At 38.1% G+C, this 72089-nt stretch overlaps 1 protein-coding gene, 1 long non-coding RNA gene and 1 pseudogene across 4 annotated transcripts in view; all 3 read right to left on the bottom strand.

Annotated features, from left to right (window-relative positions):
* Nucleotides 1-3283, bottom strand: part of LOC306888657 — a 7414-nt pseudogene extending 4131 nt beyond the window's left edge. The window contains exons 1-2 of the transcript in view: nucleotides 3136-3283; nucleotides 2849-3044 (exon numbers count right to left, since the gene is read on the bottom strand). The product of the transcript in view is annotated as an uncharacterized misc_RNA (transcript). The remainder of the gene's footprint in view (nucleotides 1-2848; nucleotides 3045-3135) is intronic.
* A 21729-nt stretch (nucleotides 3284-25012) lies between these two features.
* On the bottom strand, nucleotides 25013-35524 carry LOC306888608 (sialate O-acetylesterase-like). 2 transcript variants are annotated; one of them, XM_079447038.1, is made up of 10 exons: nucleotides 34900-35524; nucleotides 30547-30708; nucleotides 29134-29294; nucleotides 28898-29036; nucleotides 28534-28708; nucleotides 26551-26675; nucleotides 26328-26461; nucleotides 26063-26217; nucleotides 25766-25958; nucleotides 25013-25614 (listed from the first exon to the last, which is right to left on the bottom strand). In XM_079447038.1, the coding sequence occupies exons 1-10, from the start codon at nucleotides 34958-34960 to the stop codon at nucleotides 25378-25380; spliced, it is 1542 nt and encodes a 513-aa protein (XP_079303164.1). In that variant the 5' UTR covers nucleotides 34961-35524; the 3' UTR covers nucleotides 25013-25377. The 2 variants fall into 2 exon arrangements, with proteins under 2 accessions (XP_079303164.1, XP_079303165.1); XM_079447039.1 differs by having other exon boundaries at nucleotides 30547-30705; nucleotides 34900-35394.
* A 25181-nt stretch (nucleotides 35525-60705) lies between these two features.
* On the bottom strand, nucleotides 60706-63502 carry LOC306888021. The gene is made up of 4 exons (XR_013785714.1): nucleotides 63365-63502; nucleotides 62166-62298; nucleotides 61468-62048; nucleotides 60706-61283 (listed from the first exon to the last, which is right to left on the bottom strand). It is a non-coding gene; the product is annotated as an uncharacterized lncRNA (long non-coding RNA).
* Nucleotides 63503-72089: the final 8587 nt, after the last annotated feature.

The following is a 72089-nucleotide window of genomic DNA, read 5'->3' as shown; positions in this document are numbered from 1 at the left end:
TAGCAAGTCAGCCCCGGGCCCATATGCAAAAAAATTGTATGGGCCCCCTCAAATGATATGGGCTCCAACTCGCATAACTTGTTGATTTTTTTTTTTTTTTTTTGACATGTAAAATCCCTCTGAAAATTATACTCATAACTATATTAATTTTAACCATGGGCGTAGAATAAGCGGGGGACATTTTTTCAGGCAAGTGTTTTCACAGAGGTTTTCAAGGACTGTGAATCAATTTAGATTTAAATGCAAATAGACAAGATAGTCTATGCATAACCAGACATTTTTACTTGTATCCAAAATGAGGCAATGTGATCATAACAGAGTGCTAAACACTCTCATGCACTGTATGTTTCATTCATAATCGAAGCCGAAGGGTGTTCTTATCCAGAAAGTCCAAAACGGACTCATAGAAGTAATAATTTATGATGTGCCAGGAAATCCCTAATATGGCCAAAGGCATCCTGCGATCACTGTAGATAAGCTGAAAAAAAGAAAAAACTTTAAGACAATGAACACATAATTGCGACAATATATGGTTTGTGTGTGTTTTCCAAGTCATCTCCAGGTAATAAATGAAGTATATAAACAATGCAGTGCTGACTGACATAGCATTTATTATAGTATAGAAATTGTACAATATATTTTCTGCCTTATTTTCTACAAAAATTCATAAAAAAAGTGTTTGTATATAAACCAATCATAAAATTGTCATTAGGTAAACAGAGAAAAAAAAATATATAATATTCAAATTATCCGTTATTGTCCAGCAGTGTACTGTATTTGTTGACTTTTTACACTTTTTTACGTTTTACAATTAAAAGAAAGAGATAAAAAAAAAACTGTCAATTGCATAAATCAATAAAACATAGGTAGGTAGATATTTTATTTGACATTTTTGTCCCCCTCACTTCTGAAATGATGGCTACACCCCTGATTTTAAGTAATCATTCAATAAAGAGATTGATAAACGAACAAGTCAGTCAGCCAGCAAAATGAAATGACCGTTAATATTTAAATTTCGCAAGCACGGAAATGAAGATGAAACAAACCCACAAATTTATGATTTCTGTTATCCCTCTATGCTTAACCCTGGCTTAATATTCTAGTTTAAAATGCATTTTGATTGCTCTAATTTCTGTATTTTAGTAAATGCTGTATTAAACAAATTTCAGGGCTGTGTGTACCTCATTACACAAACATACACAACTTTTTAATTGGAAAAATGTTTTACAGGTTTATAAAAATAACCTAAGAATAAACATTAGTAAATGTTCTAAGTTATATATAAGTTTTATTTTAATTTTTTAAAAAAAATACCACCCTGCAATTGCAGGTTATTTTGTTTATTTTCCAACCATTAAATAACATTCCCAGAACGTTCTGGGAATGTTATTTAATGGTTGCAAAATAAAAACAAAAATATCCATTAGGGAACATTCTGTATAAGTTATTTTTTAGGTTATTAAAAAATAACCACCCTGCAGTGTTCTGGGAACGTTATTTTATGGTTGTAAAATAATAACCTAAAAATAACCAATAGGCATCTTTCTGTATAAGTTCTTTTTAGGTTATTAAAAAAACAGGAAAATCTTGAGGGAACCAGCAGTAAATTAGTCTTTTGGGTTTTGACGTCACAACTAAACCAATATTTCCATCCCCAGATAGCACACGTACCTCTGCAAGTTGTCTGTTAAAGATCTCTTGATCTGGAAAGCATCTCCTGTCAACAAATGTCTGACAGACGTCTTTCAGATCTCAGTTTTACATACATTCTAAATCATAAACATCTTAAAGATATCTAATAGACGTCTATTTGACATCTAAAAGGAAACGTCCTATAGATGTATTGCAGATGAGCAAACACTCTAAAAATACATCTTGCAGATGTAAATGTAGATGTCTCGGAGATGTACGTGTGCTATCAGGGTCAAGGTTTTGCGAGTGAGTGCAAGAATTTCTCTATGTAATTTTTATAATCATTTTAAAAAAAACATTGTTTTTTTTCATTACCATACAAAATCAATATATATCACAATATTAATTTGCAATTAATGGGGAAGGAAATGCTTGATAGATTATAGAATAATGGTTTGATAGATCTTGAGAATAAAAACAACTTGTTTGATCTCAATTAAACTCCACCAATCAACCTACCTTTTAATTTGGGGCCCCATGAAATAAATTTTATTTTTCCTTAAATTCTGTTTTCAATTGTATTTCTCTGGATTGAGTGTTGATTTAATATCAATTTAGATTTAAAATTTTTGAAATTATTGAAATTAAAATATGACAATTAATTTACAACAAAACATTGCATTTATATTTTGCACAACAGAAGTGTATCAATTAAAACATGGATGAACAAAATAATACTGGTTTTATGATATTTCTTAAAAGTATCATCATTAAAAATGACATTGTAGTATACAACTGTAATATATTTGTCAAAAGTTAAACCATACTTTTATTTTGACGGATTGTCGTCGTGAAGATCTTTAGTTTCTCTTTCAGCTTGCATTTGGCGGTAGTATTGAGACAGAGCCCCTACTTTATGAAACACTCTATGGCCCGGTTTCATAGACAGGGCTTAGCCTAAACCAGGATTAGGCCATAGTTTAATTAGTACATTTAAGTAATTTTTATAAACATGCCTTAGAAAAAGGCATTACTGTCTGGTGTGCATAAGACAAAGCAAAGGCACTGACATTTTAAAACCAGTCAGTGCAAGTTTGAAACAGCTCAGATTTACATTTTAGACTAGGACTAGGCTTAAGCCTTGTCTGTGAAACCAGGGGAATATGAAACACTAAAGGGAGAGAGAGAAAGCATTAGAGAAGAAATTGATATTTACGATATCCGCCCGCAAAGATGTTGTATTAAACGCCTCCTTCAGATCACCGGGACGTCGAGGATTTAAACTGTGAAATTATTCTCTAGCGAAACCCAGCCGTGGTTTACATCACATGAGAAATTGCCCCTGCTAAAAGGCTTCTTCATGTTTTCTGGCAAACAGAAGAACTTCTTTGAAACACCCATGCCTTTGTCCTCTTAAAACAGTATAAATAAATATTAGCCAGTCATCTACAAACAATAAAGATCTTTTCGTAAGTAACAGGCATGTTTAAACAAATCATAAACCTGATTTATGCCCATGTTTTTTCGGATAAACAAATCCCACCTCACTAAAGGCCCTTCTCAGTTCGTCAATTAACTTTCCCAAGGTATCATCTGACACAATGGTCTTTCCCAGTTCGTAAACATTGAAATCCATGACAGGTATCTCCATACTGAGTTATTTTACCTTGAGAAAGCAAACATAAAATAATTACTTTAAAATTCTTTACGAAATCGGGAAGAAAATGCGGCAAGAATCTTCGTTTCGTTTTATCAGTACAGCACAGCCCGTTATAGGGGTTATGGACAACAAAATTCTTCTTTTTCTTCTTCTTCTTCTTTTTGTTTTAACGGGAGCTTGTATCCTTGGCGTTGCATTACCGCCATCTTCTGGAGCTAGTTACTTCCCATGTGCAGCCAGCATCTTGTTTTTTATATTCTTGATATTAGTATCGTCTTAGTAAAAAAATAATAATAATTCAAATATTTTATTCCTTGTCCGCTCATGCTGCATTCCTATCCTTTAATCCACGTCCAATTAATCCTATTTCTGCCATGTCTTTTACCAATATCATCCTTTGAATTAAATTTTTTGTGCAATACACAAGCACATGTTCTACATTCTCAGGTATTTGGCACTGGTCACAAAGTGCTGTTGGATGTTTTCCTATCATATGAAGCATACTGTTTAATTTAATGTGCCCTAATCTTAATCTGGTTAAAATACTCTCTACTGGGCCCGTATTCACAAAACATCTTTTTTTGTTGTTGGTTTTTTTTTGTTAACAACTGTTTATTGAGTTTTATTTTGTGGAGCAGTAGTACAAAACAAAAATCAGCTGTACAAATTTAAAACCCACCCCAACCATTGGTAGACTTAAAATAAATAAATACATAAATAAAAATAAAATAACATTCACAAAACATCTTAAAGCTAAAAGCAGTTCATAACTTCGGTGGGGTAAAGGGATTAAGCGCTCTGCGGCGAGCGAGCTCACGCCGGCTCAGACCCCGCGTGCCTCGTCCCCGCTAAGCAGAGAGGATTCTCTCGTCCTCTTCGAACACGCGGATCAACGTCCCTCGATTGGTGCGAGTGACGTGGTCTCGTTTGGAGCTGTCGAGGACAAGCTATTAGATGACAGCATGTCTCTAATAGCGTCAGACGTGGAGGAGATGTCAGGCTCTACTATTGACCCCGCCCCTTCATTGTCTGCCGAACCCAGCGACGCAAAGCCAGGGATGGATGCCGAACTCTTCCGCATCCTCTCTAAGGCGTCAGACGCGGAGGAGATGTCGGGCTCTACTATTAACGCCGCCCCTTCATCGTTTGCAGAACCCAGCGACACAAAGCCAGGGATGGATGCCAAACTCTTCCGCATCCTCTCTAAGGCGGTCGACGAGCTGGGATTGGAGTGGTCTACGCTGGAGGAGCCCACTCTTAGTCGTCTGGACGAATGGTTCCTGCCGGGGCGCCGTACGGCCCCTCATCAGTGAACCTCTCCGTTTTTCCCGGAGGTCCATGACGTACTCACAAAGTCGTGGCGTGCTCCGTATTCGGCCCGCCTTCGCTCTAACTCTTCCTCTGCTCTCTCTTTAGTGGACGGCGCCGAAGAGAAGGGCTACGAAAGGCTGCCCCCTCTCGACGAGGCAGTGGCTGCTCACCTTTGCCCACCCTCCGCTATCGGATGGAAAGCAAAGGCCGCTCACCCCTCCAAGCCTGCAGGACGACTTCTGCCCTCGCTGGACGAGTGTAATCCTCCGCCAGGCAGGCCGCCTCAGCGCTTCATTCCATGGCTGTGCTCCAGGTCTTTCAGGCCAAACTCCTCCAGACCATGGATGAGTCTGGACCTGATCCCGCAGTTTTCAGAGAAATGCGCAGCGCTACCGACCTGGCTCTGAGGGCTACTAAGGCTACAGCACAGTCCATAGGGAAGTCAATGGCCAACTTAGTGGTGTTGGAGCGCCACTTATGCGGAGCGTTTCACCGCGGTTTAGAAGTCGTCCCAGGCCATGCGACACTTCCTGCCGAAATGGTCCAGCTCTGCAACGGCCGCAAGTCGCCCCAAGCCTGCTCCAGCGCAACAGCCAGCTAAACCTGCGCCATTGCCCGCTCAGCCTACACGGAAGCCTGAGTCTCGGCAGCGATCCCGCTCGACCAAACGCTACCCGTATACGAAGCGCCAAGGACCCCGGCCCAAGCTGACCTTGGACCCTGCGCCCCCGGCGTCATCCTGATCCGCTAGGAAGGAAGAGGAGGGGGCAAAGTCTCGCAAATGCTGGACCAACCCCAAAACGCCCTCTGTTGTGCCTTCAAGCACCCCGTTCAGTTCCGGGCCATCCCCGGAGTGTCTCATTGGGTTCTGGGGATTATAGAATGAGGTTATACACTTCAATTCACTCGAAGACCCCCGCTGTACAGTGACATAGTCTCCACCTCAGTGCTGAGCAGCAATGCTCACGTTCTGCGAGCCAAGGTAAAGAATTTGCTGGCAAAAGGAGCTATAGAGATAGTTCCCCCAGCTCAGAGCGAGTCAGGCTTCTGCAGCGGTTATTTCCTCGTCCCCAAAAAGGATGGCGGCTTCCGGCTCATCCTCGATCTCAGATGTCTGAACCGTGCCCTCATGAGACGGCCGTTCAGAATGACTACACTGAAGCAGATCCTCTCACAAATTTGCCCAGAGGACTGGTTCTTTTCGCTGGATCTGAAAGACGCTTAATTTGCCATCCAGATAGCCCCCGGTCACAGACGATTCTTGAGATGTGCCTTCGAGGGAGTGGCTTATCAATACACGGTCCTGCCCTTTGGGCTGGCTCTAGGTCCCCGCACTTTTACGAAGTGCATAGACACGGCTCTCTCCCCTCTGAGACAGATGGGAATCCGTGTCCTGAATTACCTCGACTGTGCTAGAATGAGCCAGTCGTCGAAGGCAGAGCTGATAGCCCACAGGTCCCTCCTCCTCAGTCACTTGGAGGGCAACATAGCAGACCCGATGCAAAGTTGGACCAGCGATGTCTATGTGTCTGCCGTAAGTTTCTTTACTAATGCTTCATCTAATTGTGCAGTGCAGGCAATGCTTATTTAATTATTTTCTATTGTTCTGACCCTCAGGTTCATAGGGTTTTGCTGCCCACTGCAGGTGACTCCAGCACACGTCAGTCTTTGGCCTTTTTCGTACAACCTGATGATGAGGCCATCATTTCATGCTGCGATGGATCAGATACATATCCTCCTGTTAAGTCAGTCGATTACCTTCTATCAAGGTTTAATGATACTTACGGCAATAAACAGATCCCGGTTTAAGTGGCTGATACCAATTCTGATGTTAACAAACCACTATTGGCCGATCCAAATAGTTGCAAATACTTGCAATTAAAAAGTTGTAAATACTTGCACTCGCTCACTTATTTGAACTTTTGTCATTAAAATATATAACTGTTTTGATCATGTTTTAAATTAGCAAAGTTTAATAACACATGCAGTAAGGTATACTAGCTATTTTTTTTTGCTGCATCAAATCATTTCATTGAACATTGGATCCATTTAACATTCAATATGTCAATATTATAAGACAAACACAAGATAAGAAAATGCAAATAAGACAATATGACAACCTTTTGGTTGAGTTTACTGCATTCAGATATTTATTATTAACCACTAACTTTTTTTTATTTTTTGACATATATAATATTAAATGTTTCTTTCATAAACTCATTAACAAGTATATATATTAAACAAATATATACAATAGAACAAAATTACAAATTAAATAATATTTTTATAGGTTTAACAGTAGCTTTCAGATACAGAAAAAGAAAAAAGTAAACATGTATGTGTTTGGGGGGGATTGAGAGCACTAAATTAAGAAGGGCTGAAAAAATAAAAAATACAGTAGTCTGTTAGAGCTGGGTTTTAAATGTTACTGGTCTGCAGCAGACCCCCCAAATGATGAAATATAACACATTCACCTTACTAACATGCTCGGGTGTTAGCATAACTCATTCACATATAAGCTAATTCATTGTGAAATTTAATATTTTACTTATAACATTTATCTACTATTTTACTATTTTTTTTAAGTCAAATGTTGCTGACTCTCACAGACAATTTGTAGTTATTGTATTAGTTAATAACATGCTACACTCACCCGGGGAGGCCGGTGTTCTCATAAGCTTTGGTGTATGAGCTTGGTGGCACTAGGTTAAAAGTTAAAAGTGTTAAAAGTTAAAGGGGTCATGAACTGCAAAATCAAAATTGATATAAGATATATCAAAATACCCCCCGCTTTATAGGGAGAAAATGTTACACACTGCAAAAAAATGCTTTTCTTACTTTTTTTTTGTCTTGTTTCCAGTCCAAATATCTAAATTCTTAAATCAAATCTTTTTTTTTTTCAGAAAAAATAAGTCAAAATAATATTGTTTTCGGTTTGAAATAATATTTTTCTTACCCCATTTGCACCTTTATATGATTAAAAGACATTTGAGTGACAACTACGTCTATAATCAACAAGGATTGTTGTTAAGATGTTCCATGAACTTAGTCAGGGGAAATAAACCACTGTAAATCTTCATTTCAGCACTCAAATCTTTGAAGCAGCTGACGGGCTAAACGCGAGATGTTTCTACATCTTGAAACAGGCTGACACTAGCTATGGCTTAGCGCTACTTGGCCTGACTTGAGCTGAGTGATACTAATATTACTGTACATTAAATGGTGTGCTTTACTTGTAGGTCGAACAGTTCTCAAATCGACTTCATGTCAGAGTAATAGCTTACTGATATGTGAGACAAATGTTAAGGTCGAGACTGAGGAGCATTTTTGCAAAGGGTAGCGAACTAATGTAGTGATAACGTAACTTACAATCTTCATAGCTATAGCAACAGCAGCCTCACGCAAAAAACAAACAAAACAAAAATAAAAAAACAGCAGCCTCACGCGGTAATCACCATTTAAACTGGAACACCATTTACAGCAGATACAAATGTGTTCCGTCCGAAATGTAGTCAGTTGCCAGCAGCGCCTATAAAAGTTATCAAAATAAGGTAGATTTGCACCAGCCATTCGTAAGTTCTTGCTTAAATTTGAACGTTAAGTCCACAATAGAGGCTTAGTAACTACTAGCTAGTTTGTAACTAAGTCTATACGTTATTTGGTTGCACCAGTTGTTCGTAAGGCAGGACGCAAGTAGTTCGTAAGCTCTCGTGCGTTGTCGCATAATATGACGTTTACTCTAAATCATCCAATAGAAACCTTCAAATACGTGAGCAGAACTTTATTAAATGCTATGAATTTTAATTTATCCTTCATTCTAACTTCTTTTGCCTCATGTATACTAATGGTAAAAGCAAGTTTCCATTAAAAACTATACATTAATAACATTAGTCTATATGTAAGTTATTTTAACGTTCAGAAACTATAATAGAAATAAATAAGGATCAATAAATACTGAAATAAAAAAAAAAACATAAGAAATGCCATTTGTTTATAATTTCATCTGACATGCGCAACACGGACCGAAGCGCACAGTCACGCTGTAGAAGATGTCACTGTGTTGAAGATGCGCTAATAGAAACAAAGTACAAAGTAGCCTACATTTATTCACATATTGTTCTCTCTATTAATATGTACATGAGTGTAAATGTCAGCCGCATCATATACGCCTAAAGGATTGAAGGTTGTCGAGTAAAAGAAGAGCGTATTGATGCAGTTCACTCAGTCTGCTATTTTATTCCAGCATCCACTGTAGACCCTGCTTCCCTAACTCTTATCTTATCTGTTTGGTAACCATGGTAATTTCAGTTAGGACCACATTTAGGACAAAAGCTATTACAGAACAGCATTTCCTAAGTGCGTTATCCTATCTTAACTACAGATAGGAAAGCGTTATTACAGAAACCTAAAACCTAAAAACTGTCTTAAATTTAGGACAACCCAACAGCTGTCCTAACTTCAAAATTATTTGAAAGCTAATGGGAAAAAAACGCTTACAACTGTACTGTCCGACAATGGTATTACATTTATTAATAATTGAAAATGAAGAACGAAGATGTTTAATGGTAGAAAGACTCTTGGAGGACCCTGAATATTTTGATGACAAAACACTTATAATTACAGACTGCCGCACAACATATTACAGTTAGCACAGGAACTGCAACCAGCATTAAAGAGACCAACTAAATTGTCACGGAGCATTACTGGTTGTAGTGCAAGTAATGCGTTACGTTTTTTTGCAAAAGGCGATTTTCAAAGTGAAGTAGCTTCTATTATTTTGTTTACCTCATCAGCAGCTCGGGCAGTGTTGGTTGCTTGGTAAAAGACCTGAGAGTGTATTGATAATGCCATTTAAGATTTCCTAACTAGAGATAAGATACTATTTTGTAGGATAGGATAAGAATCCCAAATCAAGTTCAGATTTGCTTCTGTAATACGAATTTGCGAAAAATCCTAATTTAACATATCATATCTTAAGTTAAGAAACTTTCTGTAACACCTGGAGTGAGATTGGTTGGATGAGGGAAATAACATTAAGGTAAGCCAATCAGAGGCAGAGTAGGGCGGATCCATTCCTTTGCTATGCTAACAGGGGGAAAAAAAACAGTAGCCCCTCACTGCAGAAAAGAGATCCAGGGGGCGGGGTTGGATCCACATCTAGGGGTGGAGAATGGTAGGTTTAGGGGTGGAGATGGGGTGGGTTTAGGGATCAGTGGGTGGAGACGGGTAGGTTAATGTATATGTAAGGTGGGAGGAGTTGGATCTAGATCCAACCACACCCCCTGGATCTTGTGTTCTGCAGTGAGGACCATCTAAAAAAAACGCTACAGGTGACATTACACAAATGACTCGCAGATACGACGACGGCTACGACTGTTATTACAGATATGTAGTATTTATGTGTTTTTAACCTAAATTACAGCAGCATCCATCTATGAAGGATGTAGGCTGTCAAAAATACACAGCTGTTAGCCAATCATAGAAGTGGGCATTTACTTCCGAGTCTAAATTACTCCCCCCCCCCCCCTCACTACCTCATCCAGCATTGACTGCAAACTACCTCTTTGGATAGTCTGATAAAAAGACTGTTCTCTTGTCACTTTAACAGACTGATAAGCTCTTCTTGCACTACACATATATCTGCACAGTTTTGTTTTATTTAACTGGTTTGCACTCTATCTGCCATGTGCCGTATGCCACTTTATCTATCTCTTTCTTTATTTAAACTGTATTTATCTGTATTTGAACGTCTACTGTCAGTGTCTTAAATGTTAACTGTATGCACCAAGGGTCTGAGGGTAACACAATTTCAATTCTCTGTATGTATGTGCCGTACATGTGGAAGAATTGACAATAAAGCAGACTTGACTTGACTTGATAAGTGACCCTCAGAGAACAGTACAAAATCACAAAATCATTCAAAATCAAAAAGGCAGTTCATTACCCCTTTAAAAAATTGTCATATGTTGTATATTGGATGATTAAAGCCATTTGTTAAATATTTTGTATATTCTTCTGTTTTGCCTTTAAAAGGTGAACCTGAACATCCCTCATTCGGCTCTATCTGTTTTTCTGGGTTAAAGCCTTACAACTATAAAATTAGATCCTTGTTTTTGAAAGAGAATATCTCTACGCCTTCTGTAATTTTCTACTGGAACAATCTCTTTAATAATATAAATTGGACTTATTTTTTTTATAAAATATTAAAGTAATTAATTCAGGATTTCTACAAAAATGTAAAACAATTACACTGATTTAAAATGCTCTTCCTGTGAATGTTCAACTGAAACAATTACTCATTTGTTTTGGCCCTGCCAATAGATCAGCATTTTGGAAAAATCCAAAGTTTTTCATTGTTGACAATATTTTAAAAACATTTTTCTTATCTTATAATAATTCGTTACATTTATATAGCGTTTTTCTGGGTACTCAAAAATGATAAAATGGTGATTTTGGGTTATTATATCAAGGATCATTATTTAAAGGATGTTGGTTTTATTATAAATTTTATTCTATTTTTATGTAAATGTCGCATTCATTAATGCGAGCTAACAAAGGTCAAACCTATTTTTATAGTACTTGAAAAAGACATTAAAATGTATATGTGATGTCAAAATCTAAAAATAGTAGGCCTAAAGCAGGTTGCTATATGCTCCTCCTTTAACATTTTTACATAAAAAAAAAAAAACTGTTTAACAGTGCTTACTTGCAAAGTATATTTTCTGTATTAAAATTGTGTTGTAATCCCATGTAAATGTAAAAAATAAAAAAAATTCTGTATTACAGATGCTTACAGTGGGGCAAATAAGTATTTGATACACTGCAGTTTTTTCAAGTTTTCCCACTTACAAAGAATGGAGAGATCTGTCATTTTCATCGTAGTTACACCTCAACTAAAACAAAATCCAGAAAATCACATTGTATGATTTTTTCATAATTAATTTCCATTTTATTGCATGAAATAAGTATTTGATAGAATAATAGAACTTAATATTTGGTACAGAAACTTTTGTTTACAATTACAGAGGTCAGACGTTTCCTGTTGTTCTTGACCAGGTTTGCACACACTGCAGCAGGGATTTTGGCCCACTCCTCCATACAGGTCTTCTCCAGATCTTTCAGGTTTTGGGGCTGACGCTGGGCAACACAGAGTTTCAGCTCCCTCCATAGATTTTCTATTGGGTTCAGGTTTGGGCCCGGTTACATGAAAACCCTTAAGTAAGGGTATCCCTGAAGGGGAAAAGATCCCTGAGGCAAGGGATTTCCTTAAGAGAGTTGCAACAAACGTCTTAACCGTCACTCTTACCTAAGTGTTTATATTAAGCGTTTCACTGTAGTTTCTGGCAGCGCACGGCAACGCGAGCTGCGGTTGCCATAGTTACTCTTCCATATCGCACTATAAACATAAAGGACCTCAAAAATAACCTTACAACTACAGCTATAAAATATTTTTTATTTTTTTACAAAATATTATTTTTTTGACAAATTGATCTTCATATAGGTGTGGGGCTTGAATTCGCACATGTGTTCCATCTATCACTCCGCAAACGCGTGGGAAACCAGCAACTGCAAAAAAACGCTCCGCTAATACGTCCTGCTCATCTCTGGAAGGAAATTCGACATATGTGTCTATTCGGCGACACAGGGCTAAGGCCACTCGATGGACAGCTCTGCAGACAGTGGATTTGTGTACTCTGAAAACGTCGCCAATGACAGACTGAAAAGTACTGCAAGCGAAAAACCATAAAGCAATCAAAACTTGAAGCAGTGCTGGGAGAGCATGACTTCGTCGGGTTTGGTGTTGGTGGCTCAAGCGTTGCGGTGAGATGAAGGATTGACTGACGATCAAACCTATATTCTCTCAATAACTGCGCATCATTCATAGTCTCCAATGGATTATTTCGATCATTAAAAATGCGCCTAGGTACTTGCTCCTCTTCTATGAACATGAAATCAGCCATCGTGCTAGAGTAAAAGATGACTTAAGGGAGCTATTTTTGTCCCTTAATTTTTTAAGGTGAAACGGTTACTAAGGACTTTGTAGCAACGCATAACAGAACTTAAGGGAACACTTAAGCAATTAAGGGAAATACTTAAGTGACAGCCTTAACTTCCCTTAAGTAAGCCCTTAGGTTTTTTTCTTGCAACCCATGTTTCACTAAGGGTACCCTTAACCTTATAATTAAGGGTTTTCTTATCTTAAGGGTTTTCATGCAACTGGGCCCTGGAGACTGGCTAGGCCACTCCAGGACCTTGAAATGCTTCTTACGGAGCCACTCCTTAGTTGCCCTTGTTGTGTATTTGGGGTCATTGTCATGCTGGAAGACCCAGCCACGACCCATCTTCAATGCTCTTACTGAGGGAAGGAGGTTGTTGCCCAAAATCTCGCGATACATGGCCCCATCCATCCTCCCCTCAATACGGTGCAGTCGTCCTGTCCCCTTTGCAAAAAAAACACCCCCAAAGCATGATGTTTCCACCCCCATGCTTCACGGTTGGGATGGTGTTCTTGGGATTGTACTCATCCTTCTTCCTCCAAACATGGCGAGTGGAGTTTATGCCAAAAAGTTATATTTTGGTCTCATCTGACCAAATGACCTTCTCCCATGCCTCCTCTGGATCATCCAGATGGTCTTTGGCAAACTTCAGACGGGCCTGGACATGAGCAGGGGGACCTTGTGCGCGCTGCAGGATTTTAATCCATGACGGTGTAGTGTGTTACTAATGGTAACCGATGAGACTGTGGTCCCAGCTCTCTTCAGGTCATTGACCAGATCCTCCCGTGTAGTTCTAGGCTGATCCCTCACCTTTCGCAGGATAATTAATACTCCACGAGGTGAGATCTTGCATGGAGCCCCAGTCCGAGGGAGATTGAGAGTTATCTTGAATTTCTTCCATTTTCTAATAATTGCACCAACAGTTGTTGCCTTCTCACCAAGCTGTTTGCCTATTGTCCTGTAGCCCATCCCAGCCTTGTGCAGGTCTACAATTTTGTCCCTAGTGTCCTTAGACAACTCTTTGGTCTTGCCCATAGTGGAGAGGTTGGAGTCTGATTGATTGAGTGTGTGAACAGGTGTCTTTTATACAGGTAACGAGTTCAAACAGGTGCAATTAATACAGGTAATGAGTGGAGGATAGGAGGGCTTCTTAAAGGGGTGGTTTACTGCCTTTTTTCTTTGCTTGATTGTGTTTATGGGGTGCAATATAACATGTCTTCGTGTTTCGTTTGTTAAAAAACTTATTTTTCATAAATTTAATCTTTATTATACGCCGCTTTCCTCTGTCATTTGAACGACCGGTTGACTTCCTGATTCTATGAAACCACTCCCTCAGAAACAGGCAATGGGCTCAGATTGGTTAGTTGGGCCGGTGTGTTGTGATTGGCTAAACTGCGTACTGCACATTGTCCGGAAACTTCACGCCCATTACCTTTACGGGCGACAGTTGCATGTGCTCCGGTCAAATGTAAATAATGGTGTCAATATTGCCATATCAGTTTGAGTCAGAATCAGACCCAGAAAGTGGTAATGAAGAGAGGCAAGCAGAACCTCCGCAAACATGGCTCTTACAAAACCTTTTTGAATGATAATTTTTTTTATTATTATTATTCTCTAAAAGAATTTCGATACGCTGTTACTTGAAAATGCTACTGCTCTTTGTTAGCTTTTGAGATACGGTTTTCTCCTGATTAAACATTTAATATAACTGAATACATGACTGAGTAATTACATGAAAAATTACGTCATAAAGTATACATGGAAAATACATTTACAAAATTAGTACATAATTACAAATTCGGGTCCAAAATGTTTGTACGCGTTTGTCATAGACACACGAAATAGCATAACTAACTGGCTACTAAAGCCAGCGTTGGCATTTGTTTACGTCCTTGATAAAACATTACGTCTGAAATTATACATGCAAATACATTTAAAATGATTAAATCTTACTTACAGGTTGTGGCTCAACAACAGCTGCCTCTGGTTTTAAAGTTGGAACTGCTCCATGTTTTAGTAATAGTTTCTGGTTGAATCCGGCATTGAACTCGTGTAGATTCTGGAAGCTGTCTTCCGTAAAATGCGCAGCACAGAGAGCTAAGTTACGATTGTAATTGTCAGGAACATAATCAAACATAAATTTTAACCATTGTTGACGAACTACAGCGTCCGTAGGAAGCCCGAACACAGAAGACCTGACAGCTGGGTGAAAATAACACACTTTCGACGGCATGGCTACAGCTCTCCACTATAACTCTTCCTCTTAGACAAAGCCGCAGAACATGGCCTTGTCCCCTTTTTTGCATGTTCCTGGAGGGAGGGTTGATGTAAATTAATGGGTTTGTTACGTATAAAACCCGGGAAGTATCTCGTTGTAGTCCCATTTGAGTCGTTTTTGTAGGCATTAAACTTCCTGATTTTTAAAAGACGATATCTCTGCTTATGTTGAACTTTCAGCGCAGCAACTTTGCAGATACTGTTCATGCACCAACAGCAACATTACACACTATTTAAAATTAAAAAAGAGAAATTGCAATCAACCACCCCTTTAAAGACAAACTAACAGGTTTGTGAGAGCCAGAATTCTTGCTTGTTGGTAGGTGATCAAATACTTATTTCATGCAATAAAATGGAAGTTAATTATTTAAAAATCATACAATGTGATTTTCTGGATTTTTTTTAATATTCTGTATTTCACAGTTGATGTGTACCTACGATGAACAGATCTCTCCATCTCTCTTACAGATCTCTCCATTCTTTGTAAGTGGGAAAACTTGAAAAATCGGCAGTGTATCAAATACTTATTTGCCCCACTGTATGTACCCTCTCTCTTGTTTCTTTTTTTTTCTTCTTCTTTGTCTTGTTCCTTCTTGTTGAAGCATGTGAAATGTTCTTTGTTATACAGTATACAGTGGGATACGGCTTTGATGTGGATATGACGTGGCAAAAGAAGTAACTAATTAATGATTTTTTGTTTCTCATAATTTGGCCTTGGTTGCAATATTGTTTTTTTGTTTGTTTTTTTCCTATTCAAAACATTGTGTAAGTAGATATCCAGATAGCAACCAAGTGTGGGCCAAGTCAGGCTTATATTCTGCACTTCTGGCTTAATTCTGACTGTTGTTTTTTTTTTTCTCTTTTTTTCCCAAAGTCTGTTGTTAAACAACATTTGGCTGAGCTCTGGCTGGAATCTGGCCAACCAAAAGAAACAAAAAGGAAATTGTATCTATTTGGCTGAGCTGTGGTTGGAGTTTGGTTCGGCTGAAAAAAGAAAATATTCGGCTGAGATCTGGGTTGGTTTTGGTTATGACTGAAGAGTAAATAAAAGATCTCTGAATGAATGTGCTTTACAGTAAAACAGCCTTGTGTAAGATGTGTCTGGTGTTAAGCAGTTATTTTATACATAATTATAAAACTAATTGTCAAAAAGAATAAAAACTGAAAATATGTTTGCTATTTTATATCCTTTACCATATTAAAGAGGTAGTAATAAAAGTGTTTTTAAAGGAAACGTCTATATTATTATATAACAATGAAATATCAGTGTTATAATGTACTTTGACAGACTTTACCTTTAATTTTCTCCTAAATTCTACAGTAAAACCCAGTGAAACGTGACATGGGCAGTGTCAGGGATCCATCACAGTCTCAGTCACTCCTGTCATCAGCTCCGACACGTATCAGATCCCTGTCACCAGATCCCCGTCACCCGCGCCTGCAGCCACTTATCATCACTCCTTTAAATACACACTCCACTCAGACACTCATGGTCCGGTCTACCATTCACTACCCGTACTGACACCAGACCCAGTGTGCACTTACCTGTGTATACTTACCTTTCAGATCTCCTACGATCCTCCCGTGATACTCCTTCGAAGAATCCTATTGTTCCTGGTTCCCGCTCTCCTTCGATCCTGCAAAAGAGAACTCTCTTCAGTTGACAGCTAAGACCCATTTAACTGTTCCAATCTCCAAGGTTCTCACCTACCAATCACTCCTCACAATCTGCATTCAACCGGTCAATAAATCATCATGTTGTTTCACTCACCTGTTGTTCCCAACTCTATTTGTGACAGGCAGAGTCATGGTCATACTAAAGAGAAATTTATTGAGCAAAGCAAAGACCTTGGTTTTCCTTTAAGCAATCAAACAAATTGTGGTGGAATTCTCAAACATAACATTGAGTTATGTTATCCCAAAACAGGCTGCTGAAGTATGTGAAGTGAAGTGACATTCAGCCAAGTATGGTGACCCATACTCGGAATTCGTGCTCTGGATTTAACCCATCCAACGTGCACACACACAGCAGTGAACACACACACCGTGAACACACACCCGGAGCAGTGGGCATCCATTTTATGCTGCGGCGCCCGGGGAGCAGTTGGAGGTTCGGTGCCTTGCTCAAGGGCACCTCAGTCGTGGTATTGAGGGTGGAGAGAGCGCTGGACATTCACTCCCCCCACCTACAATCCCTGCCGGCCGGAGACTCGAACCCGCAACCTTCGGATTACAAGTCCGACTCTCTAACCATTAGGCCACGACTTCCCCGTAAATGGTTAACACAATTCTCTGTGGATAATCACACTTCTGTCCACATACTCTTATCAAAGGCGCAGATAGTTTGTGAGGACACAGATTATAATTGAAACCTGTGTTTGGAGAAATTAACTGTTTTTATTGTTCTTGTAAATTTATTGTCAGTATTTACCTGACAAAACATGGCCAAACCTCACAGAATAAATTTCTCTTTACATTTAGGCATTTTTATATTATACCTGTGTCTAAAATTCAGCATTCCTATCGCATGGCACTTCCAGTGAAAAGAATATGGATACAATATAATATGTTTTGCTTTAGTTTCATCTGAAAGTCAATCCTGCATTACATTTCAAGGGTCTTTTAATAGTGTTTCTGAAAGTCTTGATGAATTTCTGCTGCAACACCAGTGATTTTAAGCAGTTTCTTTATTCATTATAGTATCATAGTTGGATATAAGCAAAACACTGTTTGAAAACCAAGCATAAAATTGGTAGTGATTATTTTTACTTTTTCTTTTGCTTGTTTGAGTGTCCTTTGTGACTTCAAAAGTAAATAATGCTTTACGTTTCTCTATAATGCATTACATTATCTTAGTCTCATCAATTATGTGCTGATGATTAGCACTTTATTTTCATTTTCAAACATACAAAATCATACAATTTTATTTAAACCTGGATCTATTTTTGTTGTAAGAATCTTTGAACCTTGATAGGTAATCAACTGACTTAACAGGAGGATATTTATCTGATCCATTGCAGCATGAAATGATGGCCTCATCATCTGGTTGTATGAAGAAAGCCAAAGACTCACATGTGCTGGAGTCACCTGCAGGGGGCAGCAAAACCCTGTGAAACTGAGGGTCAGAACAATCGAAAAGAATTAAGCATTGCCTGCACTGCACAATTAAATGAAGCATTAGTAAAGAAACTTACAGCAGACACATAGACATCGCTGGTCCACCTTCACCTGCATCAGGTCTGCTATGTTAATCAGAACTGTTCAAGGAATGCGGGGGGCTAAAAGGAACTCACCAGCCCGGTTCAGAACCTGGAGGAGAAGAATGCATCCAGATCCAAAATTACTATCGTAAAATGATAAAGGACCACATGAAACTTTTCTCCTCTTTCATATACTGGTCCTCACCTGCAGTCCACCGTCTGGGCTTTGGAAGACCAAAGTGATATTACCATAATCAGAGTGTTCAGTTTAAGCTGCTTGATCTTTTTGTGGAAACCGTACACTACCATTCATATAAAAAAAATTAAAAAATGTGGGTAAAGTGACAATAAAGACATTTATGATTTTAAAAATATTTATATTTCAAACAAATGCTGTTCTTTTGAACTTTCCAATCATCAAATATTCCTTTTAAAAAAAATTAAATTATGGGTTTCCACAAAAATATTAAGCATCAAAATGGATAATAATAAGAATAATAACTGATAATTATTATCTAACTCCAATAATTATTTTTTAAAGTAGATGGAACGACCAATTCAATGCTTTGTGTTCTCTCGCAAAAAGGCTTCCCTAACAAAAGCACTGAAATAATTTTTCCTCTAATCTTTCTTTCTGTGTTTATTTATCTATTTTTAAATAATTTTTAAGATAAACAAATCCCACCTCGGTTAAGGCCTTTCTTAGTTCGTCACTTAACTTCTCCAAATGATCAAGTCATGCATTGGTCTTTTCCAGTTCGTACGCACTGAAATCAATAGGTTACTGTTTGTAACCCCGGTTCTCTGAAACAACGAGTGGAGAGATCCACCTATGGAAGGGCATCCGAGCCTGACCTCTGAAGAAGCATCCAATTGGACCAAGTCTGGCTTGACAGACAGGAGCGCGTGTCCAATGGCAGGTAAGGGGCCGCCCCTTAACCGAGCACATAAAGCCCCCACATGCGCTACCTTTCCTCAGTGAGCATATTCGCTTCTCGTGCAGCAAGCGGGGGAAACTTGGTGGATCTCTCCATTCAATGTTTCAGAGAACTGGGGCTATGAACAGTAACCTATTGTTCTCTTTCATCATCTCGGGTTCGAGATCCACCTATGAGAGATATGGACAACTCCCCGTTTGCCCAGTACACTCACAGCGAGGCCCTTTAAGCCAGAGGACGTCACCTGGCAAGGCGGTGCTTGACACGTCACCAAGTATCTGACCCCACACAAAGTGAGAATGGGGAGGGTACAGATGACCTGCTTAATGAGATGAATAAGCCGGACTTAAAAAGGTGTAAAGGGTCTAAGAGCACAAGGCTACAAAGAGCCCACACCAAAACAGTGTAAGCTACCAGGGTGTGGGTAACATCAAGCTGGTAGTATATGACAAATGTGTGTGGAGAGGCCCAGTTTGCAGTGGCACAAATGTCCTGCATGGAAATATTCCTTTAGATAGAGCCCACAATGCACTCTGAGGCCCACATAGTCGCACTCCATTAGACTCATATGACAGAGCTGGCTTCCACGAGCCAATGAGAGAGGCATTGGTTAGAAAATGGGTTTCCCTGTGTTAAGAGGGCCCAAGAATTGAAGAGCTGATCACTCCTCCTGAAAGGGCTGGTTTGTCGGCTGGTCTCTGCACAACAGGACATAAAGCCAGCGCCCTTCATAAATATATGAAACTTGAGGGCGTGTTGCCCCACCGTAGTGCCGTCAAACCCAACATGTTAAATAGCCCAAAACATCAGTGACTGATATGATATAAGCTGGTACCCCTTGCACCACTCCTCAAATACATGCCACTTGCAATCATAAAAGGAGCATGCAGAAGAGGCTTCAACCATCTGAATAGTAGCAATAACGCATGGGGAGAGCCCCAATGTTTTTAAGTTTGCCCTGTCATGGGCCAGGCCCAGAGAGCCACCCAGTCCAGGTGAAAGATGCGGTTGAGGAGGAGGTCTGTGCGTAATGGGAGGGGCCATGGCTAGGCATACAGAAGAGGGATTATCTCTGCCAGCCATGGAGCTTTAGGCCACCTGGGTGCTATCAAAATCAGCGTTAAACTCTGTTCTTTTTCGTTTTCACATGAGGCGAATAGATGAACAGCTGCCTGACCAAACCTCTTTCATAGCAGTTCCGCTATCTGAGGGTGGAGGCGCCATTCTCCGTAGAGTGGGTTCCCCCATGACAAAAGTACTGCGCCCCTGTTCAGAATGCCCGGGACATGGGTTGCCCGTAAGGACAGAAAGAGCTGCCTGCTCCATACTAACAGCCTGTGAGCTGTGCATGAAGCTTGGAGGAGCGCATCCCCCCTGGCGGTTCATATGACTGTAGTGTTGTCACAACGCACCAGCACGTGAAGTCCTTGCAGGCAGGGCAGAACATGTTTTAGGGCCTTCCGAACTGTGAGGAGCTCCAAATAATTTATGTGGGCGGAGCAGCAGAGTGTGCTCAGCCACACACAGTTCATTGTTCTGCTCTCCTGGATGGTTTCCCATCCTGTTAAGGACGCGTCTGTCGTTTCCACTTTCCGCAACATGATGGGCCCCAGTGGGTCCCATGAGGGTAACACTCTGAATTCCTCCAGTGATGCAGCGCTGCTGTGCACGAGCGCATCACTGTGCCAGAGCGGCAGAGATTGCATAATGGGCTGAAATGAAGAGATAAAACCCACTTCATGAACGCCCTCATTTCCAGACGGCCCAGGAGTAGGACATGGACAGCTGAAGCCATAAGAACCCTTTGTCTGAGACATGAAGAGATTTGCTCATTTCATGAAGAAGAGAAAACGCTCTTGCGACAGGCACATGCACGTTGTACTGGAATTCAGCTCCAGACACAGAAATGTCACATTCTGTGCAGGAGTGAAATCGCTCTTGCTCGCATTCACTTTTTAGCCGAGGGCTGTGACGTGAGCGAGCACACGGGCCGTGATTTGCATTACTTTCTCAAGAGCGCGCAAGCACTGTAATGCAGTTTAGCTCCAGACACAGAAAAATATCACATTCTGGGCAGGAGTGAAGTCGCTCTTGCTCACATTCACTCTTTAGCTGAGCGCTGTGACGTGAGCGAGCACACAGGCCGTGTTTTGCATCACTTGTAATGCAGTTTAGCTTCAGACTAGGGCTGCACGATACACCGGTACTATGGTAGTATCACGATACTAAAGCTTAAAAATACCCACGGTGCCATTGCATTTTTTAAACAGTAGTAACGTCCATACGATAGTACTGTAAGATATGTTGTATGCACAGCAGGAACATTTTAAAACGTTCATGTGAACATGCACTTGTAATGACTTGTAATGTTTCTGCTGGCATGCATGTTCAGCAGAAACATTACAAGTTGATTGCCAAATGTCTTTCTGCTGTGCTCTGTGTAGTATAGTCTGTGTATAAGCTTTATAAGGTATTGAGTGATTCCCGACGCTTCAGTTCAGTTTGCAATGATAAGTTGCACTTGCACGTTGTTGTTCATGCTGCAGTTTATCGGAAGAAAGGCCGTCTGATGTATTTTAAAAAACAGCAGCTCAAGCATAACTCCATTGGTGTTAAACAGCACGTTTCAGGACCTACTCATTGTCGAAATCATACTCTAGATTTAATACTGTCATGGAATTGATGTCAGTGGCATTGAAATATTGCAGCAGAGCGATGATATCTCAGATAATTATCTAGTTTCGTGTATATTCCATATAACTAAAGCTGTAAAGTCAACCCCTTGTTACAAATATGGTAGAACCATCACTTCTACAACAAAAGACTACTTTATAAATAATATTCCTGTCTTATCTCAGTTCCTCAGCATATCCAGTACCTCAGAACAACTTGATGATGTAACAGAAACTATTGTCTCTCACTTTTCTAGCACTTTAGATACGGTTGCTCCTTTACGCTTAAGGAACATTAAGGAAAAGAGTCCAGCACCGTGGTATAATGAGCACACTCGGGCCCTAAAGAGAGCAGCCTGGAAAATGGAGCGCAGCTGGAGAAAAACAAAATTAGACATATTTTGTATTGCTTGGCGGGAAAGTACCCTATTCTACAGAAAAGCATTAAAAACTGCTACATCTGCTTACTTTACGTCTCTTTTAGAAGAAAACAAACACAACCCCAACCATTTATTTAATACAGTGGCTAAATTAACAAAAGATATTACAAATATTACCCAGCAGCACAGTAGTAATGACTTTACAAACTACTTTACTTCCAAGATTGAAACTATTAGAGATACAATTGTAACCTGTTGAAAGCTAAATTTAAGCTGTCAGCCACAGTATCGCATCAGATAGTGCACTATAGATCCCCTGAGGAATAATTCCACTCATTCTCTTCTATTGGAAATTAAGAATTGTATAAACTTGTTAAATCATCTAAACCAACAACCTGTATGTTAGACCCTGTTCCATCTAAGCTCCTAAAAGAGGTGCTTCCAGAAGTAATAGATCCTCTTCTGAATATTATTAACTCATAATTGTCATTAGGATATGTCCCAAAAACCTTCAAACCGGTTGTTATTAAGCCTCTCATTAAAAAAACATAACTTGACCCCAAAGAATTAATTAATTACAGACCGATCTCGAATCTCCCTTTTCTGTCAAATACCTTAGAAAATGTAGTATCATCACAACTATGTTCCTTCTTAGGGAAAAAAAATATATGTGAGGATTTCCAGTCAGGTCTTAGACCATATCATAGTACCTGCTTTTATCATCTGATCGTGGTTGTATCTCTCTATTAGTGCTACAGGATCTTAGCACCGCATTTGACACTATCGACCACAACATTCTTTTAAATAGACTAGAAAATTATGTTGGCATTAGAGGAAGAGCACTGGCATGGTTCAAATCATACTTATCTGACCGCCATCAATTTGTGGCAGTAAATGAAGAGGCACCGTACCAATCACAAGTGCAGTTTGGAGTACCTCAAGGCTCAGTACTTGACCACTTGCTTTTCACGCTTTACATGTTACCCTTGGTAGATATCATTAGGAAACATGGTGTTAGCTTTCACTGGTATGCTGATGATACCCAGTTCTATATTTCTTTGCGACCTGATGAAACGTACCAATTTGCAAAACTAACGGAATGTATAGTTGATATCAAAAACTGGATGACTAGCAATTTCTTACTGCTAAATTCTGAAAAAAACAGAGGTGCTAATTATTGGACCAAAAAACTTTTGCATGTAATAACCTAGATCACTGTCTAATATTTGATGGCTGCTCTGTAAATTCTTTGTCATCAGTTAGGAACCTAGGCATACTTTTTGATAGCAATCTTTTCTTCGAAAAACATGTTTCTAGCATCTGTAAAACTGCATTTTTCCATCTTAAAAATATATCTAAATTTCGACCTATGCTCTCAATGTCAAATGCAGAAACATTAATACATGCGTTCATGACCTCGAGGCTAGATTATTGTAATGCTTTATTGGGTGGTTCCTCTGCACGTTTAATAAACAAACTCCAGCTGGTTCAAAATGCAGCAGCTAGAGTTCTTACTAGAACAAGGAAGTATGACCATATTAGCCCGGTTCTGTCAACACTGCACTGACTCCCTATTAAACATCGTATACATTTTAAGATCTTGCTAATTACCTATAAAGCCTTGAATGGTTTGGCACCTCAGTATTTGAGTGAGCTCTTATCACATTATATTCCTTCACATCCACTGCGATCTAGAATATCAAAATCAACTGCGGGCGGGAGATCGTTTTCCTATTTAGCGCCCAAACTCTGGAACAGTCTAGCTAACACTGTTCGGGAAGCAGACACTCTGTCAGTTTAAATCTAGATTAAAGACCCTTCTCTTTAACCTGGTTTACACATAATACACCATCACATTTCTATAATCTGCATTAATTAGGTCAACCGGAACTGGGAACACTTCCCAAAACATCTGATGTACTTGTTACATTGTTAGAAGAATGGCATATGCGCTAATATTAGTCTTGTTTCTTTCTTATTCTGAGGTCACCGTAGCCACCCAGATCCAGACTGTATCCAGATCAGATGGTGGATCAGCACCTAGAGATGACCTCTACAGCCAGGACAACTAGATGAGCCCCCGAGAATGATCCCCAGTGAAGACCCTGTTTCCAAGACCGCCATCGGGACAAGACCACAGGAACCAGATGAGTCCTTTGCACAATCTGACTCTGCTTTAGTCTAGAATTACACTGCTGATTTTGTCTGGCCAGAGGAGAATTACACTATTTCGACAAACTATTTCCCCGTCTAAATACTGTCAAGCTGATATAAAGGCACCCAGCTTTATATCAAGGGGATGTAAAGCTGCTTTGGCACAATTTGCATTGTTAAAAGTGCTATACAAATAAAATTGACTTGACAATGAGAATAAAACTGTATAATGTAAATCATGTTACGTGAATGTAAAACCTTCACAGCATAACTTAGAAAATTAGCCTAATATTGGCACTAATAGAATAGTTTAATTAAATAAAATGAGCAATTTTTGAAATTATCAATACAGCTGATTCAGGAAAATGTGGAATGAGTTATATATCTAAACGTTATTTTCTTTAAACTCTACACTCATTACAGTGAAGGAGAAATTGCCTCAGTTTTAACCCCTCAAGTCTCAAATCAGCCAGACTCCCTTTTAAAGCCATGTTTGTCTGTGTAGGTATGTGTGGTCCTCATCTTCTCTGCTTCACAAAATATATTTCTGTTTCTGTACTTTACATATATTTTATATTTAGAAAATTTGCATATATATATATATATTTTTATTAACTATCATAATTGGTTCTAATCAGCAGTGCTTTTCTGAAAACTGTTTTATGGCAGTGTTTCCTAGAATGAAGACATATCTGGTTTCCTGTGAGTGTCTCTTGTAAATATTTGTTTGACCACATCTTACAGGCAAAACTGCTTAATGGTGACAAAACTCGACCTCAGACAATAAAACTAAGCCTGACAATACAAAACGTTTAATGTTGTGTCACATAAAAAGTAAACTTATTGTAGCCTTTCACAAAAGAGCACATCTAAAGTGCAAACTGATTAAATTGGGGTGGAAAACAGCTCTCCAATCAAAGAGTTCAAATTACAAACATATTTAGAGATTATGTCGCTCAAAAATATTTAAAGAAATACATTCAAAATCTCTCAAAAAAAATATTTTGTACATTCACATAATTATTTTTTTATTTTTTATTTTGTATGTCTTCCTTACACACTTGATTCAGATCATCAACTCATCAGCAGATGAGTGCTTTATCAACCAAACTGAGCATGTCAGATAATAGAGGCAAATGTGCAGTGGACCCCCAGGTCACTGGTTTGTTATGGCCAGGATAAACGGTGGGCCAGGTAAGAGACCATCAGAGCTGTAGATGGGGCAGGCTTTGAATTTACAAGGCCAGTCTGTCCAGAGATAACGCACTGCAGTAATATCAGCAGCTGGACATTTTGGTGTAGATACATGGACATAATTAAAGCCATGTTTTACAATCTCAACAGGCAACCATTTGTCATCTGATTCACACATCTTATCGTCAGAGCAGCAGATCTATGGTAAAAAAATATTAAAATTAAAACATACATTATTAGTTAGTTAAGGTCAGTTCAAAAGAAGCATTCTCACTTCAAACTTAAAACTGTTCCTTGTATGAATGTGTATTTTTTGCAAATTGAATTAATGTATTTGAAGGAGATCTTACCTCAAAAAAAAAACGTTTTTCACCGGTAATGGCATTAATACCCTGATTGAACACAATGCAAATGAAATCCTGTTTGAGCACGGCATGAATAGGGAAAGGTCCTTGGAAAGACACATTCTTCTCCCCATAGGCAACAGCTCTTGCCCCTAGCACAAGTCTGTATGCCACATCCTGTTTATCCTCTGGGTGGATACTATTATACCCCCCACCAAAACAAGCAAATCAGCATGTTAGATTTCAGGACTTCCAGTAAACAATTTGAATACCACTTTAACTACAGTTTGTGCTCCTCCTCACCTGCCCCAGGGGGACCTATCATCAGGTACGTCGATAGCAACAGCCATAAAGGTGTTCTTCATGCGCTCATTAGGGGCATAGCCATAATCTGCGGTCTGATGCCAGCGTATTTCTCTGAACCCATCTTGTGGATCGTTTTCACGATATGTGCTTAGCTAGAGATGAAATGGAAGTACAATTTGATGTTTAAGTATTGATGACACATGGCTCCTGTCAAAAGTACTGTTAAGATATTTTTCGTCCATTACTGACTATTCAGTGGCACCTGTACAAATCCAAATGGGAAGTCTAGTGGAGTCTGGCCATTTGAGCCTTCATGGAAAGCCATCCTCCAGTCGTCAATCATCACAGGGAAAGAGCAGTTGTATGTATCCCTGTTATAGTTTGTATTAGCCTCACCTGAGATGCAAAGACTTGCTATTTTCACTTTGTTTTTTTATGTTATAATTGATTTACAGCTCTATAATTCTTCACCTGAAAATTAATACCTTGGTACCATATGGCTCCTGTTACTGTCATGTTGAGTAATGGATGAATCATGGCATTCCAGAGCACTGAACTGTTCCATTGAACAGAGGCACTTTCCAAGAAGTTACTTTGTACAGGTAAAACACTATGGGGAATGGTGCAGGAAATTCAGGTACAGAAGTTAAACATGTAAAAAGAGAAGTACTGTACTGCACCAACTTTATTTATTTTTTTACTTATGTAATAAGTACATGATATGAGTGTATAACAAAAAAAAAAAAAAAAAAAAAAAGTTTAACTTAATTTGTTACCCCACTGACTTAAAATTTTTAGTTTATTCAACTAAAAATCCAGTTGTCCCTTAAATTAACTGAGTAACTTAACATTTATTTTAAATTAAAGTTTTATCTTATTTTGTTTACTGTGTTGAGCCTTGCTGAAATCGCGTTTGTTCTCATACTGTATCGCGTATCTTGTCAGTGTCTGCACTTGCTTGGCCATTTTTAGTGATGAACAGGAAAGTGGGTCCAGCTGAATTCAAATAGTGATTTGTTAGATGGGTATAAAATAGGTTATTATACCGCGGCAGCCGCCGTGTAAAGCCCTCCTCGTTTAAGACCAAATAGTGTAAAGACCATCGACTCTACCATGCGACGACACCGGCAAAGGATAAGTATCGCTTTTTATTTTTCCTCTTTCCTACAACCTCACTTCGGTTTCAGTTTTTATAACCATTTCTTACTATGTGTAAGTAAGTTGCTGTTGTTTTAAAAGGTGTGCTTGGCTCAGTGTTGATGTCTGTATAGGTTGTTTATTCAGTTTTAGTTTGATTTAATTTTAGTTATTTTAGTAATTCATACTATATGGAAAATAATATATATTGATTTTTTTATATGTATGTATATGTATATGGCTGTACATACATATGTAGTTTTTTTGTGTTTGGCTTAGTGTTATGTTAGAAGCATTATTATACTCGTACCTTTTGTTGTTTTAATATTTTGAATTGTTTTTAGCGCATTTAATTGTTTTCATTTAAATGTTTAGTATTGAAGTGTTGTATGCATTTGTCAATTTTATTTCATTTCTTTATTTTCTTAAATGCGTGTATATAGTATTTACAGAGTTTTGACTTTTAGTTTTAGTTACTTTTTCTTATTTATAAGTCGCTTTGGATAAAAGCGTCTGCTAAATGTCTAAAAGTAAAAGTAAGTCAGTAAAGTAAAATTTCAAGTTGACTAAACAAAAATTAAGTCAACGGGGTAACAAATTATTTTAAGATGAAACAACTTTTTGGAAAAAAAATAAAAATGACAGTGTTGCTGCTACTATGTACTACTTGTTATACTACTTTTTGGTTTCATATAGTTTTGAAAAACTGTTACACCATTTCCAGAAACGGATTAAACTGAATCATCATGCAGTTTATCTTTACATCTTGAAAACATGAGTGCGCACATCTTAATCTTTATTAAAAATATTTCAAGTTTGTTTTTTGTTTTTTTAATCACAACATATTTTTAAACCTGATCTTGCCTTGCCATAAATTGTTCAAATTATTTGATATTTTTACATACTTCTTGACCTTGACAGTCATAATGGTCTGCAGGGATCCTTATATATATATATATATATATATATATATATAGAAAGGAAGCCTCTTATGCTCATTTGGCTGCATACAATAAAATGGTAATATTGTGTAATATTACAATTTAAAAAATCTTTTCTATTTTAATATATTAAAATGGCATTTGTTCCTGTGATGGCATACATTTTCAGCAGCCATTAATCCAGTTCTCAGTGTGATAAGATGTTTCAAAAGTCATTCTAATATACTGATATGGTGCTCAAAAAACATCTCTTATTATTATTATCAAATGATGAAAACAGTGCTTTTTTGTGAAAACTTCTTTGAAGAATAGGAGGTTGAAAAGAACAGCATTTATTTGAAATAGAAATCTTAATACAGAACATCAAAGTATTGTGGTCTGGCATCGTACCTTTTCATCAAACCACACTTGTGAAGTGCCCTTGGGGATGACCAGGCCTCCACAGGTGTGCCTCCCCAACTTGAGTGTACTAGCCCTATGGGATACTTCAGAGTTTTGTAGAGATAGCGACCAAAGAGCCAGCAAACTGCAGAGAAATGGCTGAATTTCTTTCCACCGAGCAATTCTTGAACAATAAACACAAAAAGACAACAAGAACAGCTGCTTAAAATTTCTTCAGGAAAAAGTAGGGAGTTCTGCATACATTTGTTTTCACTTTTCTCTGGAGACAAAAACAAGTTTGACATCACCCTTAAGATAAAACAGGAATGCAACAAATATCTCATTAGCTTGTGTTTCAGACCATATTCCATACCCGCTGTTGGCTGGGACCAAGGGACTTCCACTCTTGCAAGATCAATTAGTTCCTCATCGCTATGCTCCAAGGCAGCCTGGAAGATCCTGACGTCAGGGAACTTAGAGGCCAAGACCAGCTCCTCTGTTGCATTAAAGACCTTTTGAAGAACAAGTGACATTCATGTGTATTACATCACATATGAAAATAGAGGAATAAGCATATCAAAGACTTTGAGTTAAGAGATATTCACTTACTTGACCAACAGTGAATGCCATGTTACTTTGTCCGCTACATAACCAGGTGTCTCCAAAGAGCACATCTGTCAGTGTGATTGAGCTATTACTTATGCTCTGATATGCAGTCAATATGTAGGGACCACCAGCCTCCACAGGTTTGAGAGTTGTGCGCCAAATACCTGAGAAGGTATTTAAAGTCAATATTAGGGTTGGGAATTGAAAATCAATTCCAATTCCAGAATCAGATATTTAAAACCCCTTAACTGTCACCTGCCCGTATACGGGCAACCTAAATTTACTTCACTATTTTACAATTAAATCCTAATCTAATCAAACTATACAAACGATATATCATTGGAAAGGTCTAAGACTCCTAAATAGATATTTTTCCACCTTTTTTGTTAAAAAATTATGTAGGCAAATGAATAGATTAATTTATGACAAGAGTGCACCTGAAAAATCTACATCAACAGGAGTTCTGACATTTTTCCTAGTTGCCTTTTTCCCTCTCACGCTTTAGAAATCATAAGAAATGATATAGTTGAAAACTTAAAATCTCAAAATTCATCCTTTGAAACCCATTTTAAAATCAGACATTGCATTACCATGGAAATGGTACATAAAAATCATGTTACAAAATGTTTTCGTTCATGAATTATAAACATTTAAGTTTGAATAGTGCTCTATAATCTCTATGTTCAAAACTGTGAGTGACAGTTAAGGGGTTTAAGATCAGGAATTGGATACTTGTTGTAAAATTTAAAAATCAATTCTGCCTACCAATTCCTTTGTGTGCATTTTTTTTTTTTTTGGTGGTCAAAAGGGGCTGTTAAAATTAGTCTTTGAATCATTCATACAGGAGATTCATTCAAAAACACTGATTCATCCAGTAATGAAACAAGCAAATCTTGAGTGAGCCATTGAATCATTCCATTCCATGAGATTTTGATTAGTTGTCTAATGTGTTTTCTTCAGAATTGTGAGAGAACCACAACATCCATTAGAAAAAGTGGCAATTTATCCAGAACCGTGCAGCTCTATTTTGCACACAAACAGCTCTTAATCAAGTCCAGTTTTTGTGTATCCAGCTGATTTTTGTTCATGGTATTCAGCAGCAATTCCATGTTTTGCAAAAAAGAGGCACAGAATAAATGTGTTTGATATCTAAATGTTTACTTCATTTTTTTTAACCACATTGGAATCGAAATTGGGAAGAATCGGAATTGATCAAATTCAAACGATACCAATCCTAGTCAGAATACATGGTTATTGTACTGAATTATTTTAAGTGGATATTAATTAAATGATCACTTTAAGTCATACAAGGTTTGAAATGACAAGAGTCTGAGTAAAGAACAGAATTTGCATTGTTGGATGAACTCTTCATTTAAAGCAGACTTTACTGGAAAATATTGTGTAACTGATACTTACCATTGATAACAGTAGTAGGGTTTTCAGAGACTTTGTAAGGTCCTGACAATGTCACCACAACCTTGGCACCTGTCTGTCCAAATCCCCACACGACTGCTTTGGCTGGGGCCTTCTGAAGAACCATGTGATTCCCATAATAAGAAGAGAACCGAAACACTTCTGCTGGGAATACAAGGAAATTAGATTAAGCTTTATGATACGATTGTTCTGTAGTGATGGGGAAATGCTACTGATTCATGTGACCTGATTCTGCAAACAGTTAGCTTCAAACAATCCAGGTGTTTGAAGGATGCATCCGGCTGTAGACCTTAGCTGCCGCGTCATTAAGGGCCATCGAAGGCCATCTCAATTTGAAGGACCATTGGAAGGCAGCCTTTGTTTTGAGTCCTTCATTCAGCATATTTTCAGGAATGAATTGAGTGTATAATTCACATCTCCCAATCCTTTCAACATTATATATTCCAACATTTAGATAAGTGTTTTCCCTCACTTTTAATTGTATTCTAATGCCATGACCACAGGGCAGAAACCTTTAGGATGTAGCCAAGCAGACTTGTGTTGTGTCTTTCAGGTGGAATCCGACATATTGTAATTACGAGTTCAAAGCACATAACTTACAGAGTGAAATTGTATTTACAAGTGAGAATCACCCAATTCTAGATGATACATAAGTCGCTGAGTTGTGATAGAAGGGGAATGTTGAACTGGAAACATCGTGGAAACATTGATTTATAATATGGAGAATATCATATCTACATATAGTAATGAGCAGAAAGAAAGTCAACAATGAATCATAGCGAGATGTTGAATTTATTAAATTTTCAATTTAATTTAATTTATTTGATTTAAAAAGAACATTTTGAATAAAAATATTGTAAACCATAATTTATCCAACACAGTTGATGGGCAATTAATAATACTCCTTGACAATAGATCACTTAAAGATGAAATACCAAGAAACGAAGAGGACATTTACCGTAACGTTCAAAATGCCACAGAAGAAAATGACATCACATGGTCAAAGTTTTATGATAAATGTTTTATGTTTTTTTTTTTTTTCAGGGAGTGGCTAATTAGAAAGATAGTTGACAATTTTTGTGGACATGAGTAAATGAAATATTCTCTTATTTAAAATAATTCAATTTAAGCTCTATTTTTCTAAGGTATTTAGATTGTACAAAATAACTGTAATACAGATAATCCTATTTTTAACATTATCCCATTGGTGCGCGTGACATTTTGATATGAACAAAAACACACCCCATTTGTATTTTCCCACAAAACTTGCTGCAGTAACAGTGTTGCCAGATTGGATGGATTATTTACAAAAACCCGCTCAAAACATTAACTGTCAAAATAATGTGTCATTCTGTATGATAATCCGACAAACAAACAAACAAACAAACAAACAAACAAACATATATATATATATAAACAACAACAACAGTGCTCTTACTTTCGTGTTGCTCTATAATTACACACAGAACCAAGTCTTTCGTGAAGTTCATATTGAATATAATTTTGCTTTTGCACATAGTCAAAACTAACAAGTCCAGCAGTTTCAAAGGATATACCAATCCAAGTTTCATTTCATATTATTTCCTATTTCATTTCAAACCAGTAAGTGGAAAACACCAAAAAAGCAAAGTGGAGTGACATAAATATTTACTCTGCCTTTTTTGTATTGTCCACTTTTTTGTTTGTACTACTTAGCAGACATTCACTGCCATCTGAAGTGCAAAACATTATTAGTTGTTTCTTTGCTTTAGTTGTATCTTTTTATTTAGGAAGATATTTCAGACATTCCGATACAGAGAAGGAGATACTGGAATTATTATTAGTATCTATGCATGCATTTGTGATATCATTTGACTTTTCCATTGCTCACAATTTGAATTTGTTCACACTGCAGATGAGGAGACTGCTCCTCAACCAAAAAAGAGAGCCCGTTTGGGGACTGACCTGACAGAGACAGCGAAAGATGGCACAGTGTGGCGTGAAGAACAGGTGGGGACGCGTCTCCCTTTCACCCCAATCAAAGCGTACGCTGCAGATGGAGAGCCAACGGCTAAGGCCAGGAACAGTATCTCGAGTCGCCTTCAGAGCTTCCTGTGTTTCATCACTCTTGACATGCTTCATAGCATTCAAGAATGGACTATTCAACATGCACAGGAAACGGAGCATGTTCATTGGTTCATGGCCCTCCCTGAACTAATGGCATTTATTGCAATTGTCATCTTGCGGGGGCTTACCAAGGTTCCATCACTACGTGACTGCTGGTCAGCAAACCTGGGAAACCCACATATCATTGGAACAATGCCGCGAAACCGCTTCCAAGACATCATGCGACACCTACGCTTTGATGACAGGTCCACCCGGAGTGATCGAGCAAAGACTGATAAGTTTGCTGCAATTTCCAGTGTGTGGGGATCATTTGTCACCAATTGCATCACGTCCTACAACCCTACAACCCGTCCTACAAACGGAAGAAGACCGTCTACATTCTTAGCAGCATGCACAGCGTGATTCAGACTGATAATACCACCAAAAGGAAGCCAAACACTGTCACCCTTTACAACACCACAAAGTGCGGCGTGGATGTGATGGACCAGATGGTGCGGGAGTACACTGTCCGCACAGGGACACGGCGCTGGCCAGTTGCCGTGTTCTATAACATGATTGACATGGCAGCACTGAATGCACATGTGCTGTATCAAGCATGCACCGGAAGGCAGGAAAGACGGGTGGACTTCCTGGTGGAGCTTGCAAGAGAGTTGGCTAACTCTCATATGTGTGCGAAGAAGGCAAGAAAAGAACAATTGCTTCGGACACAACCCTCCACACCTAGCCCTGGAAAAAGAGCCATGTGTCAGGTCAAACACCAATGCAAGAACAATCATGCCACTGTGCGATGTGTTCACTGCTACAGATACACATGTGGTAAATGCAGACGGGAGATACCATGGCAGTGCCAGGATTGTGAGTGATTGCTGGAATGTACTCACTCACTTTTTAATATTATTTGTAAATATGTGTACAAATGGTTGGTTTCTTTTTTATTTTATTTTGTACTGTTTTTATCAATAAATCTCAGCAACAAAGGAAAAAAAAAAAAACATGTGTGTTGATTTCTCCCTAAGATGGCAACGTGAAACACAAGTTTCCTTGAAGTGGCTCAGCATGGCCCCACATTGTTTACATAACAAAAGCAACTGTTTACAGCTGATTAAGGATATTAGCCTAAAGCCTTCCAGCCCATTGGCTGTCCTGCGGGTTTTATAGGTAGAAAAGCCAAATGGCTGCTCTCTGGGATTTCTAGTGTTAAAAGATAATAGACAGGATCGTATAGATATAGTTTTTGATTAAATAATTTAACTGTGCTCTGATTTCGGAGCTGAAGTGATGCATCCTTCATGTCATATCCCTCAGCAGGTGTAATGAGAGTTAAAACACTCCTCTTTACCATCGAGCTTATAGGCATTATGGTCACTTTCAGTTATACATTCAAAATCATTAAAAACCCGTCGCTCATGAATCATCACGTCTGTCTGCTGATCCCTAAATACTATAGCGATTGGCTAAAAGTGCGGCCGAGAAGTCAACATCAGCACCAGTCTCTTAGCAGTGTGTGTGAGAGAGAGAGAGAGAGAGAGAGAGAGAGAGAGAGTGTGTGTGTGTGTGTGTGTTAACGTTGTGATGACTGATTGGATGCATGCAGTAGGCTATATGTACACACTTGGGCTTGTTTGTTAAACAATTAGCCTATACAATTTATATGCGTTTTGAAAACCGCCAAACTGACCAAAAACATGTTGTTCACCTGCCCAAGCCAATCAAATTGAAAACCGTCCAATCAGGCAACACTGTCCAGTAACGTTCATGTCTTTACGTCATGACGCTAATACGTCATCACGTGATCAATAACGTGACAAGCTGTAAACACATTCCTGTAAAGTCCATTGTAAGCACATATTATGCGTTTTGCTGACGGTTATAAAACCAATTCTTTTTTTTTTTTTGGTCTTTTCTGCCATCTGACAATTAATGCAAGTTACGTTCTGCTCTCAGTCAAATCATCGACTCACTACAAATGCTTATAATCCGCTCATGCATTCGCTTAAAAGAACAACAACAGCCACAACTACATCGATACTGCCTCGCTGCATTGCACTTCATCTGAATTCCACACGTTTGTGCTCAACTATTTCCTTATTGCAATCAAACCATTCGTACAGCGTCTGCAAACATCATGCACAAACGCTTATCAAAACCTTGTTGGAAAGCAAATTGTAGGAAACGTGAAAAAATATTTAGTTCATGTAAATCAATGTATATCAAAAAGTACTGACTTACCTGCCGGTAAAACACTGGCAAATGCGCTCAATAGTAGCGAGAAAGTTACCGTCGTCAGCATCTCTGCAAGTGATTGAAAAGAAGGAAGTGCATTCACTTAAAAGCAAGCAATGCAGGCAGCCTTTAGTTCATGGTTCAACAAAGTTGTCAAACCGGTCACTTAGATTGACAGTGAAATGGATTTGAGAAGTTCCTTAGAATAAAAAAGCGGGGTTAAGTTGGTTTTGTTTTCGATATTCGTGACACATTCAACGATAAACGGCAATAACTCCAAATCGACTTGCCATAAAACAATCTAAACAGTGTGACCACCAAAAGGGCAAAGCTGATCATGTTTCACAGCCTTCTTTTTCATAATTTTCGGTCGATGTAATAAGCACTGCCCCGCACAAGCAGTCGCAATGTGCATTAAGCCGGGAGAGCTCACTCTCCGCGGTGCTTTCAGTAAGGGACCGAGGGGAAAGTGCAAGTTTTCTTCGTTTTTTGCTATAGCTCAGTGGGCGGTGTTTTTGTAATAGCTTTTTAGTTAAAGGAGAGACATGAGATATGGGGCGTTCCGCTGTCACTCACGTGACGTGTAACAAGGCGGCAGACCTAAGGCTTGTTTGAGATGAGCAAAATCTGCGCAGAACCGATCACCGGCATGTAGTGATAGCTGCAGCCCGGAGACCTGCAAGTGGGAGGAGCTAACGCCAAGAGCAGCAAGTAGGAGGAGTTTGAGAACAGCAAGTGGGAGGAGCTTATGCTGCAAGTATACAGGATTTCATGGTAGTTTAGAATGACATAAATATAATACATTTTCATAGTAGTTTAAACTGAAATTCATAGTTTTGTCATTGTGTTTGTCCAATTTCACTGTTAACAATGAAATTATGTCTTATTCTTAGTTTTGTCATTATTATTTGTATTCAATACCATTCACTGTCAAAATTGAAATCATGTCTTTACACCTTTTACCATGCTTCGCGATGGTGTCATTTTAAGTCCTTTAACTGTAGTAATTTAAGCATATTTCTGGTTATTACATTTTACTTCTACAATTCTTCTACAGTAGCCTTTTAAGGAACATTAAAGTGAGATGCAATTGCACTTTGGAGGTAAATGTGTGATACATAAAGAAAATGTTGAGTACTGTTAAGAAAATGTAGTTACCATTTGCCTGTACTGCACATTTTTATTTTTCAAATTTTTTTAAAATCAAATTACATGACAGACTAATGTTCTTCAGAAGATGTTACACAAATCAATGTATTAATCTGAAATCTCAGGGTGGGTAAATGATTTTATTTCTGATGACTCAAATCATGTACAATTATTCATTCAGCACAATAGACTTGCATGCAGTGGACACTGCACAATCCAGGATGCATTGCTTCTGAGTAAATTCCACGGAGCTCGCCTCGCTTGTCCTTCCCAACATAACCGAGATGGGTATAAACGGAGGTCGGAGCCAGCGGTGCCAGCCGCAGGTGGGTGGGACTTAAGCTGCAAGTGGGCTGTACAAACCAACAGAAGATTTTGAGAATCATCCTTGGGAATGGCTATTTATGATAAAAAACTTATATAAAAAGTAAGATTTCATCTTATGGGTAAACTTATGTCATTTAACAGAATGTGTGAAGAACCATTTAGATCTTTGGGATTAGTGAAGTTCCCAGCATGGTACCCATAATATGTTTTGTCCTTTCTCCTTTATGAGTTATGGTGAATATTCTGCATGTAGCCCCCCCCCCCCCCCCCCCCCCCCTCTTTTTTTTTAAATATGTTTTTGTTACTTTTGTTGTTGTTGTTATTATTATTATTGACTTTTTTTTGTCATGATCCTGATTTGTAATATGTTTTGTGTTCTACCCACTGGTTACTGATCAATTAATAATAATACAAAATAAAAAAGTGTTAATTTCTATTAATTATAATTTTTTCTTATTATTATTATATACCCCCTCCTCCCATATGTATTAATGCAAGTAAACAACTTATTAAAGAAAAACAAAATAATTGTCACTGACATATTGGGATGAAAAAATGTCTTTAATTCTTATTTATTTCAGTCTTGTGTCTAATTGGCGTTTTCAGTATTGTAATGTGCATGCCGATCCATCACTAAAAGTAGCACCAATCAGGCTGTGTCAATAGATGCAGACACCAGTGGCCCACTTCATCATCTTAGCATACATTTCAGTAGACATGGCATCCCATCAGTCTAATTGCATCCTGGCAGAGGCTAATTGACTGCCTAACTTTGCTACATCATTACAGCTGATGGGATGGTATTCAAGATAAAAGCTTTGCATACGACTAATCAGAGAGAGAGAGCAGAAAATAGTTTGATCAATCGGCTAGTTAAAAAACCAGCGGGAAGGGATGAAGAAACAGGGGTTTTAAATGGTCAATGAAGTCATTACTGGATAATTAGAGGAAGTTGAAGCACACTGCAAAGGCAGTTGCTTTTATATTAAACTAAAATGCTGTGCTTAGGACTTCAGTTAATGGAGATGTTTTGCACACTAGCTTAGCTTAGGAGAGAAACATTTATTCAAGGTCCAGTGGTCTTGTTTGTTGTAAAAGAAGCACTCTCAACACCGGTAACTTCCTTTTAAAAGTATGATTTTAAAACAGTGTATTATTTCCTCTTTGTTTCGATATAATTACATCTTATGTTTCATCCTTTCAAAATGTATAGTTTAGAAAAACAATTGCACTTTTATTTTGTGTTGCCAAACAAGGGGTTTTCAGCTTTTTCAGGACAAGCACCCCTTGGTCGATAGAAGGACAGAGCAGGAATTTGAGTGCTGCATTTTATAACATGTATTTAGTTCTATATTACTGTATATCCATCCATTGTAAAGATAATAATAATTTATGTACAGAGTACTAACTTTTTAAATTATATATATATATATATATATATATATATATTTAGCTATTATGTCCCCCAGCACTGTTGGGTTCCAGCAGTTGTTGGATATATGCTCCAAGTATGGGGTTGCGTTTGATGTACAGTACAATGCAAGGAAGAGTTTTGTGTTGGTATGTAGGACTAAGGAAGATCAGAAGGTGCACTTCCCTATGTTTTACCTGTCAGGACATTGTATCTGTGTATCTAACTGTACAAAATATCTTGGGCATATTATTACTGACAAGATGGAAGATGATGCTGACATGTATAGGCAAAGACGAATGTTGTATATCCAAGCGAACATGTTAGTTAGGAAATTTCACTACTGTTCTGATGATGTGAAAGTGCATTTGTTTCGTGCTTATTGCACCCCTATGTATGCAGCACCATTATGGGTCAACTACAAAAAGGAGACCATGCGTAAACTGCAGGTAGCATATAATGATTGTCTGAGGATATTGTTGAAGAAGCCCAGGAGCAGCAGTGCAAGTAAGCTTTTTTGTGACTTGAGGCTAAGCTGTTTACAGGCCCTTTTGAGGAATCTAATGTTTAAGTTTATGTGTCGACTTGATGAGTCACAAAACGGTATTATAGTAAGGCTCACAAGTCCCAGGTGTAGCTCGGTCCGATATCAATCACATCTATGGAAGCATTGGTATGACTGCCTTTTAAGACTCTTGTGAAAAATGTGTGTATTTTATAGGTTTATCTAAATGTTTTTTTTTTTTTTTTTTTTGTGTTGTATGTGTTGTATGTCCAACTATTGGGCCTAGAGCCTGTAATAAAGATTATATATATATATATATATATATATATATATATATATATATATATAGTAATATAATTACTTTTTAGCCTATTTATTATCTATCTATCTATCTATCTATCTATCTATCTATCTATCTATCTATCTATCTATCTATCTATAGATAGATAGATAGATAGATAAAACATAGGGGACAATAAAACATTTAACTGAACTTTAGCTTATAATTTACGTTACTGAAAACCTGATACTAATATCCTATTTGATATTATTTAATAAAATTATGTAACTTAGTTTTTGAATCAAAATTAGTGGTTTTAAAAAACAAAAATCAAACATCTGCAGAACTTTAAAAAAAAAAAAATTTTTAAACACTGACTAGTAAACTTTAAAATACCATATTTGTGACCCTGGACCACAAAACCAGTCTTAAGTCGCTGGGGTATATTTGTAGCAATAGCCAAAAATACATTGTATGGGTCTAAGTAAAGATCATGTTCCATTAAGATATTTAGTAAATTTCTTACCATAAATATATCAAAACTTCATTTTTGATTAGTAATATGCATTGCTAAGAACTTCATTTGGAGAACTTTAAATGTGATTTTCTCAATTCTTTTATATTTTTTGCATCCTCAGATTCCAGATTTTCAAATAGTTGTATCAAATTTTGTCCTATCCTAACAAACCATACATCAATGGAAAGCTTGTTTATTCAGCTTTCAGATAATATAATTTCGACAAATTGACACTTAAGAAAATTGACACTTTGTGGTCCAGGGTCACATTTGACAAATGAAGAGTAACATTCTACTTGGGACTGATGTATTTTACTGTGGACTCCTTCATAATGGATAGTGACAGGTTGAAGGTGAGAGAAAGAATGACTTGAGAAGAAAATTTAAATGCAAAGCGAGCAATCGTGATAGCCATTAGCGTTTTAATTGAGTCCTAAAGCATTATAAATCAAGACACGGCCGAGAGAGAGCATGAGGCCTGAATTTTAACACGAGCATGCTGATCTATTAGATGCTTTAAGATGCACATGAACTGTGTACTTGGACAATTGCCAGTTTCTGGAACATCAGCTCGATTCGTCTTGAGATTGAAGACATATACATTAATTTGACAAATTGTCTTATAACTGACCAGCATCTAAGGAGGCATATATTTTCACACCTATTTCCAGCATAAATTCAACATAGCTTGTAATCATTTTAGCATCCTTAATAAAAAATGCTGGTATAGAGACTATGCTCTCAATTTCATTTTTCCCCCTGTCAGTTTTAGTCTGATGCACAAAAATAAATAAAATAGATTCTGTAATATCATTTCCTGCTTACCAACTCTTTTAAATATTGGAAAATAAATCATTTCTTTGCTGTGATACCTTACTAGAACTGCTTGCTGAACATTTTTATTTTCAGAAAACTGGAAGTGGATCACGGATGAAAGTGGAAATCATTTGATTCAGGCAGTAAAGCTCTATAGTGTCTACAAACTGACGAGTTCATTCCACATTTTCGTACCTTTTATCTTCCTTTGCTTAAACTGTGGGGTGGTGATGGCGCAGTGGATAAGACACATGCCTTTGGTGTGAGAGACCCGGGTTCGAATCCACTGTGAGACACCAATGTGTCCCTGAGCAAGACACTTAACCCCTAGTTGCTCCCAGAGTGTGCGACCTCTGACATATATAGCAATTGTAAGTCGCAAAGCGTTAGCTAAATGAATAAATGTAAATGTACACTCAATGCAAAGGAAGAATCATAAAAGTAAAAATAGAATCCGCAAACACAAAATAATATAAACTCTTTAGACTTCTGCAGTGAATTGGACTGACAATGACACTGTGTTCCTTCACAGCAAAAATCTCATTAATTGGGTGGAATTTAATTATATGCATCGCTTAGTCACTGTTATCTCCATTGCAGGTGTTAACCTGAGATTCACTGCATGTTCTTCTCCGAGGACAGGCATTGCTAATTAAATAATTTTTGAACGCAGCCTTTGCACTTTGCATCTGCTGTGATGCATTTTATATTCAATTACCCAGAAATGTGTCCTGAAAAGTCACAGCAATTGTTCCTTATGACCGAATGTGACTTTAAGCCTGAAACAAATAATAGGTTTTAATGTTTTTATGACCTATTGAGGTCATTCTAATAATAAAGTAATAATCTTTTACAGACTCAGCTTTTTTGTTTTCATTTCCCAGTGCCTGTCACAATTTAGATGTTCAGATTTTCCTTTCCAATGGATGGCAAAGTTCCAAGCTCATGTTAAATGATTCAGTGCTTTCAAACATAAAACATGGGGCCGGCATTAATAAAATAAAGCATTGTCTAAATAGCAAAGATGGACTGCATTAAAACTGCAGGAGAACATGGTTGTGAGTTATAGAGCGGAGAAAATCAAGCTGGATGTGGTACAAAGATAGATGCATGTTGATGGTTGATCTGCTAGCTACAGTTAGACTCCTGATCAGCAGGGGGAGCTCGAATGACAGTAAAATGTGTGTATGAGAGCCACATGATGCTGCACAGCAGTGCCATTAAATAGAGATGTAGTAGCCTTCGCAATACATTGAATGATCTGCTTCCATCTGTTTCTCTTTCAGTCTGGACAGATGAGAGTAGGTTAGATTTTGTTGATGCAATTTTGCCGTCACCCACCTATAGGCTTAATTGAGTGCAACCCTTAATGAGGAGAGGAGAGACTGCTGGCTTAAATGAGTCTGTGGTTGTGTTTGTAAAGGAACGCTTCTTTAACACTTTCTGTGAAGCTGCACTTCTTGCTTTAAAGGACTGTGAGTCTGTAATTGCTTTGAAATTTAGTAAGAATTGCTAAGCTGTTTCATCATGCCGACAGGTATTTGGAGAGCTGAAGGCTTTGTAGGTATAATTAACATGATTTAGGAGAGAAGAACATTTTAAAAACACATTGGGGGAAGCACCCAGAGGACAATGTTATTGCTCAGCGGTTGCTCCTTCATAGCTAAAGAGGTTTAATGGAGTCCCTATTTCAGTTTCATGTAATTTAAATGTCTCTCTCTTTTTTTCAAGTTGAGATCAACTTGAATTTGATGTTGTTGATAATCTTTTATTACTCGGCTCTCTGGAATACTAGATGCAGACTGGTCAATAGTGCTATTCAGTGGTGAGATATTTTCTAATACTCGTCATTGTCCATTGCAGCTCTAAGATTATGCAGCTAAATTGGTGTTGTGAACAATCGATGGGTTTACAAATGTGTCTGACATAGGTCTATATCTGAAATCCTACATTATTATTCTAATATATAGTCCACTGAATAAGTGAATAAAAGCCAGTGAGTGAATTCAGACACTGAAAGCACCGGAAGTAGGGGTTGGCCAAAATCTTATAGTAATTTTACTTCACGGTAAAAATATATATCACAATATATATATATATATATATATATATATATATATATATATTTTGCTTTAAATAAGGTTTTATGATATAAAATGTTTTGATCCCACATAGAGATTTCATAATTCTTGTCACCAGTGTCAATTTCACAAGATTCAATATAAAAAAGCTCACTGAAGACAAGTAAACATTCAGTGATTAAATAAGAATAAGAAACTAATAGGACACAAAACTACAGTAGAACAAATAAATAAGAAATGCTACATGCATTCTATAAAAAAAAAATTATGTATAAAAACACTGCATATTCTTCACTGTGTAAATTATATATATATGTGACCCTGGAACACAAAACCAGTCTTAAGTCGCTGGAGTATATTTGTAGCAATAGCCAAAAATACATTGTATGAGTCAAAATTATTGATTTTTCTTTAATGCCAAAAATCATTGGGATATTAAGTAAAGATCATGTTCCATGAAGATATTTTGTAAATGTCCTACTGTAAATATATTAACTGCATTTGGACAACTTAAAGGGCGATTTTCTCAATATTTAGATTTTTTTGCACCCTCAGATTCCAGATTTTCAAATAGTATCCAAATATTGTCAGATCCTAACAAACCACACATCAATGGAAAGCTTATTTATTCAGCTTTCAGATGATGTATAAATCTCAATTTCGAAAAAAATACCCTTATGCTTTTGTGGTACAGGATCACACACACACACACACACACACACACACACATATATATATATATATATATATATATATGCAGTATGTATGTATAATTCTTATTAAAGTTACAATAGTGATTTAGTCAAGAGAAGTGAGAGAGTTTCTCTATTTTGTTGTTGATTAACATGAATGACATACAGCAGGAATATTAGACTGCTGTCACTTTAAGAACTGCCTGTATACAATATACTGTTACACATGTATATTCTTTCTCAGCTGTTTGCTTTCACTTAAGACCTACTGTGTTTATGAGGATACTTGCAAAGATCAACATTTTGACACATACATGTGTGTGTATTTAACCGTTCAATGCCTATAAAGATGAGACATTTCATGGGCACTTGTGGTCTTGCACAAGAAAATCCACAAGACTGTAAGGTGCCTCGTTCATCATTTTGGCTCTCAGAAGGGTGCTCATGAGCACCCCTTTAAGGGTACTGTGTGCCATCAATGCACACTTCTCTTGAGCCCACGCTGAGGTGAGTTCCGCAGCAGCCTTCTACCAGACAGTCAAACCGGCATTACGTCACAAAATTGAGGACATCCGCGAGTGTTGAAGGTTGTGATTTGGGACAGGGCCACGGTGGGTTGAGAGCACTGTGTTTAGGACGTATTGTTTTAGGCTGGCCTGGAAGTTACCACCACCCTGGGTCGGTCCCTGCATGACTCCAATGGCAAAATCACTACGCTTTCGACAACTCGTTGCCACTACAAATGGCTGTCCACTTAAAATAGTGGGTATGGGGGAATTTTAGACACAGCCTGAGACTGTCTCTTGTATCACAAGGGGTGGTGATGGCGCAGTGGATAAGACACATGCCTTTGGTGTGAGAGACCCGGGTTCGAATCCACTGTGAGACACCAATGTGTCCCTGAGCAAGACACTTAACCCCTAGTTGCTCCAGAGGCGTGCAACCTCTGACATATATAGCAATTGTAAGTCGCTTTGGATAAAAGCATCAGCTAAATGAATAAATGTAAATCACTGCACACTTTCTCTTGTTTCAAAACATCTTGCGCCATATATCTCAGTTATCGATTTTAGTTTAGACTACCTCAGATAACTGTCGTATTAATATTACTGTAATTTTAGTACAATGTTTGTGTGCTAAACTAATTGTTTTGTATGTTTTATGTTTTTCTATACTCTTAAAAATAAAGGTTCTTTATTGGCATTGATGGTTCCATTTTTAATTTCATTATTCTTATCTATATGTAAATATTTATGATTTATTTATTATTCAGATGACACCACTGTTTTTTTAACAAGTTTTTGGCTGCCCAAACAGTTGTAGTAAGGGCCTGTGTCAGTGTATGGAAACTCCTGTCCGCCTAATGTTCAGAAAGAGTGTGTCTTTGCCCTAGATTTAATCTCACAGGCAGGCAATAAACCACTGAGCAGTTTCTGAGAGAGACAAGCTCTTTGAACATGACAGTGAAAAATCCCAGCAGATATGTCCAAACTACTGCATGCTCTTCATCATGCCTGGGTCTGACAGCTCCATCATGTAGGCAAATAAAATTACACAAACAGCAATAAGGCCATCATAAATCACACCAGCAGGAACAAGCTGTATGATCTCAATCTAATGACCACTATTTACATGACACTCCACACTAAAAGGCTGCAATATGAGGAGTGTCATGTAAACAGTCAGGGTGCGTCTAATGATGCATTGCAAACGCAAAACTGTCAGTGGTATAATTGATTGCATGCTCCATGGGACAGTATGGTGATAATAGCCATGTGAAAGGTATAGGGGAAGATGCTCCTCCCCTAAGAACAATGTGCATTTACTTTTAAATTGTAACATATTTAGAATTGTAACATAAATTGTTTAAATTGTAACATATTGACATAATGTTGGAATGCACAGATTTTTTTTTAAACTGTGGTATGATGATGCATCAGCCAATGTGTTATTAAGGGAATTGCTATTTATTCACTTTAATATGGCCCCCATAACTGGAGCAAAAAGCCCCCTCGGGTTATTTTTTACGTAATGTATAAATTACTTTTATTATAATTTTTTAAAAATAAATATTTTATCATTTTTAAATTAACTAAATTGTGTTTGACAGTTTAGTTGAATAATTAAATAACCAATGACAGACAAAACAGAATCATATTAAAAGATGTAAATAGGTAAATGTATTCAGTGACTTAAATACAGGCATATACTGTATATTTACATGTTTAATTGCCCATATTTTAATTAAAGATATTGAAATATGTCATAATAGAGACACTATGAATTCAGACAGGATAATTTCACTCAATTAGCCTATATAGGTGTTAATGAAAAGAGAGGATGTCTGACAGGTTCATCTAATTCATGGAATTGCTAAATAATAACCACATGAATTACAATAAATATTAAATAATGAAGTTATAACAATAATAGCATGCAACTTGGGGCCTTCTGTGTTAATTATGAGGGGAAAATCTTACCCCATATGATTATTTTCATTTTTATTTAACTTACAAAAAAAAAAAAAATAGTAAAGAAAAACAAACAGACAATAAATAAACAATAAATAAATACATTTTTTAATCCACAATTCAAATGCTACGCTGTCCACAAATCCGTCATTAACATATATACATTGACTAGACCTGTAACATTGATATTCAATGTCATAGATCACTATTTTCCAGAGACACAAAAGCATAAATTAGATCAGTTAACCTTAAATGTTTTTCATGACTAAATTTGACAAATGTTGGTATTCAGATGGAATGACAAGATTAAAAGTAGCATAGTCATTCATTAAAAGTGATAAGATAAGATGTTATGTAATGGTCAAGAGAAAACATTTAGGTAGGGGCTATGGCACATATGCCAAATGCATTGTCTGTTTCTGTTTTAAGAGTACAATTTCTAGTAAAATGATGATTAATGTGCCCAAACCTGTGACGGGAAACCATTGTTAAGGCAAATCACAGCCTTGGCTGCAGTGAAAAAAAAGATGGAGATTGCCATGCTTTTATAAGTGTAAACCAATCTACACTTCAGCTGTGAAATCCGTTCCAAAGTCAGATATCTTGGAATTATCTGAGGGCAAGAAGTGGAACAGGGCTGTCTCAGGCCTTGCCTATGGACCCGTCATGGTCCAGCCATCTGTACTCACCCTCAAGCCGCTATCAGCACTGCCCGCTGGCCTTCTGAAAGCTTTTCCTTCTTTAGTTAACAGGGGATATCAAGGGTGGGGATGAATACGGCCGGTGACAACTATGTCAGAGCAGTAGAATATGAAACCCCAAAGAGAAATGATTAATATTCATGTGAGAGCATATGGCTGTCCTTGGCACAAAAGTTCAAAGTTCTGCCACCCTTCAACACAGAGTTTGCTCAAGCATGATACACAGTGAAACAACCTCTGTGGTTGCATATCATTATATAACGATTCATATTGAAATTCACATAGTGTCAGCTTTGAGAAGGCTGTTTAGGATCTTTCAGCAACTGCTCCCGTTCAGAATAAACAAACTGATTGTACATTCACATCCAATCTGCATTTGCATTTCAGAACTGACAGTATCTAAAATTCGCATATGGCAGACCGAGATTGAAAAATAAATAAATAAATATCTTGATGTTTTAATCTTGTACCAAACATCTTTAAAATCCCAATATGCTTCATTTACAGAGTGCACACTTCACAACAGATTTATTTTGAAGTAATTACACTGCACTGGCCCTCGTTAATTAGAAAATAGAAATAAAAACAGGCATGATGTTTTGTAATGGGAATATCTGTGCACAGTTCATAGGCTGTTTAGTGTTTCTAATTTAGTGGGGAGGAAAGTATAAAGCGATTGTAGAAACAAAAGCCATCATAATTGTAATATGACATTTTGCAGATTTCTTTTGGGCCATTGTTGAGCTGCCACCCTATCAGCATCCAAACCAATTTCATAGCCGGCATTCACAATAGTCACACATATTTTCAGCATGGTTCTGCTGAGAACTATACCTAGAGAAAGAAAGGATGAGGATATAATAAATAAATAAATAAATACAACTCTGACAAGCTCCTCTAACTCTTGGTAGGAGATCTGGGGTTTATTTTTCCAGTCACATACACTGGCTCAAATCCAGCAGGCCTGTTATCTATTCAAGTTTATTCGTGAATAAGGAATAAACATGTGAAATTTGCATTCTTAAAGTCTCTGGACAGGAATGGTTAGAATTGCTTCATCTTTTAGAATAAATAGATTGTAATCCACAATTATAATTAAAATCACAATTAAGATGATAAACTGTGTTAGGAGTTTCACAAAATTAATTTGCTAAAAAAAAAAAAAACCTAAAAATAAACAAAATGAGAATATATTTATTTTTAATTGAAAATATAAAACACAATTAGCCCCATATTAAATGATGCTTATGAATAACACTGAATGAATGCTACCTTATTATAACACGTTTTAACAATCACAAGCATCACTATTTTAAAATATTTTAAGTATTATACTTCATTGTGAATTGAGGACTACAAATCATATAGGTTTCACGGTGCACGCAGCCAGGATGAACAAGGAACATGGAGGCGAGGCGAGGCGAGGCTGACACACAGAAACACCGGGGAGTAACGAGTAGACCAAACGACACTAACTAAACACACAGGAACTTAAATACACAAGTTGATCATAAATAATAAGACAAACACAGCTGAACAAGGATTAACTAATAATGACACTAAACAAGGACAGGAAACAAACCAAATAAGGACACAAGAGGGAAACACATGACTCACACGACACATGACTGACAATAGGCCCACACTATTAGAGGGACTCCAGCCACATCTAGACCAGAATATGATAGAATATCTATAGCAGGCTTTTTTGACATGAGTCGGCAAGCAACCACCCAAAACACCCTTGCAACTGCATAGCAACATGTTACAACAACTCAGAACAACTTTGTATCATGAAGGTGAGTTCTACATTGGCAAGCACCATGTTTTCTTCAGAAAATGTAAAAATCTAGTGGACATGAAAAAGGTCTGAGAGGCTGTTATGAAGTTTTTCCCTCCCTGTAAGTGAATTATGATTTTTATATTAAGCTTTTGGCTTTAATTATATTAAAATACTATTAAGGAAGACGACAGAAAAGGTAATGTAGGGGAAAGCGGGAATGTGTAATCAATGTGGGGTTCAGAGTATAATTTTTTTTTGTCCACAGTAATTTCACACTTGTCTAGTACAAATATGTCGCTTTGTTTCATAATTACAGTGTGTACGTTTTTCTTTATTTACCCTCAAAAATTGGAAGTGAAATGTGACAACATGCCCCGTAGGTGTGGTACATTGTAACAGCTGAGGGGCACGTTGTAACATGACCATTTGACAGCTTAAAATGTTATCTGATCTTATGAAAAAATATACAAGACAAACTAAAATATTTTGTCAATAATAATTTATTTTAAATAAAATAATGGCGTTGTTTAATAATTAAAAGTGATCAGATTTTTGAGTTTGACAATGAACATATTGCAACCATGCCTGGGACGGCCCATATAAACGAGCCAAAATGCTTTACATGTCTTTAAATAATAATTTTTGAACATTAAACATTGATTGTCAGTCGTTTCTCATTAAAATGCATTAAAGTAAATAGTGTGAATTACATCGCTAATGTCATAGAATAGCATGGCAGGGCACATTGTAACGCAGTGTTACAACTTACCCCATCTGTGCAACTGAAATTCTAAATCTAAACTGATAAATTAAAGATTGGAGATTAAAATAATAGTAGATTTGTCTCATTTTAAAATAGTAACAAAAACTGAGATGAAAAATTTACTTAAGCCAGAAATATAATTTTACTATGGTAAAATAAATGTTCAGCGATATTTTCAAAAGACCTTTGAATTTTGGCACACTTTTTTTCTTTATATAATGTTGATATGGTAACTAGTAAATACTGTAAATTTGGTTATGCTAGCATGTGTGAAAATATTTAAACCACGTGTGTTACAACTAACCCCCCGCGCTCCCCTAATGCAGCGCAGTGCTTCAGCACACAATTTTACTTTAAACATCAAGAAGCAAAACAATATGAATCTCTGGATTTACTAATTAAAATCAAGTAGTTTAAAACCACAGACTAGACCTGTAAATTAAATGTGCTGAATTTTATAGGTTACAATGTGACCCTAGCACAAAGGTGAATAAATATAGGCTACTATACAGGTATTATTTAAAAACGAAGTGTCTATTTACCTTGTTGGCAAAGGCTATTTACACTAACTCCGCCCATCAACGTGTGATTGAGTTAGTCATCACTAAAATAAGACTTAAGAATGAAAATAAGAGTGTAAATAGTCTCTATTGCTAAGAATATATGCTATTTGCACTTAGTGCAAATAGCCGCTGCCAAAAAAAAATATTATTTTACATCGATTTCAATGGTGTGGACGGTAAGGCGCGATCAACCTAAGTTCGAGTCCGCCTTTTGCCGAACTTTTTTTCTCCCTTTTCAAATCTGATATCGCATCGGAAAGACATTTATTTTCAATAAAAATGAAGGAAATAATAAAAAAAAATTGGAAAATAAAAGTATCGGGTAGGGTTAGGGTAGGTGTAGGGAGGGCTCTATTTTCCCAATAAGGAGGCATCCATTTAATAAATTGAATTAAAACTATAATTTACACTCAATACATTATTATTGTGTACTGTTTTATAATGTACTACAATACTGAGATGCAGATAATTACAACTACATGCAAAAAGTAGCATAAATAGCAGAAAATATTGCTATTTTAACATTTTAGAATCTATAGCTATTTACACTAAGTGCAAATAGCCGCTGCCATTTAAAAATTAGGAAAAACAAAATGTATTTAAATATGTGATGACAAATAGTCTATAAACATTCAGTTTGGAGATGTTACATGAGGCAAAATGTCTTAACATTTTAAGAAGAGTGCTGTTTTTATAACATGTTGAACTACTAAGGCAATGGGAAAGATGCATGTACTATAAAAAAATATTTTTTTAAAGTTGCAAATAAAACATTATTGATTATTGAAGAAAATAAAAGTTACTTGCTGATTCTTTGAACTATTTTTTTATTTATTCGTTCATTTGTGAAATTTTCTAGCAATTTCTAAGTTAAATTGTTTCTACACCATTTTTTCAGTCTGGGTGTAAATTTACATTATTTTATTTTTTTGCTAACATTTTATTTTAAGGACAAATTCTCACTATTAACTATAATACTATTATGTTGGATAAAATTGGAAACTGGATTATTGGAAACAGCATATACTGTATATGCTATACTATTTATTAGTAGTTATAAAGCATATATTAATGCCTTTTTCTGCATGATTATATTTTAGATCTCTTACCCTATACCTAAACGTAACAGCAACCGTATTAACTATTAATAAGCAGCAAATTAGGAGTTTGTTCAGGGAAACTAGTTAATAGTAAAATGTTTTCCCTATTCTAAAGCGTTACCTTTTTTAGCAATCATGTAGGAATTAGTAGACAATGGCTGCCCTTTTAAAGCAGATTTAGTTCACAAATAGCTGACCTCAGTCATGTCCTAAATATGATTTACATTACTAAATGTGAATATGAATAGTCAGTACTACAATTCAATCTGAATTTTGAGTCAAGCATGAAAACATGACACTCACTCACTCGACTCGAGAACAGTTACAATAGGATCAGTCCAATTAGCGAATGAATCGTTCAGTGATTTGTAAACCAATTCAACAGATTAACTGAAAAGAATAAGTTTGTTTACAAATCAGACAACGCTATTGTGTCTCATAGAGGTTGTCAATTTCTTAAGAGTCTGGTTTATGGACAAACAAATGTGGAAAACCCCTGCTTTAAAGTTCTGCTGTGAACAGATTTGAGGCTTTCACACAAAACCTAAGAGACTTTCAGTACCACACAGCACCTCAACTGGACAGCTGTGAATCCATTAGCACATGAGATGCGGTTGCTCTGCTAGAGTCTCAAAGTAGACTCGAGTCTCACGCTATCTCTCTTATTTAATGTATGGAAAGTCATGCACAGTATTCCAGCGCTTCAATGAATTACTGATGCTCACAGAATACATGTGGTGGTGGTGTTACCAGGTCATTTCAATATAATGAGCTGTTGTACACAGCAAAGGCTTGTTGTCCAAACACTTTCGATGCTCATTATAGTTCATCACTTTTATCGTTTGGGGGCCAGAGAACGTCTCAGACCTTGGTAGAAAACACTCCTCTGTTGTTAACTCATGGGGAATATCTGAGGATGGGAACATATGTAATGAAAACACATAAAAATCCCCAGTGGGCAATTTTCATATCTAAGCACTTTGCAGTATGCCCTGCATGAAAACAACATTAGTGGGAAAGCATCATTATGCTCTGACAGCTCAAACCTAACAGAGACAAAACTGACAAGTTATCTGAAGCAACTGTCAGTCGACAGCATTTTATTTCATAATAAAAATTGCAATACTTGACCTTTAGAACTGAAGCACTGTTTTCTAGTCAGCTTTCATGTGTAGGTATTTGTAAAGCAAATGTGGCTTAGAGAGAGAGATATTATGAAGATTTACCTGGATTTATGCATAAATTGTTCCTAATGTTTGCATTCATTGTACATTCGGCAGATGCTGGTACCTCATTTGAAGAGCTTATCCAAAAACGAATACTCTCCTCATTTATTCACCTTCATGTCGCTTCAAACCTGTATGACTTTCTTTCTCATGCAAAAACAAAAGATGATATTTTGAAGAACATTTTCTACTATACATTGAAAATCACTGGGTTCCAATGAATGAATAATATGGACCAAAACATCAAAACACTAAACATCTTCTTTCTTCTTTCGTGTTCCACAGAAATAAGTCATACAGGTTTGCAACAGCCTGACAGTGATTAAATGATGTGAAAAATGATTATTTTTGGGTGAGCTTTCCCTCTAAGGCAAGGATTCCAAAACTATTTTTTGTCAGCTTTTGATTTATTTAAAAAAACTATTGTAAGGTTCTTTGTTTTGATTTAAGTTCTGTTCTGTCTCCCTGTCATAATTTGATCAGCTGCTGCATTAACCTGTTCTGTTAATTAAATTAATTATTTAAGCTTGGTGTTTCCTGAGTTCTTTGTTCGGTTTGTTGTTTGTGTTTTCTCCTTTGTTTCCTGGGGTTTTCTGACTTGGTTTATTGAAATAAAGACTGTTTCCTTGATTCCCTCGTCTTTGTGCATTGTTTACTATAACCAAGTTTGACATTTATATAATATTTCAACAACACATTTGCATGTTTACAGTTCTTAGATGATGGCTAAGGGTCACACGACATACAGGTAAACATACAATATTTCATCTTTTTAATTTTTTTAGTTTTTTTTTTTAAATAAAACATTTTTATTTATTTCATTTTCACTATTTAATTCAACTCATAAATCCAAATGATGGACTTGCAGTTCCCTCATGAAGCCCCAAGCGTTTGTGAACCCCATAGGAAACCCATGCTTTACGGTATATTTAAAATTGATCAGTTCATACATTTCCCTATAGGGATCAAACCCATAACCCTGGTGTTGCTAGCAGTGTGCTTTACTGTTTCAGCTTCAGGAACAAAGACGGCGTAAACTAAAAACCCAACCAGTAATGTTTTTTGTGTCTTTATTGCACACACTGTAAACATTCATAGTGCAGCATTAAAATGATTTAATAATTGGTTAAACCCCCTTTGGCAGCAATAACCTCCACCAAAAGTTTGACGTAATTGCAGAACAGGCCTTCACAGTGGTCAGGAAGAGTTTTGCACCCTTTTTACAAAACCGTTTAATTTCAGCAATATTCTTGGGATATGGTGTGAAATGCTCTCTTGAGCTCCTGCCAAAGCATCAGGACTGCGACTGGACCTCTCCGAATGATTCTGATTCACTCCTGTGCTTTGGGTTGTTGTCCTTTTGCATCACCCAACTTCTGCTGAGCTTCAGTTGGCAGACAGATGGCCTTGCATTCTCTCTGGAACATCATCTCTCTGGGTCGGCGTGAAAGCCAATTGAATTTGTCAGTTTGATGGTGATGTCAAACTGTTCTCAAAGCACAAATGTTTGACATTACGCTGCTGGGGAAAAGTTATTAACCATCACAAATATGTTCCAGTACATTTCAAGTGATTAAGCAGAGTGTGTTTGTCTGTTGCTGTAACCAATTCATGTAGAAATTTTGGTGAATCCAATGAATTAAATATATACATATATCCACCAGATGTGAAGTCATTTGTAAGGTAAATACATCTGTTTGTTAAAATCACTGTAAATGTGCCGTTCAGTATCCTCACGTTATATTTGCTGTGAGCAGTATCTACACTGACCTTTTCAAAGTCCATAAAATCATGCAAACAATTTCTCAACACGCACGTGGATGTGAATAACAATTTGCTTCTCAGACACTCTCCTCTGCTGCTGTCTGGCCTCTACAAATTAAAAGCTCTAGATGGTTTAAGGTCTTCATTAATGAGCAATGATTGCACACTCGGCTGCTCTGAAATATTTCCTCAATTTTCTAATTTCATATTTTTCTTCCAAAAGGTTACTGCTGACATGTTGACAGTTTAACTGATGTGGCTGTCATTCGTTCCTGAATTCATATGACCTTTTACTGCATACACAGCAAAACACTGCATTTCTCATTTTGAATCAAATGTTGTCTGAGGTAATATACTCAATGCGTCCTTACACAAAACTAACAAAATGGTCCAAAATGTAGCACTAAAACAGGTTTGCAGAAATCACACAAATTCCAGTCTTTTGCCTGAAATACGTGCTATTTACCAAAAACATAAGAACGAAAAAACCTCAAATAAACATACTAAAGTGAGTAATATACATCAAATCATTTATTAGTGGTATCATATAAGTGGTTCTTATTTTCTTCTGAATCGAACTTCTACACTGGATAACAAGTGAAATTAAATAAATAAATAAGTAAATAAATTTGTGTTTTGAAGGTCAAATTAATTATTTAATAATAGTCAATTGTCGCTATCTACTGGCTGAACTACAGTATGTAACCTGTCCAATAAAATTCGATAACCTGAACTAACTGTAGAATAACATTGATGCTGACTTCAAGTATACAATTGGAAACTTCATACTTCCCGCTTCTTTTGTAATTTGTAATTACAAAAAAAGTTGTAATTACAAATTTGTCTCCTTCAAGAGCTTTGTTGTTGGAAAGCACAATTTCTTGGGCAAATCCAATTAAAAATGTATAGAAAATATTTAGTCAATATCCAACAGATTTTGAATAAAAAGTAGCGTCCAAATTCACTGCACTATTTAGATATTGATCTGGCTGACAATATTTTGGTCAAATAAGTGCCATTTATTTAAGTGCTGAAACCCCACACAAACCCACTACCTCCTGAAATATAGACCCCCCCCCCCACCCACACACACAAAAACCTTACCACATCAAAGTGAAAAAAAACCCCAAAAACTGGAAACGTTTTTATGCAATTCGAAGTGTGCTTCACACAGGTGAGTGGGCTTGTACAAACCACCTGTAGTAACACACTCTCCTCTATGCACACTAGACACTCTTGACACACTGCTGTGTGTACATAATCCCACGAAAGACTAAAGACACAAGAGATATGTGTTTACATGCTCATGCACTACAAATCATCTTGCAGCCTTCCCCAGCCAGCCGCTTGACTTACGATATTTCTCTTTGCACATGTACAGTATTTATGTCAAGCATGTATAGATTGTATAGTTGGTATGTTTTAGTTTATGTATAGGTAACCATTTATATATAGTATATTTATAGTCAAAATCTGTCAGTAGGTCAGTTGTGTATTGGTTTTTACTTCATTGTTGTATGTAGCACCATGGTCCTGTGAGGCAGAAAATTTCATTCCACAGTATGTCCCCACATGTCGCTGAATGCCAATAAAGCTCAACTTGACTTGACTTGACTAGTCAAGATTCACTGTTCAAAATAAAAGTCAAAATAAAGTGTTAGAAGATAGCAGACAGTGTACTAATACTCTAATGACTGCTAGTTGATATGTAGTTGCAAAGTTACTTACCGTTAGAAAACTGTCTAAAGTGGACTATCAAAATAAAGTGTTAACAAAAACCTTTACAGTACTACAGCTGTTTTTCTCCTTCACCATGTTTCAAGTTTATGGCCTGCCCAACTCAGAAACTTGGGCATCAAAATGATCAATATTACAATACAATTAATCCACTGATGTAGATCTCCTTTTTTTTCTGAAAGCAAAAGGAAAACATTTTCTATTCCTGTCTTGCCAAACAATGTTCATTAATGCATTCAGTCATTAGTGCAAGCAGCACAATGAAGCATTCAGTGGGTGTTTAATTTGTAATCTGCTTGCAAATAAATAGTACTCACCCATCCTGAATATTACTATAAAACAGAAAGCACTAAAATCATGTTCAATCAATCTTTAATAACCTTCAAAAGCTCTTGGCATCCTCATCTAAAGAGAAGCTCTTTTTGCTCTGATGTGGTCGGCCAGCGGGGCAGATGTGCGATGACAGCAAGAGTGATGTGTGCCATCTGCATTGTCCTGCTAACATCTGCATCTCCTTCTTCTGTTTATGAGTTTCTCACAGATGGACATCCATTATGTACAAAGATGAAAGGAAGGGGACAGTGATGCATGCACAATGGCAGACGGTGCATCTGCATGTAGCAGTGCAGAGGGAACAGTGAATGTCAAAACTAATTTTAAGATCCCATCAACAGAACAATAAAGACGATACAGTTGGTCAATATCACTCAGTCAGTACATTCAGCTGTATTACCAATTTAATATTCAGTGTCATAATGTAAATCACATCTGTGAATATGAATTATCACCATAGAGGTGTAATTGTACAACTGAATAAAGTACAACAGCATTTGCTTTTGATTTACATATCTGTTCTGCAAAATAAAGAAAATCATACACGTTTGGAAAGACATAAGGGTGAGCAAATTATGACATACTTTTTGGGTAAACTATCCCTTTAACTGAAGAAAACTAATTTTGGTTTGACACCCCGTATTTATTATCTGTTAGATGTATCACTTACTGACAATTGATGTTAAAATGGCAACATATTTTCATAATGTGCTTTACAAACCCACAAAAGATTTCAGATGGAAGATCCACACAGGTACAGTCAGTTGACATATAAATGTCTCTCTGCACAGACCAAAAATGGTGTAGAGTTGCACGTTTGTTGTCTTTGATCAGGGGTCTCACTGAAATACATCAGGCAGACATCAAACAGATTCCTGACCTCATGCTGTGGCAGAATGGAGATGCAAGCATCATGACTGAACCCCTCAGCAACATCTTCACAACGATATGAGCCAGTCAGACTAAACCATCACATCCTCAAGAAGAGTGATGCTGTTTATCAAAAGCTTAAATACAATCAATGCACAGTTCTGGGTAGTAATTGATTACATGTAATCTGGATTATGTAATCAGATAACAAAAAATAAGAACTTGTAATTAGATTATATTACATTTTAAAATACTCTTCATCATACTACAGTTATTTTATTGATTACATCTTGATTACATATTAATTCTTTTTCATGTTTTAAATTTTCCTTTCTAAATTTAGCCTATACTGCTTATATACATTCAGACAGTGTTCCAGTTTTATGGATGTTCACACAAAAACAAGTCACTAGTCAGGTGATTATAATTACACTGAAAACTGAGAGGCCACACAGCGTTTGTACGGATTTACAAAATAGTGAAGCGTATGAAGACAACATAAGTAATTTCAGCTTCATTTCAAGTTTAGAAAGGTTTAACACAATGTCTGCATTGGATGCCACCATTATTGCATCATGCAAAAGCTTGTCTGTCTTTGACCCCTGCTTAGGCCAACACAATATCCCACTATCTAACACATTATTCTTTAAACAGAACATTCATATTCAATAGATTAATGCATATAGTACACTAAATGTATTAATTTGGTAAACTGAATACTAATTAACTTGGTTTAAATGAATACTAAACATAACTCCAAAACAGTTACCAAACCTTGAATAGACCTTATTAATTATTCCAAAACACCGGCCAATGGCAAGTCTCCAACAGAAGGCTTTTTCAATATTTATTTATATTTTTGCATTAGAAGTAGCCTAGTTTTGTTTATTTTGGTGTAGCATGATGTATGGATAAAACAGTATGTACGCTTATGTCATTGTGATTCCTTTGCTCAACTGCGCATGCGATCTTAAAATCAATTTTTGGCAGTGATGTGCAACAAATTGAATCGAGCAAAAGAATAAGGCCAAGCTCATTTAGTTAGCTTTTGAGAACGATCTCACACAGAAGTGTCTTCAAGAGTGGAAAGATAAAGTCTAAGGGAGATTTCACAAAGACCACCAGATTTCACATACAGTCTTTTACAATCATTTTTGCACTCATTTTTGCACTAATAACAGAACCTTCATGTAATTTTTTAAAACTCTGGACACATGACCAATGATCAAAATGCACATTTTTCAAAATACTTATCACTTTTTCCAAATGCTTGGATACAATACACATAAACCAAAGATCTTTTGTTCATTGAACTAAAATCACTGGTTCAAAATGACAAAACATCAAAGTATTACTATTTCAAAATTCAACTCACACATTACATCTGAATTGAGTGTCTATTCATTTCATTTCAATGATCTAACTATCAATTGATACAACTGCTCAAAATGCTACGTAACTGTTGCATAACTCTTGAAGCATAGTTTTTAAGGTAAATGATGAACAATATTAAATGTTTAGATTATGAAAGTGAAGCAACTGAAGACTGAGTATGTTCAGGTATGATCAGTTTCAAGATGCCTGTTGTTGGGAGAAAAAAAAAATCCCAAAAAGTCTATATCATTCAATCTAACCCAGTGCTGGGTAAATATTGGACAGAACACATGCTGGGCTTTTTTCAACTAACAGTTGGGTTAAATGTTTAACCCAACCCAGCAGGCACACAACAGGGACACAACATCATAACGTCATAAGACATTGATATTTGGTTAAATTTTGATTGCGACGTCAGGTGACCAAAATTCAATGTAAATTCAACGTCTAATGTCAAAGAATCAATGTTAAATTTATGTCCAATACTGACGTCAGCTGACGTTGAGATTTTGTTGTTTTTAGGTTGTGTAACCAAAATCCAACGTTAAGTCAATGTCAAATTGACATCAAATATTGACGTCAACCCGATTTTCATTTTCAACCAAAATGCAACGTCTGTCTGACGTCATGTCTAACGTCAACCTGATGTTACATAGACGTCTGGTGCCTGCTGGGAACCTTCTGGGCAGTAACCCAACCGCTGGGTCTAAACAACCCAATTGCTGGGTTGCATTTAAGCCAGCATTTTTTAGAGTGTTGTTATCAGTATTTGTTTTTCCTACAGTAAATGTCTTTTTAGAGGGTAATTGAGCATTCATATTTTTGGATGAGGCATGCAGATTGAGAGCCCAGCGGATGAGAGTGGCCCAGGACGATGTTCGCTGGGGGCCTGACCACCCCCCCACTGAATGTGATTTTGAGGGGCCCCATAGCAAAATTAGTGCAATGGGCCCATAATTCCTAGCGACGGCATTGAGTGCAATCATGGTTTCAGGCCCATCCACAGTTTATCACCTTGTATTTACCCCCATACTCCCCTTTCCTTACCATAACCCGACTGAGGAGTTTTTCTCCACATGGAGGTGGAAGGTACAGTTTTTTTTTTACCTGCTGTTAGTTTATTATTTCATCAATAATTTTCAAATGTCTGATTCCAGTGTCTGTACTTCTCTCTCTAGTCTATTACAATGATGTATGAATGTGTAGAACAAAAATGAAAGATACATGTGTTTTGAACAACTATATTGAATGATTGTACTAACAACTAAACAGTGAAACTCACTGAGTGAAACTTCACAAAGAATCTTTACTTGACCGTCTGTATTGAACTTTCCTTCTTGCAGTTACAGACACACTGCACTTGAGAGAGAATTTACTACTATATGAGACTGAATGCGCAAATATTTAGAACGTGTGCCATTGTGACGTCACTGAGACTGGTCAGTCTTTTCATGAAATGCATCTCTTGAATTATAAAAGAATTATATCATTTTTGGTATTCTTACAAGAGAGAAAACACTATTTGAAAACAATTTATCTTTCTCTTCAAAAAGAATATCATGTTTTAGAACAGTCTTTTTAACTGAATTTCAAGACAAATATTTCCTCACAAAAATCGAGTGGAAAAAACAGTAGTTTACTGTCAAAATATTTACAAGACAATGTTGTTTTTACACATTTCATTTTATAGACAGCATTAGTTTTAATAGTAAGAAAAAAGCAAATCTGCATATATTTTTTGAATAGATAGATAGATAGATAGATAGATAGATAGATAGATAGATAGATAGATAGATTGAATCTAAATATAATATATAGATTGATATAAATATAAAAGCTTGAAATTAAACTCAAAACCCTTTTCTCCATCTCCATAATTGTTAGGCGAATTGTAATGAAAAAGATAATAAAAAGGGGATTGTGAATAGGATGAAATAAAATGTGACAGGTTAATAGGTGGTAATGAGATTTTAATTATTTTTATAAAAAGTCAAGAGTGCATTTGTGAAGAAAGAATTTCCTAATTGTGTTAGGAAATGATTTGATTAAATATAGTAACCAATCTTATCTATGTCATGACATAATGCAAGCATATGGCCAGTGTGGGTACAATCGATCTAAAGCTATTCAACTTCCTATTCATCACAGAAGATGAAACCTCAGTGTTCATATTAAAAACACAACACATGAGCTGCTACAGTATTATGCTAAGCAACCTTTTACCAAAGAAACAAAAAGGAATGAAAGCTGTTTATTTAATGCGGAGAGCACATCAAGTGTGAAATACTCAGGGCATGTGAAGATAATAGTTCTGCTCTGTTAGGTCTTTTAGGCCTTTTAACTCATGATTGAGATGTTTGTGTACATTCAATCTAAAGCTAAAGTGTAGGCCATTTGGGTTTCACAGGGAGTGGATCATTCATAATCTATTGAAAAATGAATATCACTTTTGAGGTCTGTTAAATTACACCTTCTACTGAGTGACCATATAGCGTCATATTTCACCACCGTTCTGGCTAATCGATGTTCCTTCCAACAATAATTTGATACAAGTTGGCTCAAGGGCAACAGTAAAAACATATTACACTGATTAGGTTCAACCAGATATGCCAGGCACTGTTAATTTAGATTCATTATTTATAGTAATTGAAAACCTTCAGAGCAGAGACACTGATGGTGTAGTGCGATGGAAGCGGAGTGTTTGGTGTCTGAAGTCTGAGTTCAAAGTGCTGGAGGAGGCCTGGTTACTGTTGTTGAGATTAAGAGTTTCTACTAAGGGGTCAAGGTTTGGCTGGTAGATGCTTTAACTTCACCATCTGGCTGCAAAAGAGCTATTTTGGTGGCCATAGTTGTGTATTGTGATGAAATAAAACTTTTTTTGCAAAGAAAATAGAAAAGTGTTTCTTTAACTATAGGCACTTTTAGCCCTGTAGACTTAAAAAAAGTGGACTTTAATAAATAAACTCGCTTAAAACAAGTTTCTCACTCTCGCTAATTAAATGAATCATGAACGAATTCATTTACTTACAATGTCAGACACTGTGTATCCATTACGACAGAGTTATAAGGTGTTATATGGTAACTGCTAATCATGTATTGTGTTAAATATGATTCTGTGGTGGAAATCATAGTGGAAATGACATTAATATTTTTGAAGTAAGATGATTGATTTCAGTCTTACAAAGGTTAATTTCTTACACAAAATGATACATCATAAAAGTGATATTTACCATAATTTGACACATCTCACATCTCATCTCAAGCTCTTCATTCATGCTGTTGCTTCCTTGGTAAACAAATGCACTTGTCACACTTTGTAGGAGCAGGGAAACAAGGAGGCGAGGAACTTCAAACATCAAATAACTGACTTGACACGCTGGAGACACGGAATGACAATAGAGACCGGACACAGAGGCAGGGAAGCAGAGGGCTTATAAACACTGGGAAAACTAGATGATTAACGACACAAGGCTGGGGACTAATAAACTAACGAGGAGAACTAAACTTGAATATGAAACAGACCAAATATGGGCACGAGAGGAGGGGAAACACAAGACACAGGAAGACAGGACTGACATTACTCCCCCCTCCCAGAAGGCGCGTCCCGCACCTCGCAACATTCAACAGGGGAGGGGGGTGGGCGCTCTGGAGGCCTCTAGGGACCAGGAGACATGACTAACGGCCTCCAGGGTGGCGCCCGTTCCGGAACCCATTGCGGGTCAGGGGACTCGGGAGGCCATGGCGGGTCTGCCTCCAAGACCTTGGCCCCAGCCCCTGCCTCGGCCTCTACGGCAGTAGCCCTACTACCCCCCCCCAAAATTTTCTTGGGGGAAGTAGGGGCTTGATCGGGCTGGCATACTGGAGAAGCAGGCACTTGGGGGCGCTCAGGAGGAGCGGACTCTTGGGGGCGCTCTGGAAGTGCATACTCTGGAGGAACGGGCCCTGGAGAGGCGGGCACTGGAGGAACTGGCCTTGGAGAGGCGGGCAGTGGAGGAACTGGCCCTGGAGAAGTAGGCACTGGAGGGCGCTTGCGAGGAGCTGGCACTGGAGGGCGCTCTGGAGGCGCAGGCCTTGCAAAGTGCATATGAGGGGCCGGCACAGGAGGGAGCGCTCCGGGGGCGCAGGCACGGCATAGTGCTTTCGGGGGGCTGGCACTGGGCTTGGGTGAGCAGCGACCAGCAGGCTTGCCATACTCTCTGCCGACGGCTTGCCATACTCTCTGCCGGAGGGCTTGGGAGAGCCACAGATGGCAGCGTTAATTTCCCCGCGAACGGCGGGCTTGCGTGGGCTGTGAACGGCGGCGGGTGAGGGAGAGCCGCGGGCGGCTGACTTGCGTTGGCCGTGGACGGCGGCGGCTTGAGTTGGCCACGGGTGGCTGTCTTGCGTTGGTTGCGGATGACGGCGGGCTTGGGAGAGCCGCGGGCGGCTGACTTGTGTTGGCGGGCTTGATTTCCCCATGAACGGCGGGCTTGACTTCGGAGCCGAGGACGGCGGCGGACATGAGTTCACTGTGGACGGCGGCTCTGGGCTGAGGAGGATGGAGCTGCTTCGGATGAAGGGTTTTTTTGGGGGGGTTGGGCAGGTGGTAGGAGCCATTGGAGAGGTATGCGGAGGTTCTCGGCTTGGGGTGAGCTGGGGAGACGCGGTGAGTTCCAGCTGGAGCGGGATGGCGAGGCTGGGGAATTTCCTCGACTTCGTCGGAACCGTTAAGAAAGAGGATTAGGTTAATTAGCTCAATCAGGGGAAAATCTCCTATGGGAAGATCGCAGCGTATAACCTCGTCATCCAACCCCAGTAGGAAACACGCACCTAGAGCGGTGTCGTGCCAGCTCACCCGGTTGGCAAGCTTGAGGAAACCCTCCATATATCACTCCAACCTCAGACCGCCCTGCCTTAAACCCCACAGCAAGTCCTCAGTTGACTGGTCCGGTCTTCTGTCACACTTCATAGGAGCAGGGAAACAAGGAGGCAAGGAACTTAATCAAATAACTGACTTTATTAATACAAACACTTTAGGGAACGCTGGAGACACGGAATGAGAATAGAGACCGGATACAGAGGCAGAGAAGCAGAGGGGTTATAAACACTAGGGAAACTAGTTAATTAAGGACACAAAGCTGGGGACTAATAAACTAATGAGGAGAACTAAACTAGAACAGGAAACAGACCAAATATGGACATGAGAGGAGGGGAAACACAAGACACAGGAAGACAGGACTGACAGCACTAACTGTAAAAGGCAAAATTATTTAGTGGCAGTGTGGTGGCTCATGAAAGCTAAAATGAAAACTTTGATACAGTAAGATTTTTAAAAGAAGTATTTTATGTTCACCAAGGCTACATTTACTTGATCAAAATACACTAAAACAGTAATATTTTGAAATATTAATATATTTTATTATTATGAATTTATTATTATTAAAATATATATGAATATATTTTATTACATTATAATTATTTGTATATATTATAAAATGTAATTTATTCCTAGTGCCACAATCATGTCTTGTTTAGTTCTTTTATGAATAGCATTTATTTTAAATACATTAGATTTTTTCTTCACGGTCACATTTGATACATTTTATGTGTCCTTGCTGAATTTCTTAAAAAGAAATAAAACCTTACTGACCCCACATTTTGGCTAATAGTGGAAAACATTTTCACACGTTAAATACATGGTTTATGTTTATTTTACTATTTGTTTTGATTATCATAGTTTTTTATCCAAATTTTTTAATACTTAAACACTGAAAATCTGGATCTGGGTCAAAGGTAAGACAAAAAAACTTCAAAAAGTATTTTAAAATTTAAAATGTGTACATGCCATAGTTATGACGAAAAGTTTCTAAAACTGTTGTGCTGTGACCTAAATCTGTATGCTTGAATAAAAATGAACCTCGAAACACAGAGCAAAGATTGTTTAAGGTTTTAATTTACATGGGTTCCAAACCACTGCCACTGAGATGAATCAGAATGCTAACGTATAGCTTTCTCTAGGTATTACTGACCTCCTTGGATTCTGCGCTGTCAGGTGTTCCACAGGATAGCTCCATTCCCCCCACCTGCCCTTTCAACACACAACCTTCTCCTTTTCCTCTTTCTCTGAAACGTATCTCACTGCAGTCTCTGCCTCAGCTCAGGCCAATGTCACCCCAAACCTGCACACTCAGTGCTCAAGCCCACACAGCTCAGCACAATGACGCTGAACTTTCTATTCTGGGCTGTTACCATGAGCTCCTCGTCTGTCTCTCACACAGAGGGCATGGGACACACTCACTCACACAAACACACAAATCATTTCCTGAATGTAAATAGAAGCGACATCTTTGCCCCAAGCTTGTACAAATGTACGAACCATTATATCCTGAGCACAAGATGAACTCAGCCAGTTCCACCTGTGATGTCCTTGAGGATACTATTACTATTATCACACATTAACAAACTATTAAAAAAAACAAACACAATTCATTTTTAGTCAGTTGTTTGTTTGCTCACATAACATAACCTTGAGTGTCCCCCGCCTGTGGCTACATTCCTGTGTTGTGTGCTGGACATCTGAAATGAAGGGACATAGTCTTCTATTTGCATTTTTTAAAAGTCTGGTGTACAACAAAGTTCCTGTTGATGTTTAAACTCTTATTTGTGTTTTATACATTTTTTTCAGTCAATATTTCTGCATGTTACATTGTTACATTAGTAAGTGGGAACAAGCGACTATATGTAATTGAACCATTCATTCATACATTCATGCCGCCATTGTGGAGAGAGTATCATGATGCATGAGTTTACTTCCACTTCATGTAAACAACGCATGTGCATGGCGCTGCTGCTTACGTCAAACACGGACATGCGTCAACAAGCGCATGCGTTGTTTACATGAAACGGAAGTAAGCGCATGCGTCATGATCCTCTCTCCATAATGGCGGATCGCCACTGTATAAGGGATAAGAAAGGGGAAGAATAGTTGAATAAAGTTTTTTTTTTTGCGCACAAATTGTATTCTCGTATAGCTTCGTAAAATTACTGTTGAACCCCTGATGTCACATGGACTATTTTACTGATGTCATTGCTACGTTTCTGGACCTTGATTGTGGTAGTAACCTTGCTGTCTATGCAGGGTTTGAGAGCTCTTGGATTTTATCAAAAAATATCTTAATTTGTGTTCCGAAGATGTACGGAGGTCTTACGGGTTTGGAACGACAGGGTGAGTAAATAATGACAGAATTTTTATTTTTGGGTGAACTAACCCTTTAAGGAATAAAACAGGTGACCGTTTAAGTGGGTAATTGAATCATTCACTCAACCAATGCGTTTAAACTATGAGATGTGAGATGGGTGAGTTTGCTGTGGCTTTGCTGTTTTCGTTGGAGTACAAAAACGGCCAGTATTGACCTAAAATATAAGTAGCTCAATATTAACTTCTAGTTTGTTGAATTGGTCCCACTTTATATTAGGTGTCGTTAACTACAATATACTTACTTTTAAATGAATAATTTGATACAATGCACTTAATGTGTACATACATGTTTTTACATTGTACTTAAAAATACTTGCATGCAATTACATTTATTATTACACTGTTGACCTGTCCCTTACACCTTAAAGCTACCCATACCACCAAACCTGTCTCTAACATTATAATACATGTATCCCATATTAAGCAGCAAAATTGCTTTGCAATATAATATGAACACAATAAGTACACTGTAATTATTATTATTTTTTGATGTAAGTACATAAAAGTTAAGGTCAGATTGTCGACATGATGGTGCAGCAAATTTAACTGAACTAAATGGACAACTTTTGACTTCTTTTTCACATTCACTGTTTTTTGGCTATTGTATAATAGGAAATGTCGGATACAGCCTCAGTTTCTCAAAATACGCTCTCAAACTATTTAAATAATAAAACAAAAGAAAGGAAAAAAAATATTTCTCCATTGTAATCAGCCAATCACAGTGACCTGGATGCACTACCAGCTTTCTGCCTATATTTCACCACCAGCTCTCCAGGCAAAAGAGACACTGTTGTCTGTATACGCTGGTATAATTACTGGACAGCTGTTGGATAAGTGCTTTACACAAATTTTGATCTCATATTTTGTAATACTGATTTCTTTTTATTTTTGTAACATTGATTATTTTCTCATCCTAATGCTTTTAAATGTTCTTGCTATAGTCCTGTTATGAGCTTAGGGACACTAGACGAGACAATTCCTTTAAAGCCAGACTAAGCATAAATGATCACTGCTCGTATGTATCATATCCCAATAGAGGAAGTTTGAGTCAGAGCTGTGATCTGTGGAATTAGGGGACCATTGAGTCATCCAGTAGCTGGGGAATTACAGCTTATCTCTGGAACTATTCAGAGTGCCATTATTAGGTTGAGACAGTATTAAAATTAGAGAACGTGTGCGTGTGTATGTGTGCGTGTGACAGAGCAAGCAAGATAAGAAAACTTTTAAAATTTTGTAGACATTGTTGTATAATTTTAATTTTCATGCAAATAGCTTCCTGCTATTCAACTCTACCAGCACATATTTCAAATCTATTCTAGCACAGCGGGTGCAATTATCTGAGATGAATGGTGAATTTTAAAACGTTCCAGCTAGAATTCATTAAGCAAATGTCAATCATTTCGCTGACACAACTGAGCTGTTGACTTGTGACACATTTTGTCACCACATGACAACATGGAATAAATGTTACTGATGTGTGCTACTAATTGTATTGTTCTGTGTTATTATTATGTTATTTGTGATCATAATGGGCAATCACATCACTCTAATATCATGGCTGAATTTCTCTCTCAGTGGGAGGTTGTTTATCAAGCATGATCATTACTAAGACTTTGCAAATATGCAGGACTAATCTATCATGTTTTATTCTATTTTCAGTTGTTAACTGAGGTTAATTTGTATCATTTTCTGTTTTAGAAATGATTATTTATCATTATTTATACACATTTTTTCCTCATCTACAGGTCTAGCTGCAAGACTGTCAGGATGGGCTTGATAGGCAGGAAAATGGAATTCTGTGTTTTGCAATAAATTAAACCACCAAAACAGTATATTAGCAACATCACCATGGTTTGCTTTACCAATCTTTAGAAGAATGATTTTCTTTTGTATATTTACAGGATCTGTCTTTACAGTACAGTTGAAGTAAACCATGTATTATATTGCAGTTTATCGTAAAGCTGTTCCTCAAGTCTCAATTATCAAAGCAAAGTTTGGATTTTATAAATTTTTCATTTTGGATCTTGGTTAGGATATTCAGTGCTATGTGGGTCAAAAATCTAGCAATTTCCTGTTTTACAATTTTCTTGTGACTTTGTGATATGTTAATTTATGGGTTTCAATTGCCATTCAAGACGTCAAGGCCTGTTGTGTAATATTCCATCTGGTAGTAATCAGCATTACATTAGAAACAGTTCAGCTGAGCTTGCAGAATTAAACGCTGGAAGAACGGATCAGTGGACCCTTCCATTGTTTCATTAAGCAATCTCTCTAATGCACTTTTGATTAATGTCAATAAGCAAAAAATATTCTAAACGACCAATTGATCACTAATGTGTTTATTATCATAATGCATCCACTAAACAAAGAATTGAAAATAAATCACACAGAGATATTCTTTTAATTTATTAATTAATTTATTTTTTACAGTGCAGGTTTGCAAAAATGCAAATTGATTTTGATTAATTCATACAATTCAAGTACACATACTTTTGCAGCAATTTCTCACACTGAAATAGTAACAAGAGACTTTATAAGACTTTATAAAAACACAAAAAGAGTGCTGTATGAGATATTTTTTTACTTGCAAATGTTCTTTTTGTCAGTGATGAATCATCTTGACTCTGTACAGCAAAACGTATTTATATAAATATATCCACAACAGTACCCCCCCCCCCCACAAAAAAAATATAAAAAAATTAAACAAAACAGCATCAAAAGCCTTGGCACTGATGAAAGGCTAGAAACGTCCCCAGTTAATTGAGTAATTTAACATCATTGAAATGATCACAAATCAAATTAGAAGCCAAATGTTTTAAATTTTTCCCTCAGAATATTTTCTTACTCTTGCATGATAGTGAGTTTATCTTTGTAGCCTAGCCAGTATCTACAAAATCACACTGTGTGACCTGTATGTTCGATGTCTTAAAAAAAAAAACACCATTTTCATAATTTTCCTCTTTATCTTTCAGCAGTCATCCTGTTACTTTCCAGTCCTTGCTCTACCCCGTAACCCTGCTGATATAACGCCTTGTAAATGTGTCATTCCAGTACACTGCTGTTATCAGACATTGGTGCCCAGGAGCTCGAGACAAGAGATGCATATATAAATCCATCTGAGCAAGAATCCATGTCTGTGGTCACGTTGTTAATGAACATTTTGACTGGACCACCTGGCTCAGGGGAATTCAGGGTGTGTTTTTAGTGTAGCTGAAGGCCAGTGTAGGGAATGAATACATCTGCACGCTTGAATGGTAAATATGGCCATCTATTCTCTTTTACCAACATTGTTTCCCTCAAGACATATTTAACCTTTTCCAGGCCTAATCTATCACCTAAGACACAACAATAGAAGTATTTCCATTCAAGCTATTTCAAATGGTGCAAGCTACATTTATCCACCATCACCTCCCAGCTTAGCCTGGCTGAGAGCCGATAAACCTCTAATGGCCACTGGGGTGAATGCAATCACATGAGAGCACCTGCCGTCTCCTGAACATTACCAATCATCTGCTCTTTGTTTACTGGGGCGGATTAAGCTTGAGAACAGTTGGGTATGTGAAGCCCAATCAGGTGTTCACTGTTTCAAACAGGGAGAGACACGTTTCATAATTATTTAGGTTTCAGCAAGGTGGCATCGCAATGCTGGGTAATGAGGCCTATCCATAGAAGACAACAATGGGAGTAAATGACAAGAATGTCAACAAGAGGAAATTACACAACTGGAAGCGACCCCTGTATTAGGAGGCAGATTTCCAAGTTCTTTCAATATTACACATTTACAATTCCGTAGACGCTTTTATCCAGAACTGGTTGCATTAGTTTCAAGCTATTTTATCTTTACATTTACATTTACATTTTTATCAGATCCTGCATTTCAACCCAGGCTCATTGGAAAAAGTTTTGTAACATGTTCAAACTGAATTGTTCAGTGAGTTGCACTAAAAATACATTACATTTTTGAAACATATGAACAGTTTTACAAAAATGTAGGTAGAGGCATGTATTTCCAATGAGCTAATGTTAATGTCAGGGAACTGTCGTGTGCTTCATGTGTTCCTGCCTCTTGTGCCCTTATTTGGTTTGTTTCCTGTCCTTGTTAAATGTAATCATTAGTTAATTCTTGTCTAGCCGTGTTCGTCTCGTTATCTATGATTTACCTGTGTATATTAGTCCTGTCTGTTTAGTTAGATTTTGTCTGGTCTACTCGTTAACCCCGGTGTGTGATGTCCTTGTCTGCCTTGCCTTGCCTTGCCTTGCCCTGCCATGTCTTGATGTTCAGTAAAGTATGTTATTTGAGTTTCTATCCTCGTCTGCGTGTTCCTGGTTCCTCCCTCGTGTGTGCACCGTGACAGAAGACCAGACCCAAACAGTAAGCGGCGCCCCTTCACCTTGTTTTGTTTTCCGTTTTTGAAAAGTTTTTTGTTTGTTCCTGTTCTGTTTGTCCCTCGCGGCATGGAAGTCGCCACTCGTCCTTCTGCCCTAGCCCGCGTCAAGTGGGCGTGGGAGTTCGGCAGGATTGCCGCGAGTGCTGCGAGTCCGCTGGCCGCGAGCCCTCAAGTCTGCCGATCGCGGGAGAAGTTCACCGCCGCCCGCGGCTCCCAACCTCGCCGCTCACACCGAGCCCGCCGTTCGCGGGAGTTCACGCCGCTTTCCGCGGCTCACCGGCCCCGCCGTTCGCGGGAGATCACGCCGCCGTCCGTGGGGAAAGCCGACCCACCGTCGGCGGCTCCCCCTAGTCACGCCGCCGTTCGCGGCTCACCGAGCCCGCCGTTCGCGGGAGATCAACGCTGCCGTCCGCGGGGAAAGCCAACCCGCCGTCGGCGGCTCCCCCTGTTCACGCCGCCGTCCGCGGCTCCCCTGTGCACGCCGCCGGTCCGCCTCTGACTCAATGCCCGCCGGTCCGCCTCTGACTCAATGCCCGCCGGTCCGCCGCTGACTCAAGCCCACCGGATTGCCGCTGACTCAAGCCCACCGGATTGCCGCTGACTCAAGCCTGCCGGTCGCCGATACCCTCTCCGTGGATCAAGTCCACATGTCACGGCCAGGAGAGCCGTGTTTGTGTTCGTTGTGCCCACAGGAACATTTTAAACTTACCTTGTCATGCCATGTCTTGTCTTGTCCATGGAGACTCGTCTGGGGCAGGCGGCTCCTTGAATTGTGGCCATGGAGGCCAGTCGCAGCCGCTTGCCCCCCCTGTCGCAGAAGTGGAGGAGGTTGCTGAGGGACCCTGTGAGGGCCCCTGACTCCTCGTCAAGCCCAGAGGAAGACTCAGCTTCCTAGCCAGCCCAGGAGGGCTTCTGGTTCCTGTGGGATGTCCTGTCGTGTTTGTCTGACCCTGGAGGGTTTCTGTCGTGTCTTGTCGTGTTTTGTCTGTCTAGCCCCGGAGGGCTCCTGATACCCCCTGGATTCCCCATGGAAATTTTGGGGGGGGGGTAGTAGAGGTCTGGGTTGAGTGGGTGGGCCGAAGAAGGATGCCATGGCCACAGTTACCACCTGCCATGGCCTCCTGAGCTCCCTGCTCTGCCATGGGTCCTGTCTGTCTGTTCCGCTCTGGAGGTCCCCGTCCTGTGGTCCGTGTCTGTCCTGAGAGGCCTCCAGAGCGCCCACCCCCCCTCCCCGATGGAACTGTTAAGGCTCGGGACGAGCCTTTCGGGAGGGGGGAGTTATGTCAGGGAACTGTCGTGTGTGTGTCATGTGTTCCTGCCTCTTGTGCCCTTATTTGGTTTGTTTCCTGTCCTTGTTAAATGTAATCATTAGTTTATTCTTGTCTAGCCGTGTTCGTCTCGTTATCTATGATTTACCTGTGTATATTAGTCCTGTCTGTTTAGTTAGATTTTGTCTGGTCTACTCGTTAACCCCGGTGTGTGATGTCCTTATCTGCCTTGCCTTGCCTTGCCTTGCCCTGCCATGTCTTGATGTTCAGTAAAGTATGTTATTTGAGTTTCTATCCTCGTCTGCGTGTTCCTGGTTCCTCCCTCGTGTGTGCACCGTGACAGTTAAAGTATTTCCGTGGAATTTAATTCATGACCATGAAGTTGCTGGCGCCGTGCTCTACTATTTTAGTAATGAGAATGCAATTTTATAGTGTGTATAAAGTTACATATCCAAATACCTCTTATAGAACATACAAGATGGCTGGCTTTTTTTTATTTTTATAAAAGACAAAATCATATTATAATACTACATTCAAACCACTACCTGGGGCTAGTTGTCATTAATATATACACTCACCTAAAGGATTATTAGGAACACCTGTTCAATTTCTCATTAATGCAATTATCTAATCAACCAATCACATGGCAGTTGCTTCAATGCATTTAGGGGTGTGGTCCTGGTCAAGACAATCTCCTGAACTCCAAACTGAATGTCAGAATGGGAAAGAAAGGTGATTTAAGCAATTTTGAGCGTGGCATGGTTGTTAGTGCCAGACGGGCCGGTCTGAGTATTTCACAATCTGCTCAGTTACTGGGATTTTCACGCACAACCATTTCTAAGGTTTACAAAGAATGGTGTAAAAAGGGAAAAACATCCAGTATGCGGCAGTCCTGTGGGCGAAAATGCCCTGTTGATGCTAGAGGTCAGAGGAGAATGGGCCGACTGATTCAAGCTGATAGAAGAGCAATTTTGACTGAAATAACCACTCGTTACAACCGAGGTATGCAGCAAAGCATTTGTGAAGCCACAACACGCACAACCTTGAGGCGGATGGGCTACAACAGCAGAAGACCCCACCGGGTACCACTCATCTCCACTACAAATAGGAAAAAGAGGCTACAATTTGCACGAGCTCACCAAAATTGGACGGTTGAAGACTGGAAAAATGTTGCCTGGTCTTATGAGTCTCGATTTCTGTTGAGACATTCAGATGGTAGAGTCAGAATTTGGCGTAAACAGAATGAGAACATGGATCCATCATGCCTTTTTACCACTGTGCAGGCTGGTGGTGGTGGTGTAATGGTGTGGGGGATGTTTTCTTGGCACACTTTAGGCCCCTTAGTGCCAATTGGGCATCGTTTAACTGCCACGGCCTACCGGAGCATTGTTTCTGACCATGTCCATCCCTTTATGACCATCATGTACCCATCCTCTGATGGCTACTTCCAGCAGGATAATGCACCATGTCACAAAGCTTGAATCATTTCAAATTGGTTTCTTGAATATGACAATGAGTTCACTGTACTAAAATGGCCCCCACAGTCACCAGATCTCAACCCAAATTAGCATCTTTGCGATGTGGTGGAACGGGAGCTTCGTGCCCTGGATGTGCATCCCACAAATCTCCATCAACTGCAAGATGCTATCTTATCAATATGGGCCAACATTTCTAAAGAATGCTTTCAGCACCTTGTTGAATCAGTGCCACGTAGAATTAAGGCAGTTCTGAAGGCGAAAGGGGGTCAAACACAGTATTAGTATGGTGTTCCTAATAATCCTTTAGGTGAGTGTATATATATACTCATTATCTAGTTTTATCTTCTAGTTGTCATTATATA

This window comes from Barbus barbus, assembly GCF_936440315.1.
Source record: "Barbus barbus genome assembly, chromosome: 22".
Taxonomy (NCBI): domain Eukaryota; kingdom Metazoa; phylum Chordata; class Actinopteri; order Cypriniformes; family Cyprinidae; genus Barbus; species Barbus barbus.
Note: the sequence above shows the minus strand (reverse complement) of the source record. Positions and strands in the feature narration are given on the sequence as shown.

Bases quoted from the DNA above. Each gene is read 5' to 3' on its own strand.
- LOC306888608 (XM_079447038.1), bottom strand. From the start codon at position 34,960: ATGCTGACGACGGTAACTTTCTCGCTACTATTGAGCGCATTTGCCAGT. The intron at 26,676-28,533 runs GTACGATGCCAG...CATTCCCCATAG, and splicing joins AAGTGTGGTTTGATGAAAAG to TGTTTTACCTGTACAAAGTA. The intron at 26,462-26,550 runs GTATTAATTTTC...TTTGCATCTCAG, and splicing joins AGGAGCCATATGGTACCAAG to GTGAGGCTAATACAAACTAT.